Source organism: Nicotiana tomentosiformis, chromosome 12, assembly GCF_000390325.3.
Source record: "Nicotiana tomentosiformis chromosome 12, ASM39032v3, whole genome shotgun sequence".
Lineage (NCBI taxonomy): Eukaryota > Viridiplantae > Streptophyta > Magnoliopsida > Solanales > Solanaceae > Nicotiana > Nicotiana tomentosiformis.
Genome location: NC_090823.1, coordinates 119,191,047 through 119,256,189, shown reverse-complemented (window position 1 = coordinate 119,256,189; position 65,143 = coordinate 119,191,047). Strand labels below are relative to the sequence as shown.

At 36.1% G+C, this 65,143-nt stretch overlaps 5 protein-coding genes and 1 non-coding gene across 10 annotated transcripts; 5 read left to right on the top strand and 1 right to left on the bottom strand.

The window, feature by feature from the left end:
- Window positions 1-3,838: 3,838 nt before the first annotated feature.
- LOC138903295 (uncharacterized) lies at window positions 3,839-4,168 on the bottom strand. Its single transcript, XM_070191239.1, has one exon. The coding sequence runs from the start codon at window positions 4,166-4,168 to the stop codon at window positions 3,839-3,841; it is 330 nt and encodes a 109-aa protein (XP_070047340.1).
- An 8,568-nt stretch (window positions 4,169-12,736) lies between these two features.
- Window positions 12,737-13,387, top strand: LOC138903294 (uncharacterized). Its single transcript, XM_070191238.1, has one exon. The coding sequence runs from the start codon at window positions 12,737-12,739 to the stop codon at window positions 13,385-13,387; it is 651 nt and encodes a 216-aa protein (XP_070047339.1).
- A 435-nt stretch (window positions 13,388-13,822) lies between these two features.
- LOC138903293 (uncharacterized) lies at window positions 13,823-15,559 on the top strand. Its single transcript, XM_070191236.1, has one exon. The coding sequence runs from the start codon at window positions 13,823-13,825 to the stop codon at window positions 15,557-15,559; it is 1,737 nt and encodes a 578-aa protein (XP_070047337.1).
- An 8,564-nt stretch (window positions 15,560-24,123) lies between these two features.
- LOC104106372 (ras-related protein Rab7) lies at window positions 24,124-30,095 on the top strand. The gene is made up of 7 exons (XM_009614908.4): window positions 24,124-24,394; window positions 26,610-26,636; window positions 26,744-26,843; window positions 28,732-28,878; window positions 28,959-29,039; window positions 29,162-29,307; window positions 29,747-30,095. Exons 1-7 carry the CDS (start codon window positions 24,342-24,344, stop codon window positions 29,811-29,813), a joined length of 621 nt encoding a protein of 206 aa, XP_009613203.1. The 5' UTR covers window positions 24,124-24,341; the 3' UTR covers window positions 29,814-30,095.
- Window positions 30,096-38,765: 8,670 nt separating this feature from the next.
- On the top strand, window positions 38,766-43,990 carry LOC104106373 (sulfite exporter TauE/SafE family protein 3-like). 5 transcript variants are annotated; one of them, XM_033658719.2, is made up of 13 exons: window positions 38,766-39,035; window positions 39,589-39,862; window positions 40,130-40,289; window positions 40,628-40,828; window positions 41,322-41,386; window positions 41,460-41,487; window positions 41,579-41,670; window positions 41,953-42,039; window positions 42,155-42,205; window positions 42,858-43,079; window positions 43,295-43,388; window positions 43,512-43,652; window positions 43,782-43,990. In XM_033658719.2, the coding sequence occupies exons 2-13, from the start codon at window positions 39,638-39,640 to the stop codon at window positions 43,865-43,867; spliced, it is 1,452 nt and encodes a 483-aa protein (XP_033514610.1). In that variant the 5' UTR covers window positions 38,766-39,035; window positions 39,589-39,637; the 3' UTR covers window positions 43,868-43,990. The 5 variants fall into 5 exon arrangements, with proteins under 5 accessions (XP_033514610.1, XP_033514611.1, XP_009613204.1 ...); XM_033658720.2 differs by having other exon boundaries at window positions 39,018-39,142; XM_009614909.4 differs by lacking the exon at window positions 38,766-39,035 and adding an exon at window positions 39,042-39,208.
- A 10,718-nt stretch (window positions 43,991-54,708) lies between these two features.
- LOC117279229 (small nucleolar RNA R71) lies at window positions 54,709-54,815 on the top strand. Its single transcript, XR_004509636.1, has one exon. It is a non-coding gene; the product is annotated as a small nucleolar RNA R71 (small nucleolar RNA).
- The last annotated feature ends 10,328 nt before the right edge of the window (window positions 54,816-65,143 follow it).

Genomic DNA, 65,143 nt, shown 5'->3' with positions numbered 1-65,143 from the left:
GATGGATCATAGTTTCATTTTAATTTTATTTAATTTGTAAGCCCAAAAATAAATTAAGCTCATCCACCATACTCATTTCAAATTCACTCCCCATTAATTTAGTAAATTTTTTACTTAACTTATCAGTAGTTGCTCCAAAGATTATATCATCAACATATATCTGAACTACCAAGAGATCTTTACCTTTTTCTTTCAAGAATAAAGTATTGTCAATTTTAGCTCTCTTGTAGCCATGCTCAAGTAAGAATTTTGATAGTCTTTCATACCATGCTCTCGGAGCCTGCTTGAACCCATAAAGTGCCTTGTTAAGCTTGTACACATGATCAGGACAATCCTTGCTTTCAAAGCCTGGAGATTGCTTGACAAACACTTCTTCCTTTAGATAACTATTGGGGAAGGCACTCTTGACATCCATCTGATGGAGAGTGAATTCCATGTAGGCAGCAAAGGCTATAAGGAGTCTAATTGCTTCCAATATTGTAACTGGAGCAAAAGTCTCATCATAGTTTATGCCCTCATCTTGACTATATCCTTGAACCACCAATCTTGCCTTATTCCTTGTAACTGTTCCATCTTTGTCAAGTTTGTTTCTAAAGACTCATTTTGTACCAATTATTGATTTGTCCTTGGGTCTTGGTACCAGATGCCAAACTTGACTTCTCTAAAATTGGTTGAGTTCATCTTTCATTACATTCACTCAGTCTGCATCCTACAAAGCCTCAGCAATATTTTTAGGTTCAATAAGAGATAAAAAAGTATCAAAAGTACAAAGATTCTTCAAAGAAGATCTGGTTTTGATTCCAGAGGTCGGATAAGTAATTATGTTCTCAAAGGGATGAGAACTATGATATTTGTAAGGTTTCACAACCAGCTGGTTTCCCTTAGATATTCCTTCAATGTTTTGTTGCTGAGGAACAAGTTCAATGACACATTCCCTCGAGATTTGAGGATCAGTTCCTCTTAGTTCAATTCCCTCCGCCAGGTTGATCTGGGTGGAAGGACATGTTCCATCACCTATTCCTTCATCTGGTGCAGCTTCAGTCTGGGCTGTGGTTTCATTTGGGTTTCTTACCATCCCAATTGCTTCATCATCATGTTCCTACCTCTCAAAAAGAATGTTAGTTTCGTCAAAAATCACATGTACACTTTCTTCTACAGATGTAGTTCTTTTGTTATAAGTCTTATAAGCTTTACTATGTGAAGAATATCCCAAGAATACTCCCTCATCACTTCTGGGATCAAACTTACCTAGGGAGTCTTTACCATTATTGTGCACAAAGCACTTGCATCCAAATGTCCTAAGATGGGATTTATTTGGCTTTCTCCCTTTAAGTAACTCATAGTCATGCACCTATTTATGATGTGGCATACAGTGTTCACAGCTTCTGCCCAGAAACTATGAGGCAGTTTACTAAAAAGAAATATAGTTCTAGCCATTTCTTCCAATGTCCTATTCTTTCTTTCAACTACTCCATTTTATTGTGGAGTCCTGGGAGCAGAAAAATTATGATTTATGCCATGCTCATCACAAAATTCAGCAAAGTTAGCATTCTCAAATTCAGTACCATGATCAGACCTAATTGATGCAAGTTGATTACCTAGTTGTTTCTGAGTTTTTCTAACAAAAGAAGTGAACATGTCAAATGCTTCATCTTTAGATGTTAAAAACAATGTCCAAGTAAACCTAGAGTAATCATCAAACAAGCACCATAGCATATCTCTTACCACATCTGCTCAATGTTCTCATTGGTCCACAAAGATCCATATGGACCAGTTTTATCGTCCTGGTGGTGCTTACCATTTTCTTGCCTTTGAAATAGGATCTTACCTCCTTCCCCCTTGCACAAGCCTCATAAATTTTATCTTCCTTGAACTTAATGTTAGGCAGCCCTATCACCAAGTTTTTGGTTGTTGAGTTGACTAGACTGGCATGTCCAAGTCTCTTGTGCCAAAGAAGGGGATCATTATCCAACACACTTAATCAAGAGAGTTCATTATCTGAAAGTGTGGATAGATTTACAACATATATTTTGTTCACTTTTTTTCTTGCAAAACTATCTTGTCAGTGGTAAGATTAATCACAAAGCATTTTGTAGAGGTGAATGTTATCATGTTACCTTTATCACATAATTGTGATACACTTATTAGACTGTACTTCAGTCTATCTATCAAGTAGACATTCTCAATAGAGTGAGAATCAGTCTTACCTACCTTTCCAACCCTAATGATCTCACCTTTCTTCCCATTTCCAAAGGAGACATTACCTCCTTTAAGGTCTTCAAGTAAAAGAAATTAATTCTCACTTCCTGTCATATGCTTTGAGCAACCACTATCCATGTATCATATTTGGATGCTCCCCTTCACTTGGACCTGCAAAAGGAAATCAGGGGTTAGTCTTAGGAACCCAAACTAGTTTGGGTCCCTTTATATAGGCAAAAGGATGAATCAAATTCTTTTTAGCCCAACTTGGCAGCCTATTTTTCCCTTGAACAAAATCTTTGTTCTTTTGACATGCCTTTTCTTTTGTAGTGCATTCACTTTTATAGTGACCAAAGTTACCACAGTATGTGCAAATCTGGTTCTCAGGAAGTGTAAGATACTTGCTTTTGGGATCCCACTTAGGTGCAGGGTTCCCAAAGCCAAGTCTTCTTCTGTTGCTGCTATGGTGTTCTTGTGCCATGAAAGTGCATCGGAGGATGTTCCATTTACAAGTTCTGTCTAGCTCATGCTTGCCTTGCTTAGATCCTCCTTTGGGATTCTTACCTGTTCATCTTTCTTTTACAACTCATATTTTATTTTTCCTACATTTTCTTCTAAAGTGAGTTGTGTGTGAGCAACTGTCTTTTTGCATGTTCCTAGTTTCAATTTTAGGTTTTCAGATCTAAGCTCTAGGACAGTCGAGTCAAGTGCATGAACCCGGTTCTTTAACACTGTATTTTCACTTACAGTTTCACTAACCCTAAGTTCCAGGTTTTTGCACTTAGCCTTCAAAATCACACATTCTTTAGACAGATGTTCCTTTTCGTTATTTACATCCTCAGATTCATCAATTAGCTCTAGTAGTAACTCAGATAACCTTTCTTTAGACAAAAATTTAATCTTGTCTTTAAGATGAAAGACACTTACTGTAGTTTCTTCATCAGATTCTCCTATGGCCATAAGTGCTTGTTCATCCTCATCATCATCATCTGAGATTTCATCTGAGCTTTCTCCCTAAGCAGCGACCATAGCCTTGGTTGATCCTTTGTTATTGCTTTTCTTGTGTTGAACTTGTTCCTTCATTCAAATATTTCCTTCTTCCATTCAATTTCCCACAAAGGACAATTTTTGATGTGATGATCATGCTTTCCACACTTGCAGCAGCCATCATTGGTTTGCTTCTCTGGAGTTTTTGCCTTGCTGTAGATTCCACTTCTTGAAGAACCCTTTCCTCTCCTTAGGTACTTCTTGAAGTCTTTGGTGATCATAGCCATTTTATCATCTTCCAGATCAGAACCTTCACTGATTCTGAGTGCCAAGCATCTTTCCTTCTTAGGTATATCCATCTTCATGGTTTGTCTCCTAAGTTCATTGGCAGTGAGATTTCCAATCAATTTATCTAGTGGGAGAGTAGCAATGTTCTTTGACTCTTGGATGGCAGTGATCTTACTTTCCCAAGTGATTGGCAAGACCCTAGTAAGTATTTTCTCAACCCTCTCTTCTTCAGGAATATTCCTTCCAAGAGATTTTAGTTTATTTGTCAGTGTAGTGAACCTTGTGTACATCTCTTGAATGGTTTCTCCGTCCTTCATAGCAAAGTTTACATACTGAGAGTACAGTAGAGTTCCTCTAGATCTCTTCACTTGAGTAGTTCCTTCATGAGCCACCTGTATAGTGTGTCCCAAATTTGCTTAGCAGTGGCACAGCCTTGGATTCTACTGTACTCATCTGGACCAAGTCCACAAATAAGCCATTTCTTGGCTTTAGCATTCTTCTCCCACTTCTTCAAGTCCTCAACAGTGCAATCCACTCTTGTCTTTGGCACATCTACTTTTTCAGCATTTTTATTCAATGTAGCGAGTGAACCATCAATGACAATGTTCCATAGCTCATAGTCCTCTCCTTGAATGTGATCTCTCATTCTGTTCTTCCACCAAGAGTAGTATTGGCCATTAAAGAGTGATGGCATAGTAGTGGATTGTCCTTCCTAGTTTACAGGTGGTGCACTCATCTTGATCTTCTCCTAAGGTGTTAGCCTCTTCAAGGATAATCCACTCTGATACCAATTGGTGTTTTGTACTTTAATACCACACAAGAGGGGTTGATTTGTGTGGTGTTCAATTTTTCACGTGCACAAATTATTAAAGAACCTGGTTCTTCTATGTGTTCTTTATACTAGTGTTACAGAATAATAAATGCAGAAAGTAAAGAACACAAGTATTTTTACGTAAAAAATACCTGGCTCAAAAGGTGAAAAAACCACGACCTACTACCCAGTAGGATTTTTCCCAACACTTCACTAAATCACTAACAACATTTACAAAACTCTTTGTAAACCTAAGGATTACCTCTAACTGTTTGTGGCAACCAGCCTCTAGCTGTTGCGACAACTTCAAGTTAACTCTAATTTGAATACAATACTTAGAGTACCTAGTACAATTGCTTCTAGATAAAGCTGAAAGGTACAACTCAAAAGTCCTACTATAATGAAACTAGAATAAAAGACAGACACTTGGAACTGGTTCTTCTATCTGGTTCGTGTAGCTTCAAGTTCGCACACTTGAATTAGACAAGAATCACTTGCAAAATACCTTGCTATTTTGCTCTCAACTCACATTTAACTTCAGCGTTTGTGCGTACCTGTACAATGAGAACATCCTGCAATATATAGAGTTAGTAAAATAGGAAATAACTAGAGTTCTAATGCTATACTCTTCCATGGTGGAAGAGTTCTAGTTATCTTCAACTTCTAACTCCTCTGTTATCTAGGATAGAGTTTTTTTCAAGTAAGGAGTCCTTCTCCTTATCACTTATGCAACATTTTCGTTCAGGAGATATAAGATATAATCACTTAAGTTTATCTCCTTCACGTGCATGCCTTGTGCTTGAATCTGCCCGTGTCTGTGTACACTATGTATGGACTTGGTTCATGCTTGAGTTCTTTTGTCAATCATCAAAACAAACTTTACTTAGGCTAACAGTGGATTAGCATATACCAAAAAACTGTTGGTTTTAGTTGATAAGAGAAAAAAGTTTTGGGGTCTATTAAAGTTATGGTGAAAAGCTATGGATAATCATAGAATATCAAAAGAATATCCAATTTACAAACAGAAACCTTGTCGCACTGGTGATGTTACATACTAACAAAAACTAGTATTCACTCCGTTCTAACATAATGAAATTATTGCAATTTAGATAATTAAATAATTTTCTATCTAAAGAGAACTTCTAATTTTTCTTGAATGAAAATAAGTCCAAGTAGAGCAAAATAAATGTAAAAGATTTGTATAATCAACTCAAATAGTTCATCGTTGAGGTCACATTGGTATATGACTTTTTAGACTCTCTTCAAAATATTTGTACAATAAAATTTGTAGTTAATAGTATTTCTCCATCCAGCTTCTAAATATTAAAAATTTAAATAATAAGAATTAAGAAGTCAATGCTTGATTTTATACAAAAATTTAGATGCGTCCAAATTGTGTCCTTTATTTTTAGTTTAGAGCAACAGTAAAGTTATCTCCGTATAACTTATGGGTCATGATTTTAAACCGTAGAAGCAATACCGCCCTTCCTCAGACCGAAGGGCGGATGTAACGTAACTTCGACGGATTTAATTGAACCCATAATTTTTGACGTGATGCATAAATTTACGTGTAAAAATTTACTAAAATTATAATAACGAGTGGATATGAATCCATAATTTTAAAAATATAACGAGTTCCATATTAAGCTAGCGTTTGGCCATAGATTCCCAAATTTATTCTGAAAAATCTGATTTGGGTGAAGTTTGGTTTGAAGATGAAAATGTGTTTGGACATCTGTTTTGGGTGAAGTTTGGTTTGGAAAAACATGAAACATTGTGAGCACCTAATTTTTGACTATATTTGAATTTTTATCACCTTCTACTATGTAAATATTTTCGGAATTTAATATATATTTGTTTTTAGCTTTGTTACACTTATACACACACACACACACACACACACACACACACACACACACATATATATATATATATATATATATATATATATATATTATAGAAAAAAATATTAATAATTTAAAAGGTCAATTATTACTATTAGTATTATTTTTATCTTTATTTTTAAATAAAATGAATTAAAAACGAAAATAAATGAAAATTAATTATTATTTTTTTTAAAAAAAAAAACAAATTTCGGATGGGAATTAAAAAATAGAAAAAGTAGAAATATAAAATTAAAAAGTAAAAGTAAAAGTAGGTAGAAATTGTTTAATAAAAAAAGTAAAAGAAAGTTGAAAATTTAAAAAATAAAAGTAAAAGAATGTGAAAATTTAAAAAATGAAAAGTAAAATAAAGTTGGAATTAAAAAATAAAAGTAAGGGTATCTAATTTATTTATTTTTTAAAAAGTAAAAGTAAGTGGAAAATAAAAAATAAAAAAAAGTAAAATAAGTGGAAAATAAAAAAAGAAAAGTAAAAAAGTGGGATTTTAAATATATTAAAAGTAAAAAAAAAGTGAGAAATTAAAAAATAAAAGTAAAGAAAAATGGGGAATTATTTTTTTTTTTAAAAATAAGAAAAATGGGAAGTGAAAATTCTTTTTAATTAGAAGAGAAATGTGATGAAAAAGAGAGGGAGAGAAAGGAAAAAATAGGGAGGAAGGAATTGAGAAAAAATTATTTTTCTTCTTCTAGGATAAGGAAATTTTTATTCGTGTCATTCTTTCTTCCGCTTTCTTTCGAAAAATCCAGCAGCTTCACCACCCCAAAACCACCAGCCCTTGACCACTTTTGAGTCATCATTAACCCCTCCCTCTCCTCATTAACCCCTCCTCCCCTCCCCAAAATCTTCCAAAAATAACCACTAAATCATTAGTTTTGCAAGGTCGATTGAGGTTGCAAGTTGAGATTTGCCGCTCGAGTTTTTCGTGGTCCGAAGGGTCCAGTTGAGAGCTATCCGATCATTGAGTTGGTTGTAATTTAAATCCACAATCATCAATACAAAGGTTCACTTCTCTTTCTATTTTGTTTTTCTCATTAATGTTTTGGGTCACTCTGTTTTAATTTAACTTTGAGTATGATATGATCGAGTTTACATCTGAGTGTGCTAAGATTAATTTGTTCTCATGTTGAGTATTTGTTAAGATTAATTTATTGTCCTTTTTAGTAGTTCATATGGTTAATTTTATTGATGAATATGTATTAATTCGTTACTTTTCTTGTTTATTCAATGAAGTAAAGGCTTTCCATTTTAGCATGCTTTAGTTTCATTTTGATCTCCTATCTTAGTGACTAAATTGGTCCTGCCCGTATCTATATATTCCTACCATAAATTTAGTCTAGTTTCAAATATTTGTTAGCAATAAAATTATAAGAGATTAGGTTGGGCCATGATTGGTGTAAGACTTTAATTGGACTTCCCTAGCGTATTTATGGGTTAATTGTTGCACATGACCAAAAACAAATAAACATTCACAAGCTAGCCAACTTTTTCCATAATTAATTTACTTCATTTCCTCCATAATAATATACATACCTCATGATCTTACAATAATGTCAAAATTAGTAATTGAATAATATCCGAACACCGTAGCTTGATTTAGGCGCGATTAATAATAAATCACCGTGACTATGGGTACGGTTCCTGTGGTATAGTCATGATACGTAAACCCCAATTCAAGTGCGCGTTTCACGCGACTTGATCATAACTTCAAATAATAATAAAAATAAATATGTTGTAAATTGCGGGTGCGTTTCACGTGGCGCGGTTCGCAATGTGTACCAAAACGATAAGTGTGTGACATCGCGACTTGTTCAAATAAATTCCATAAATATTAAAAGCGGTAAAAGACAAAAATGTACAATGGGTTTAAAACATGTAATAAATCAGATAATTACGCCAAGTATTAATTGTTAAGCGACCGTGCTAAAACCATGGAACTCGGGAGTGCCTCACACCTTCTCCCAGATAAACAGAATTCCTTACCCGGTCTTCTGTGTTCGCGGACCAAAAATAAGAGTCAAATTTTCCCGATTTGGGATTCTAAAATAAATCGGTGACTTGGGACACCATAAATTATTCCAAGTGGCGACTCTAAATAAATAAATAATTCCATTTCGAATAATGTCACTTAAATTAAAAAAACTCCCCTATCCCCTATTCCCTCGGGGAAAAAGGAGGTGTGACAGCTCTGGCGACTCTGCTGGGGAATAAGAACCTAGAATCTCTGGTTTAAGGTTCAGAATTCGAGCTTAGAATAGTTGTTATACTTGGCTTTTATTTATTATCTGATTTTTACGTGTTTGAGCCTAATCTGCTAAATGCCCCTTTTTACAGCTTTGATATTACTTGAACTGTATATAAACTGTTACGAAACCCTTTTCTCTCTGAGTCTTCTAAATCTTTTGGGAAGCGTGCGCTTCACGTGGCTTCTTTTCTGTTAGAGTCATACCCTAATTTTAGAACGAGGTTCGGACAAGTTGTAAAGCCGGTGAAGCTTCTGTATTCCCGGTACGCTGCCCTCCCCCCCTCCCCCCCGGCTCGAGTTGTCTGCTCGGGTAAGCCAGGTCTAGAACAACACACCTAGGATCTAAACCTAGAATAACATAGCCTCATGCCGGATCCCTAGTAGGAACGTTTATTTGCATCACGTGCATTTGACTTTGGGAACTCAACATAGGGGTTGGGTCCGTCTAGGACAGGTGTACCCAATATATTGGACTATCTTGATGCATTTTACGTGCTATTTGTGCATATGTTTGTTTCGGCTTGCATGTTGACCGGCTTCTAGAATAGGAAAATGGAACCAAGAAAAAACAAAGAGTGAGGTAAAAAAATAAAAAAATAAAAAAGAATTTTACCCGTTTTGAAAATCCAGGTATTTGAAAAATACTGAAACTCTGGAAAAAAAAGTCATTTTCAAAATAAGTCGTGTTTTCCTATTGCTCCAAAACCTACCGAACTACGTGGGTCTGATTCTCACTGGATGTGAGATACGTAGGCAACCCCTATCAGGTCCGACCATATTTTTTCAAAACTAACCAAAATAAGAACCTTTTGAAACATGATCATCACCCGGGGTCGTTCTTGTCAAAATAGCCTTAAAATATTCTCCTGGAGCGCCGAAAAGCTGTTTTCACAAGAATAGCCACAATATAAACCCAAGTCAGTCTTTTCTCCTATAACCAACCTCAGTTGGCAGAAACAACCCTAAAAACTTTCCTCAAGTGCTGAAAGGGTCGTATTTACAACCAAAAAAAAATTACAAAATTTACTGATTTGGATTTTTAAAATTAACCACTTTGTGTTTTTGGAAAATGTGTCGGTTTTGATTTTTGTCCTCAATTTGTGTGCAGAATGAGCACCGTTGAGAATGTACCTTTTCGGGTCGTAGATGAGATTCCACTAGGACTCCACATGTGGTGGAATGACCTGGGGGAGGTCAGCAAGCTTTATGTGACAAAGTCTTTAGGTGGGCTCACCGGGCTTCTGAAAATTAAAACAAGGGTTGATATAATTGAAGCTTTGATACCGTTTTGGGACCCGACGTACAATGTTTTCCACTTCTCTGATTTTGAGTTGACCCCTTTGCTAGAAGAGATGGCAGGCTATGTTGGTCTTGACGGGAATCTCAGGCACCAATATCCAGTAGCACCAAGACCTGTAACTCCTCATAAGTTTTTGGACCTTCTGAGCATTAGCCGGCAGGTTAAAGATGGAAATTTGGCCAAAGAATTTTGCATATTCCACTTCTTATACAGCCGGTATGGGGATCCCCGAGGATTTGAGGCTCCGGACAATAGTTTGATGTATCAGGGAAATAAAAACAAATGGGAAGCACGCAGAGGTTTAGCCTTCGTAGTTGCCTTTTTAGGCACTCTGATATGCCCAATGAGTGACAGATATATAGAGCTAGGACTTGCAGGAATGGCCGGCTTTATGGTGAAAAAGGCCAACGGCACTCTTATACTGATGATTCTCGCAGAAATCTATCGAGCTCTAACTTCCTGTCGAGCTGGGACAAAGTTCTTTGAGGGTTGCAACTTGCTTTTGCAAATGTGGCTGGTGGAACATCTTTGCCATCGCCCGAGGTACATGAACTACGGTCTGACCGGACTCGATTGTATTGAAGAATACGAAAATTGGGTAAACGGTCATGAGTTACCGGAGGGTACTGAGGCTTGGTTCGCGTATTTGGGTTTTTTGACCGCAAACCGAATTGAGTGGACTTTCAGTTGGCTCACGGTCAATGAGGTTATTTACATGTCTGCCGGAGTGTGCTTTCTTTTATTGATGGGACTTCGGAGTATTCAGTCATATGCTCCGCATCGAGTCCTACGCCAATTAGGAAGATACCAAACAGTCCCTTATGATGAAGATTTGAGTCCATAGGTTATTGAACTATGCCCAAAAGCCGCATTCCCAGAAGAAAAGGTTTGCCAGATTTGGCACCAATGTAGGTTTCTGGAGCCACAGACTCAAGTACGGGATTGTTCCTCGGGTGAAGTAGAATCTAACTACACAGCCTGGTATGGTAAGAGAGTTCGAGTCGATCAAGAGATAGAACAGCCCGCCAAAAGACCCCATGTCCAACAATTCACTGATGGAGCGCGAGAACAGTGGGTTTGGTTAGCTAAAGAAAAGGAATACCGGACCACCATAAGCAAGCTAGAGGATCAAATCAAAAACCTCAAATTTAACAGTAGTTTGTAGGCTGCTGAGGATGAAGGAGAAAAGAAAAGGTTGGCCCGAGAAAATGAAGCCCTCCGAGCTCAGATTCAGAAAATGAAAATAGTTGTTGAAAACCCGGTAAAAAGCGAAAAAAATGAAAGACTCATAAGCAATCTGAGACGGAAAGTTCATGATTATGGGTTTGATTTGACAAAGGCCGAGGATGAATTGGCAAAAGCTCAGGCAAAATTGGCGAATAATGCAGAAGAGCGGGCAAGGTGTATTCAGCATTTAAAGCAAAATTATGATAGAGGGGTCGCGATCTTAAGGGAAAAGCTGACTAATCTCGAAAATAAAATGGTCCAACAGACAAAGGATTTCAAAGCTGAAAGAGAGCATTGCTATAAATCGATTTCCCGATTGGAAGAAGTCATGCAACAATTGCAAGACCAAAACCATACGGCCACACAAGTATTGGAGGCCCGGTGTCAGCAAATTGGACGCTTGCTCCAAGAAAAGGGCGTCATTAGAATGAGGATTAAAGAAATCATTGATTACGTCGTAATGAAATGCCATGAATGCGAAGATATGACCAGGTCTATGTTCTTTACTTCTGTGATGACTTTTGTCCTTCATGTGATGGATGATTTAGAGTACCTTCAAGAAGAGATTGCATGCAGGCCCACGTCGAGACCGACTGATGTACCACGGGGCCCCGGAGTAGTATTAGAGGCTCTTATGTATTCCTGATTTTTTTTATTTATTATTTTTGGCTTTGAGTTTGTATTTTTTACCTTTTCGGGTCTGTTTTTTTTTTTGAGTATGTATGTTTAATTATCAGTATTTCCAAAATCTTTTTAATAGAAAAACCCAAAAAGATTTTATTTAATGAAATGTTGAAAAAAACCAAAAACCAAAATTTTCTTTTCTTTTATTCTGCATTTATTTCCTGAACTACGTAATGATCTTATTCATGCAGCGTCATGATACGTAGGCAATCTCCATCGGATTCGATCGTAGCTATAGACAATCTGAGTGAAAAATAAAGAAAAAGAGAGAAAAAGAAGGAAAATTGAGTGAACAAGAAAGAAAAAAGAGTGAAAAATAAAAGAGCAAAAACAGCAATAAGGGAAGGAAAAAGAAATAAGGATTCAAAATTTGAGAAAAGAGATAGTAAAACCGGGATAAAACATACAGCCGTTGCAAAGACATTTAGAAACATTTAATTATTCAAGTGCATTGTATCCCCAATATGCGATTCCTTATCTGTTAAATATCTCAAACTAACCAGGTTGTTGTGTGTGCAAATATCAAAGGTCCTGTTTAGGTGGTTGGTTTTGTGGTAATCTGGCTTCTCATCCTTACTTCACGAGATCTAAAGGCAGTGTTCCTATGGCCTCTGAAAGTCATCTACCAATTATTGAGCGTGAGGATAGTCCTGTATCGGCTATTCCATAGTCAAAGTCCGCAGCCACTGAGGAAAATATGAGGTTGCACGTCCGCATGTTAGAAATGTGGGACGCTTGGTCTAATGGCAAAGAACCGCCCAGTATAATCCCCGAATTTCCTGAACTGCTTCCTAGGACGAGTGGAATCTCTAATGTCCCCATCCCCGTAACAAACCCATTCATCCCGTTTGGGTACCCCCGCTATATCGGCCAATTTCATTGGTATGCCTTCTGAGGTTCGCCCCCAGGCACCATTTTCAGGGGTACCTTCTACATTATTCACCGCACCACCAGTCTCTATTACGGCACAACCAACAGTTCCCAGGCCATGCTTCGAGCCTTCAGCTATCACTTTTCAAGTCCCGTAATTTCAGCTAGACAACGCTCTTGTTACCCCAAACTCTTACCCTAAGCACCCACAGTTTGAGTCTCCTATGGAACAGGAAAGAGCTATGAGAAACCCCGAGAAAGAAGAGATGGTTCGGAAGATGAAAAGCCTCGAAAAAGGTCTGAAAAACATGCAAGGCCTGGGTGGCCAAAAGAGCGTCTCCTACTCTGATCTGTGTATGTTTCCTCATGTTCATTTGCCCGTTCGTTTTAAAACGCCAAAATTCGAAAAGTACAATGCGCACGGAGACCCGATCGCTCATTTGAAAAGTTATTGCAATCAGCTGAGAGGGGCAGGTGGAAAAGAAGAATTTTTGATGGCCTATTTCGGGGAGAGCTTGACGGGAATTGCGTCAGAATGGTACATAGATCAGGACATCTCCCATTGGCATATATGGGATGACTTGGCCCGAGATTTCGTCAGGCAATTTCAATACAATATTGATATAGCTCCAGATAGGAATTCTCTGACCAATTTCAAGAAGAAAACTGCGGAAAGCTTCCATGAATATGCTATCAAGTGGCGTGAGCAAGCATCCAGAGTGAAACCGCCTATGGATGAGGCAGAAATGGTCAATATTTTCTTGCAGGCCCAAGAGGCCGATTACTTTCAGAACATGATGTCTGCAATGGGCAAACCTTTTGCAGAGGCCATAAAAATCGGAGAAATGGTAGAAAATGGCTTGAAAACTGGCTGAATCATAAGTTATTCTGCTTTGAGAGCCACCTCCCAAGCCATCCAGAACGGCTCTGGAGGTTAAGCAAATCGAAAGAAGAGGGAAGCAGGAGCCATGATGACTTCAGGTTTGAGAGGCCCCCATCGATCCCGCGATCATTCTTACCTGCCTTCCAGAACCCCACAACACTACTACCCCCATCAAGATGCAGCATATGTCGTGGCACTGCCTCCCTATGCGGTGATGAATGCCCAACCTTATACACGGCCACAACAATACTACAACCAAAACCGAGCTCCACCTCCCAGAAATAACCATCCTTACCAAGCTCCATATAACCCCTGTCCCCCACAAAACAATTACTAATATAATACACGCCCTCGTGAGCTTCAAAGGAGAAATGACTTCACCCATATTGGTGAGTCCTACTCTAGCTTGTTTCCAAAATTAGTCCAGATGGGTCTATTGCAACTTGCGCCTCCAAACCGGCAAAATCCGGAATCTCCATCATACCGGCCTGGTACTAGGTGTGCCTATCATTCAGGGGCAGAGGGTCATGATACGGAGGATTGTTCGACTCTCAAGAGAGCCGTTGAGAATTTGATAGAACAAAAACGAGTGGTGCTGAGGGACGAGGAAGTCCCCAATGTGACTAACAATCCATTACCGACTCACAACAACGGGACGGTCATTGGAATAATTTGTGATGATAAAGAGTTTTATCCAGCTTTGAAAGCTATCATCGCCATTGTCGATTCAGAGGCAAGACCTAAAGCGGCGGTGAAACAAGCCAGAAATGAGAAAAAAATCACTCTAACTCCTCAAATTACAGAAACAAATACTGCAGCAGCACCTGCTAAGGACACAATTCTCTATGTTCCTAGGGCCCCAAGGAAAGAAGAACTCATGTTGAACACTCCCAAAATATTTGAGCAGAGGAAAGTCACGCTAAATGTGCCAAAGTTGTATGTGCCAAAAGGGATTTATGTGGCGCTGGGGCCGGTAATTTCACCAAGGCTGAATGAGCCCGTGGTTATTAGCCGCGCACCACAGAGCCCTATGAGAGATCCCACTGCAGTCCCCTGGAATTATAGCAAAACAATGGTTACTTACAAGGGGAAAGAGATTATGGGGGAGGTGAACGAAATGAACCAACCTAGGAAGTACCACAACCCAGGAGAGCAAAAGATGTTAAAACTGAGCAAGGATAAACGGTTTCCGCCTAAGAAGCCTGTGAGTTCTGAGGAAGCAGAAGAGTTTTTCCGAAAAATGAAAACTTTGAAATATGCAATAATTGACCAGCTCAGGAAGACTCCTTCCCATGTTTCACTTTTATCTCTTTTTATTAGCTCAAATGAACATCAGAAGGTACTCTTGAAAACATTGAACGAGGCATATGTCCCGGTTGAAACTTCAGTTGAACAACTGAAAAGAATGGCTGAACAATTCCTTGAAGTTAATAGGATTTCCTTCAGCCGTGATGATCTGCCCCAAGAGGGAGCCGCCCACAACAAAGCCCTTCACTTGACTGTCAAATGCGAAGGTTATTATATGAAGAGAGTCATGCTAGATGGTGGGTCTAGGGTCGACATTTGCCCTCTCTCAACGCTCCAGAGGATGAAAATTGGAACAGAAAGAATCCGACCAAACAATGTATGTGTGCGCGCTTTTGATGGTGTCAAACGAGACACAATAGGGGAAATTGATTTGATTTTAACCATTGGCCCTATGGATTTTGAAGTAACTTTCCAGGTTCTGGACATGGATACTTCATATAATTTTCTCCTAGGAAGACCATGGATTCACACTGCAGGAGCTGTGCCCTCCACTCTTCATCAAATGGTCAAATTTGAACATGAAAACCAAGAAATTGTTGTCCACGGGGAGGATGAACAGTCAATTTACAGGGACCCTTCAGTCCCATGTCTCGAAGCTAGAGAAGGAAGTGAGCACATTGTCTACCAAGCCTTCGAAATTGTGATTGCTGATCAATGCGAAGAAGGGGCCCCATTCCCTCAACCTTGCTTATCTAATGCCTCGGTCATGGTCGCCACTGAAATGATTAAACATGGGTATAAGCCCGAAAAGGGGCTCGGGGTATATCTACAAGGAATCATAGAGCCTGTTACGTCAATCGCCAATGAGAAGTTCTTCGGCGTAGGTTTCCGAGCTACAGAGGCTGATAGAAAATAGGCTGATGAGCGCAAGAAAAATGGGTGGGTCCTGCCTCAGCCCGTTCCGCATCTCACCAAGTCATTTATTGATCCCAAATATGTAGAAGAAGAAGAAGAAGAGATCTTCACAGCTGAAAAGATTGAGGATATTTGTGAAGCCATGAAACGAATGTTGTATGAGTCCCACATGGTCCAGCCGGGGGAAGGAACGAGCACTGCTGAGGTGTTATACATGGGGCCAAATGCCAAGCTTCAGAATTGGAAAGCTACCCCATTCCCTGTCAGGCGGGAATCCCGGTAGTCCAGTCTTGCCATCTTTTCTACATTACGAGTTATTTCAGGGTGTAACTCGAATGTTTTTATTTTATTGTCTTTTGATTTTGATGTAAACCCTCTTATCTTCAATTCAATGAAATGAAATCAATATTTCATCATCAATGGATGTTTCCTTTTTCTTTATTCTAATTTTGCTATTTTTCTTATCTTTTCCTTTTCAGTTCTAATAATGCGGACTTAAATAACATGACATGCTTGCGGACTTCATGCCCAGATCCTAAAACGATGTCTAACTGTGAAATAATGAATCAAGATCCAGAATATGATGAAGATGAGGCTTTTAGGGAAATAAATTGAGAATTGGAACAATTTGAGAATAAGCCTAAGCCAAACTTAAATGAAACCGAGCCAGTTAATTTTGGCAGTCCAGAAGAGGTCCGAGAAACCATGATAAGCATTCACGCCTATGAAAGAACTAGGGATGTATTGATCCAACTTTTGTTTGAATTCAAGGATGTGTTTGCATGGTCTCATGATGATATGCCAGGTTTGAGCATTGATTTGGTAGTACATAAATTACCAACTTATCCCGGTTACCCATCCGTACAACAAAAGCAAAGAAAGTTTAAAACGGAAATCAGTGATAAGATCAAAGAAGAAGTCTCCAAACAATTAAAAGCTGGTGTGATTCGGGTGGTCCGATACACCACGTGGTTGGCTAATATGGTCCCAGTGCCAAAAAAAGATAGGAAAACCCGAGTGTGTGTTGATTATCGGGATTTGAACAAAGCAAGTCCCAAGGACAACTTTCCACTGCCAAACATTCATATTCTTGTTGACAACTGTGCCAAACATGAGATACAATCTTTCGTGGATTGTTATGCTGGGTATCACCAGGTTTTGATGGATGAGGACGACGCAGAAAAGATGACTTTCACCACGCCATGGGGCACTTATTATTACAGAGTCATTCCATTCGATTTGACAAATACCGGGGCAACTTACATGAGAGCCATGACTGCCATCTTCCATGACATGATGCACCGGGAAATTGAGGTGTATGTGGATGATGTGATCATTAAATCCAGAACACAAGAAGGCCATGTGCAAGATCTAAGAAAGTTCTTTGAGCGTCTGCGCAGGTATGATTTGAAATTGAATCCAGCCAAATGTGCATTCAGAGTTCCATCTGGGAAACTTCTGGGATTTATAGTCAGCCGGAGGGGTATTGAGTTAGATCCAACAAAGATAAAGTCTATTCGGAATTTGCCACCTCCGAGAACCAAGAAAGAGGTCATGAGTCTGCTAGGGAGATTGAATTACATTAGCAGGTTAATTGCTCAGCTTACTACCACGTGTGAGCCCATATTTAAGTTGCTGAAGAAAGATGCAGTGATCAAATGGATAGATGAATGTCAAGAAGCTTTTGATAAGATCAAAGAATATCTGTCAAATCCGCCAGTGTTGGTTCCACCCGAGCCAGGAAGACCTTTGTTCTTGTATCTGACAGTTTTGGAAAATTCCTTTGGCTGTGTCCTGGGGCAACATGATGTGACCGGGAAGAGAGAGAAGGCCATATACTACTTGAGCAAGAAGTTTACCATTTATGAAGCCAAGTATACTTTGTTGGAAAGAACTTGTTGCGCCCTAACTTGGGTCGCCCAGAAGCTCAGACATTATCTTTTGGCCTACACCACATATCTCATAACTAGAATGGATCCTCTGAAGTACATATTCCAGAAACCAATGCCCACGGGAAGGTTAGCAAAATGGCAAATCCTGCTCACTGAGTTCGACATTGTCTATGTCACCCGTACAACGATGAAAGCTCAAGCCTTGGCGGATCATCTAGCTGAGAACCCAGTTGATGATGAATACCAACCCCTAAGTACTTACTTTCCGGACGAGGAAGTAAATTCAGTTGAAGTAATTCCAGAAGACACCAATGCTTGGAAAATATTCTTTGATGGAGCTGTAAATGCAAAAGGTGTCGGGATTGGGGCAATTTTGGTTTCACCCACTGGTCAGCACTACCAGGCCACAACCCGGCTTCGGTTCTTCTATACCAACAACACCGCTAAGTATGAAGCCTGCATTATGGGCATGAATATGGCAGTTGATCTGGATGTGGAAGAATTGCTAATCATGGGAGATTCAGATTTGATCATTCGGCAAGCCCAAGGTGAATGGGAAACTCAAGATATCAAGCTTATCCCATATAGGCAACATGTGGAAGATCTTAGCAAACGATTCAAGTCCGTCGAGTTCAGGTATATTCCTCGATTCCACAACGAGTTAGCTGATGCATTAGCTACTTTGGCCTCAATACTGCCATATCCGGGCAATGTCCATATTGACCCGCTGGAAATCCAAATTCGAGAGAGGCATGGTTATTGTAATACAATTGAAATAGAACCAGATGTTCAGTCATGGTATCATAATATCAAAAGGTTTATGAAAATAAAGAAATATCCTGAACAGGCTAGTGGAGACCAAAAGAGAACCATTAGAAGGCTTGCCAGCGGTTTCTTCTTGAGCGGAGAAATCTTGTACAAAAGAATTCCAGATCTGAATCTCTTGAGGTGTGTAGATACCCTAGAAGCTGAAAAGATCATGAACGAAGTGCATTCGGGAGTATGTGGACTTCACATGAACGGATATGTCCTTGCAAAGAAAATCCTTCGGGCAGGTTATTACTGGATGACCATGGAAAAGGATTGCTTCAGTTTTGTCCGGAAGTGTCATCAGTGTCAGATACACGGTGACCGGATTCATGCACCGCCTTCAGAGTTACATCCTATGTCAACACCTTGGTCATTCGTTGCTTGGGGTATGGATGTCATTGGGCCAATCGAGCCGAAAGCTTCAAATGGGCACAGATTCATCTTGGTTGCCATTGATTATTTCACAAAGTGGGTTGAAGCAGTCACTTTCAAAGCCGGCACCAAGAAAGCGGTGGTGGACTTCGTGCATTCCAATATTATTTGTCTTTTTGGTATTCCTAAAACTATCATTACAGACAATGCTGCAAATCTGAACAGCCACTTGATGAGGGAGGTATGTGAACAATTTAAGATTACGCATCGTAATTCTACCCCTTATCGGCCCAAAGCTAATGGCGCTGTTGAAGCTGCAAACAAGAATATCAAGAAGATCCTCTTCTAGACAGTGGCATGAAAAGCTGCCTTTCGTATTATTGGGATATCGTACAACCGTGCGCACATCAGTTGGGGCTACGCCTTACTTATTGGTTTATGGTACTGAAGCCGTAATACCTGCAGAAGTTGAAATTCCCTCTCTTCAAATCATTGTTGAAGCCGAGATCGAGGGTCTCCATTCCCTAGTTTGATTTTCCAACATAGGGTCTCCATTCCCTAGTCTGTTTTTCCAACATAAGGTATCCACTCCCTAGTTGATATTTTTAGACATAGGGTCTCCACTCCCTAGTCGTTTTTCCAACATAGGGTCTTCACTCCCTAGTTGATTTTATTTTAGACATAGGGTCTCCACTCCCTAGTCGTTTTCCAACATAGGGTCTCCATTCCCTAGTTGATTTGATTTTAGACATAGGGTCTCTACTCCCTAGTCTCTTTTCCAACATAGGGTCTCCACTCTCTAGTTGATGTTTTTAGACATAGGGTCTCCATTCCCTAGTTTGCTTTTCCAACATAGGGTCTCCATTCCCTAGTCTGTTTTTCCAACATAGGGTATCCACTCCCTAGTTGATATTTTTAGACATAGGGTCCCCACTCCCTAGTCGTTTTTCCAACATAGGGTCTCCACTCCCTAGTTGATAATTTTTAGACATAGGGTCTCCACTCCCTAGTCGCTTTTCCAACATAGGGTCTCCACTCCCTAGTTGATTTTATTTTAGACATAGGGTCTCCACTCCCTACTCGCCTTTTCCAACATAGGGTCTCCACTCCCTAGTTGATTTTATTTTAAACATAGGGTCTCCACTCCCTAGTCGATTTTCCAACATAGGGTCTCTATTCCCTAGTTGATAATTTTTAGACATAGGGTCTCCACTCCCTAGTCTTTTTTCCAACATAGGGTCTCCACTCCCTAGTTGATGATTTTTAGACATAAGGTCTCCACTCCCTAGTCTTTTTTTTCTAACATAGGGTCTCCACTCCCTAGTTGATAATTTTTAGACATAGGGTCTCCACTCCCTAGTCGCGTTTCCAACATAGGGTCTCCACTCCCTAGTTGATATTTTTAGACACAGGGTCTCCACTCCTTAGTTTGTTTTTCCAATATAGGGTCTCCACTCCCTAGTTGACGTTTTTAGACATAAGGCCTCCACTCCCTAGTCTGTTTTTTCAAATATAGGGTCTCCACTCCGTAGTTGATAATTTTCTAACATAGTGTCCCAACTCCCTAGTTGATGATTTTTAGATATAGGCTCTCCACTCCCTAGTTTATTTTCCAACATAGGGTCTCCACTCCCTAGTTGATGTTCTTAGACATAGGGTCTCCACTCCCTAGTCGCTTTTGCAACATAGGGTCTCTACTCCCCAGTTGATGTTATTGTAGACATAGGGGCTCCACTCCCTAGTCGTCTTTTCCAACATAGGGTCTCCACTCCCTAGTTAATTTTATTTTTGACATAGGGTCTCTACTACCTAGTCGCTTTTTCCAACATAGGGTCTCCACTCCCTAATTGATTTGATCTTAAATGCAGGGTACACTATTTCCCGATATCTTTGCCAATATAGGGTATCCTATTCCCTGGCCACATTTTCCCAACATAAGGTACATCAATCCTTAGTTGAGACATCCTTTTGACAATAAAAGAACACAATCCAAAAATAAAATAAAAAAAAAATGACATTTTCAGGGTACACCACTCCCGACCTTTTATTGCTTTCAATAAAGAAGTAATTTAGAATTTTGTTACAATAACTCACAAAATTTTCCTAGTGCAAACTGGGGCAAAAAAATTTCGTTCGATTGTTTATTTTGGTATCTGAATAGGTTTTACCTCGAGGCACAGGGTTCGAGATGACCAAAAAAGAAGAAGTCTCAATTCAGAATAAAAGAAAAGAAAAAAATAAGTGAATCCAAAATGCAAAAGCAATTGAAAAGATGTGGAATGCTAAGACATGACTGAAGCCACGAGCATTGGAGTCCCGTTTTGATTAGAAGAAGCTATAGAACAATGAACTAGAACCTACAGCTAGCGAGCATCAAGGTTTATAGCAGAGTTTGCATGAAGAACCAGTCAAGACTCAAGATCAAGTTTCTAAAGACTCATAAATAGGAATCTTGTAACTCATAATTGATAGGCTTGTTTAGTTTTTATTTTTTATTTTGATATAATAGCAGGACCGCAGACCGGAGCCTCGACGGAGCCTCACTCGACTCCTCAACTCATCATTCCACCATTCTCCTTGAACTACACGCGACCTGATTCCCCTATAACCCGAGATATGTAGGCTGTCCAAAACCAGGACTCGGTTGCACCCTATCTTTTATTTCTTTTCCTTTTGAAGAATAATGGTTTGGTCAAAAATTAGTCACGTGGCTCACCTAGTCTTTGCCTGAAAACTCTTCATGTTTTCAAGCAAAGAGGGGCAGCTGTGAATACCTAATTTTTGACTATATTTGAATTTTTATCACCTTCTACTATGTAAATATTTTCGAAATTTAATATATTTTTTTTAGCTTTGTTACACTTATATATATATATATATATATATATATATATATATATATATATAGAAAAAATTATTAATAATTTAAAAGGTCAATTATTACTACTAGTATTATTTTTATCTTTATTTTTAAATAAAATGAATTAAAAACCGAAAATAAATAAAAATTAATTTTTTTTTTTAAAAAAAACAAATTTCGGATGGGAATTAAAAAATAGGAAAAGTATAAATATAAAATTAAAAAGTAAAAGTAAAAGTAGGTAGAAATTGTTTAATAAAAAAAGTAAAAGAAAGTGGAAAATTAAAAAAAATAAAAGTAAAAGAATGTGGAAATTTAAAAAATAAAAAGTAAAATAAAGTTGGAATTAAAAAATAAAAGTAAGGGTATCTGATTTTTTTTTAAAACAAAAGTAAAAGTAAGTGGAAAATAAAAAAAGAAAAGTAAAATAAGTGGAAAATAAAAAAAAAGGTAAAAAAATGGGATTTTAAATATATTAAAAGTAAACAAAAGTGAAAAATTAAAAAATAAAAGTAAAGGAGAGTGGGGAATTTTTTTCTTTTTTTAAAAAAAATAAGAAAAATGGGAAGTGAAAATTCTTTTTAATTAAAAAATAAAATAAAATAAAAAATCTGAAAATTCCGAATTTTTTTTCTATAAATAGAAGAGAAATGTGATGAAAAATAGAGGGAGAGAAAGGAAAAAATAGGGAGGAAGGAATTAAGAAAAAATTATTTTTCTTCTTCTAGGATAATGAAATTTCTGTTCGTGTCATTCTTTCTTCGGCTTTCTTTCGAAAAATCCAGCAGCTTCACCACCCCAAAACCACCAGCCCTTGACCACTTTTGAGTTATCATTAACCCCTCCTCCCCTCCCCAAAATCTTCCAAAAATAACCACTAAATCATTAGTTTTGCAAGGTCGATTGAGGTTGCAAGTTGAGATTTGCCGCTCGAGTTTTTCGTGGTCCGAAGGGTCCAGTTGAGAGCTATCCGATCATTGAGTTGGTTGTAATTTAAATCCACAATCATCAATACAAAGGTTCACTTCTCTTTCTATTTTGTTTTTCTCATTAATGTTTTGGGTCACTCTGTTTTAATTTAACTTTGAGTATGATATGATCGAGTTTGCATCTGAGTGTGCTAAGATTAATTTGTTCTCATGTTGAGTATTTGTTAAGATTAATTTATTGTCCTTTTTAGTAGTTCATATGGTTAATTTTATTGATGAATATGTATTAATTCGTTACTTTTCTTGTTTATTCAATGAAGTAATGGCTTTCCATTTTAGCATGCTTTAGTTTCATTTTGATCTCCTATCTTAGTGACTAAATTGGTCCTGCCTGTATCTATATATTCCTACCATAAATTTAGTCTAGTTTCAAATATTTGTTAGCAGTAAAATTATAAGAGATTAGGTTGGGCCATGATTGGTGTAAGACTTTAATTGGACTTCCCTAGCGTATTTATGGGCTAATTGTTGCACATGACCAAAAACAAATAAACATTCACAAGCTAGCCAACTTTTTTCATAATTAATTTACTTCATTTCCTCCATAACAATATACATACCTCATGACCTTACAATAATGTCAAAATTAGTAATTGAATAATATCCGAACACCATAGCTTGATTTAGGCGCGATTAATAATAAATCACCGTGACTATGGGTACGGTTCCTGTGGCATAGTCATGATACGTAAACCCCAATTCAAGTGCGTGTTTCACGCGACTTGATCATAACTTCAAATAATAATAAAAATAAACATGTTATAAATTGCGGGTGCATTTCACGTAGCGCGGTTCGCAATGTGTACCAAAACGACAAGTGTGCTACATCGCGACTTGTTCAAATAAATTCCATAAATATTAAAAGCGGCAAAAGATAAAAATACACAATGGGTTTAAAACATGTAATAAATCAGATAATTACGTCAAGTATTAATTGTTAAGCGACCGTGCTAAAACCACGGAACTCGGCAGTGCCTCACACCTTCTTCCAGGTTAACAGAATTCCTTACCCGATCTTCTGTGTTCGCGGACCAAAAATAAGAGTCAAATTTCCTCGATTTGGGATTCTAAAATAAATCGGTGACTTGGGACACCATAAATTATTTCAAGCGGTGACTCTAAATAAATAAATAATTCCATTTCGAATAATGTCACTTAAATTGAAAAAATTCCCCTATCCCCTATTCCCTCGGGAAAAGGAGGTGTGACAAACATGACTTATACCTACAAGTTATAAAAACTATCACAAATACCCAACAGTACAATTATCAATAACATTCATTATATTATCGCAAATCATAGTCCTGAACTTAAATAAATTTGATACAAAATTATCATTTTTATAATGAACTACATGATACACTATCAGATGACCGAGAAGACAAAGTAATATCGTTACAAAATAATAAGTGGTGAGCTCTTTTATAAAATACAAAAGTTTGGAGCAATTTTTAAAAAATATAATAGTGATATTTTGGCCCAAAACTAGCTATTGAGCTGGTTTTGGGATTTGGTCAAAATATAGGCAAAATCTATGACCAAATATCTGTTTGACAAATAAAACTCAAAATTATTTTTGCAAACGGCAAAACAGGTTCTAAGAATCTTTAAAGAGTTTAATATGATACCATACTTAAATGCGGGAAACTTTGTGCAATTTTCTTTACTTTTTAATTAACAAAATTAACATGAAAAGAGGGGTGAATACCGTTTAAACTCCAAGGAGGAGAATTTGTGTCCACCCCACCCCATTTCTTCTAACAGCTGATAATACGAAACTTCAATTTCTCAAAGACCATTTCAATTTTACTGGTTTTTATTCATTTTTTAGCTCCGTTTTTACCCTTTTTAACAAAAATAATGGCAGCTCGAAGGCGGATGCTTCTCAAGGTCATAATCCTAGGCGATAGCGGGTAAACTTTTCATGTTTCTCTTCTCACTTCTCCGATCTCATTCATTGGTTCCCTAATACAGTTTTAAGAATTTTAATTCCGATTTGGTTAATGCAATACCTAAATTAATGGTTATTTTATGCATATTTTTAAAAAAAAAAAACTGGTTGTGAAACTCAATTCTATAATTTGGATTCGTTTGCTTCGCATTAGCTTTAGATTGGGAATAGCATAATATAACGTTGTTATTGCTACGTAGTTTGATTTCTCTTCGATGAATTGTGTGAACCACCTAATCTGAATTTCTTTATTCAACATTGTATTAGAGTAGGCAGAGATCAAGGGTTGGAATTCATCGCCATCCGTCCCCAAAGATATTTTCACGTACTTGGTCCTAGAAAAGAATTAAGTCCTGCACTTGTGGGGCGTGTTGTAGACCTAATATAAGTTAAAAGGTGTCTTTTTTAAGCTTTAACATGACGGTGACAGTCATAATTTTCACCAAGGGATTCAAAAAATAAAAAAGGTAAATATGCTGAAGAAGCCGGGGGATAGAAGAGGTACCAAATGGGCGGTTTGGGCTGAACTTGGGCGGGTCAAAATGGGCTAAACCAATAAATGAGTCATTGCCCAATCAAGCCCAAAGTTCACTTGGGCTAAGATGGGTTGGTTAAAGATGGGCTAAACAATGGGTCATAACCCAACCCGCCCAACTTGACCCTACTTTTGCAATATTTATCAGTTGTAGCAAACAACAAAGAAAGCTGAAATATAAAAAGTTGAAATTCGCTAATTGATATTTGAATACTATACATAGAGTACTGTAGATATGAAAATCTATATGAATGTTAAAATGTTTTTTTTTGTTTATCGGATATGAATGTTGAAAACTTGAAATATATCGAGCATTGAAAATTCCAAAATAAATAAACTCTCATACAAGTTGCACATATGGAGTAATAAATTAAAATAGATTTAATTGGTGGCAAAATGACTTGATTGATATTAAAGAAACCAAGATGAAAATTTACTGGACTAGAACAATATCCTTAGAAGTTTAATTTGCTGAACACATAATTGATCAATTGTAAAGACTATAGCCGCAATACTCAGTTATATGATTTGATTGAATAGTATGCCCATGAAGTGTAAAAAAATTGGAAACATATTTTATTTCATTTTATTTTCCTGTAGTCATTTTGTAAAACTAAGCACAACACTGGAATGAGTAAGGCAAAAATAGAAGTATATTCATGGGTTCAGAGAAAGCTGATTGCAAACTGAAGTTTTGAGTCTGCCACGGGTTGGGTTTGGGCACTTAACGGGTTGAATTTGGGCTAATTCAATTTTACGGGTCAGTATGGGTTCTGCCCAAAACAGCCCATCAGGAAAATCTTCCATGCCCAACCCATTAAATACTGGGCGGGTTGATTGGGCTTGGGCCAATTCTGCAGCCCTAGGATAGATGTATATTAAATTTTGACCTTATACACAATGTAATTTTCCGGCAAAGGTGTGAACCCCCTTTGCGCCCCCATAGCTCCACCCTTAATATATTGCAATAGTTTTTTTTTGTTTTTCCCTTGCTTTTATTTCCTTACTTTTTCTACATATTGGAAGATACTAGTTGACACCAATAAGCAACTCTTTAGAATGGAAAAGCCTGAAATTTCGCTAAGGCTGTTCAAAAATTAATATACATGTATAAAAAGTAATATATGATCTATATATACAATATAATTTTTGAGCAACGGGGGTTCAGCCGACAACCTTTCGGCCTATGTAGATATGCCCCTAGCTCTTTAGATGTTGTAGAATGGATCTGCACTTGTTCTTTGAACATCAACTGGACAAAATAAAGGGAAAAAAGAATGTTAAATGGATAATGTTTCCCGCTTTGGTTTCTTGACAAAAAAATAGTGGGCAAGCTTGAAAACCGAGTGTGTAAATTTAGCAATTTGACTGCTTCTAGTCATTAATCGGGTTTGGAATCTTTGACATCTTTGCTTTTCTAGGTTTTCTAGGTTTCCTCATTTTTTACCTGTTTGAATATATTTTAGTAGACTAGGTTGTGGAACCTTAAAATCCTTCTCAGCTGATTTAGTATTCCTTGAATCCATAAACTGAACCAGATGGATGTGAGGCTCTTATCTGTTTGATGTTTAATCAGTACATTATTTTACATTAGCATACCATCTAGATTTAATGACTGACTTCCCTGTTGATCCTTTTGTAGGGTGGGAAAGACATCTCTGATGAACCAGTATGCTCACATTCCTCTTTTTTTAATTCCAGCAAAATACATACTTTATTTTTTTTCCTTTTCAGGTTTTGTCTTACCTTATACATCTCTTTCATGATTATTTTTAGGTATGTGAATCGCAAGTTTAGTAACCAATACAAGGCCACAATCGGAGCTGATTTCTTGACCAAAGAAATTCAGTTTGAGGATAGGTTATACACATTGCAGGTAAGATTCAAGAGTCAGAAGCATCTAATGAGTGCTATTACCTCATCCCTCTTCTTTTTTTTCTCGAGATTAGTTTGTCCTTATGTTATTGTTTACTTTCACTTAATTCTTATTCTGGATTGACCCTGTTAAATAACATGATATCATTTGTAAATAAAATAACGTTCGTGTCAATCATGTGATTGGATTTCAGTAGAATAGTGCTTGCAAAAAGTTTATCAAGTATCTAATGTATAGAGGACTTATTTTAAAGTTCTGGTCAGGTAAATTTTCATTTATTTTAAAGGATGGTGTATTAGTTGTAAGGCAGTGTAGTCTGCATAAGGAAAGACTGATTATTCCACATTTAGCAATTAGAATTGATTTTCTTGAGAAGGTTATTATAGAGCAAATCAGTTTTCTGCAGATTGGCTGGAATCACAAACAGTCCAAGGTGGACATAGTACGAAAACATAAAAGGCTTATGGGGAACATAGGACCGAACTTTTCCTTCATAGAAATGTTGTTTGTTTTTCGCCATAAACACTGCTCGCATGAAATACTCTTGCACTTGTCAGATTCTTTTTGCTGGAATGTTTGATCAAATATAAGCAAGTTTAATACATTAGTGAGATGACTGTTACCATAATGTTTGATGCATATTGCTATTTCTCTAGAAAATGAATTAATTCCTATAAAAGTCCATTCCAGATATGGGATTGTAAGGTGATTTATATTGTCATTGTGTCATAGGACTACAGGAATTTGGAGGCATATGACGGGCAAATCGTGACTTCTAAATCTCTGTAGGGATTATTGGGTGGTTTGGAGAAACTAGTTTAAAACCCCTAATTTGCCTTGGAAGACAAATTACTTGATATTGGAATGAAACAATCTTGAATGGAATAGATACATAAATACAGATAGCCGAGTCCAACTAGTTTGGAATGAGGCAAACGTTGATTGATTGGTCGATTATCAGGCCAACTGTGTTAAACACTAAGCATATGTACTGCTGGGTTTTGTTCAATGATTGACATCTTGATCCTACTGATCAAAAAAATAAAGTTTGACTTCCTGGTCCTGTCACATGGTGCCAGTTCAAATGTGTTCCTTTTGCCCCAAAAGAAAAGGTTCATGTGTTTGCACCCAGAAACTATGTACACAACATTTAAATTTTAAATTCACCTCTTTATTACTTCCACTCATTTTTTCTTTTCTGCATGCTTATAACAACAATAATATAGGTATGGGACTAAAGAAATGATTACCTTTCTGTACCATTAAAAATATATTCACTTAGGTATATTTCAATGACAGGATGCATATAGGTCAGGTTTTCCGTGTTCACTCCTCAGGAACCTCTTACTAAGGGTCTCTTTTCAAATTCACTTTCTCGTGACCTTTTCCAACTTGATGATTGATAAAACAAATCTAAAATCATTTTCTAAATATATTCTGAAAGATGATTGACAGAATGTTTTGATGCATTGGTTCAAGGAAACATATGTTAGTTCTTGGCTCTCACCGATTTTGTCTTCTACCTAACCAAGATATTATTGAATTTGTCTAATACAATACGTCCAACTATGTATGTGATTGACAAGATGCTATTGTAGTTAGTAAGTTTAAACGGAACGAACAGCCAGTTTCTATAAGCAATATTCTTCAAAGCCAATGCTATTTTCTTGTAGTCTACTGCAGATGAACTGCTCCTCAACCAATCAATTTCTTTTCGTGTATCGCGAAAAGTAGCTCTGCTAAATGTGCGGTTTTCAATTTAGTTTGTATTTATGACTTGTGGAATATCACAAAGTATACAGTACCCATGGGAGATGGTTGGAAAAAACTGACAGTTATTTTGCTCACCATCTTCACTTCTAATCTGCCACATCTTACTCTGCTTCAGATATGGGATACGGCTGGGCAGGAAAGGTTCCAAAGCCTGGGTGTAGCTTTTTACCGTGGAGCAGATTGTTGTGTTCTAGTATATGATGTGAATGTTATGAAGTCATTTGAGAATCTTAACAACTGGAGGGAAGAATTTTTAATCCAGGTAATATGGATCCATAATTTGCCAAAGTGTTTTGATATGTGTAGAATATATAGCTGATAAGTTTTGCATTTAATGTTCAGGCAAGCCCATCTGATCCCGAGAACTTTCCATTTATCGTACTGGGGAATAAGATAGATGTTGATGGTGGCAACAGTCGAGTGGTAAATTAATTTGTCTTTTGATGACTCTTCTCATGATGATTCTTCTATTTATTTTTTCTTTTCAAATTTGGCATCTAGGAATGGAGTTGTTTTTTGCTCTAAATTGGCTGCATGGGTTGCAGGTCTCTGAGAAGAAAGTAAAGGCATGGTGTGCTTCCAAGGGAAACATACCATATTTTGAGACCTCAGCAAAAGAGGGATTCAATGTGGATGCAGCTTTCCAGTGTATAGCCAAAAATGCTCTGAAAAATGAACCTGAAGACGAAATGTAAGTACCTCTTGCAAACAGAAACTCTACTATGCCAACTTATATGGGCATTAATTATATGCATTCAGTTCCCAGTATTATAAATGGAACTGTTTAAGCCAGAGTCGGTTCACCCAATCCTCAAATTATGCTTGAAAGGTTCTCTGTTCTTTTTTAAGTAGAAGCGCCTTGAAGAATTAACTGGATTTTATCTCCTGTTTTGAGAAAACTGTGTCATCTTCTGAGAAATGTATTTGATGTTTCATGCAATTAGGTGTAATTTGGAGAAGTTGCCCTAGGTTTTGTAACAAGTACTCTTTCGAGTGATCTGTTATCTGTATCCAAAGTCATAGAACTGTGTGCATCATTCGATCTTTAGTCGTGCTGAACGTTCTTTTTCTACATCTACCGAGTTGCTGTGTGGTTTGACAACTATTGTTTTTCTTCTTGATGCTTATAGATACCTTCCGGATACTATTGATGTTGCTGGTGGAAGTCAATCCAGATCAACAGGATGCGAATGCTGAAGGGCTTCTCTGTTGGATTGTTTCATCGAATGAACGGCAGATTCTCTGATTTGAATCCTCTGTTGATATTAATTAAGTTTATTACAGCACTGTTAGTTGAAGTCTGTGTATTTGATTTTACCTTCCAAATTGCAAAAGTATGATTATATTGATGCTGGTGTTTTTTTACTCCTTGTATAATACTTCATTTTGCTTCAACCTTAATGATATTACGAGATACTAACACTATACATCCAAAACTACCTTTATCATGGAATTTTGGAATACATGGAATTCGTTTTAGCTGTGGGAGCTTCCTTCATTCTTTTTTTTTTTTTTTTTTTGAAATGCCGGATTGTTTAATACTATGTTATTCTATAGTAGTACTTTTTCAATCGTCAAATCCAGATTTACTTGCGTAACTAAAATTTAAGTTTTGATGTGATTTATTTTTTAAAACTACCTTAGTAATTGTTTTAATAATTACTAGTAATGTTTTGTACAACTAATTTAATGTCTTAATCTAGTGTTTGGACAACACGTGAGTTAGAAGTTGGAAAAAAAGAGTACTTGAAGTTGAAGTTGAAGTTGAAAAAGTTTGTAGAAGTTGCAATTTGTATTTGATTAAGTATTTATATCGAATAAAAAGGTAACAACAAATTAATATGGGAAAATGATACTGTATAATCGCTTTCAAAATAATAGCAAAATATATATATATTTTTTGTATATTTTTTGTGTGTATATATATTTATGTGTTATAAATAAAAATTATATGAATTTTATATACTTTTTCAACTATCAAATATAAATAGTTTCTGGCATTGGTTAAAAGTAAAAAAATTCAATTAATATTCTCGGGATTCCAAGCTCCGCGTCTGCAGCAGAGAAGTAAACTCTAGGCAACGTGTTCAATTGTAGAACTACTGGCGAGTAACAACATCACTACAAAGCTTCTGAAGTAGTCAAATAGAGCTAGAGCAGGTTCAAAATTTTAATCGCTTTTATTTACTGAGTTTTAAATTAATAGGAGTAGTTTAGATATATTCAATAAATATTTTAAAATAAATACAGGATTCGAACCAAAGTTACTATATTTGGCCGAACCTGCTCCTAGCACTCTAACTCCCCCCATAGTCAATGATATACATTTGTGTGCAACAACAATGAGGTGAGTGAAAATTATGAGAAATTAGAATAATAATCACAATAAATATCAAAAAATGATATGTGATTTCTTTTCATATTTTTAAGTTTTGGTGGATAAATTTATACGACAAATAAGTTGTTAAGAAGTAGCAAAAATAGTCAACTTGCATGCAAGCTTACTCGAACATCGTCATTATTGAAAATTACATTTAAGCATAAAAAAACAAAAATAAGGGCATAAGATATGGTACAACTTGATGGTTCTTTTACATTTAAGCATAAAGAGCAAAAATAAGGGCATAAGATATGGTACAACCTGATGGTTCTTTTTGTTTGTGAACAAGTTATACTGAGATTATAATGTGAGTATTACAATACAAAGATTAAATAATGACAAAAATAAGGGCATAAAAAGTGTGTATTGAATATATTTTTAATCGGTACATTCTTAGTTCATTAGATTAAAAAAGAACATAGGGTATAATATAAAACATGCATTTGATTTGCACTTAGTAAACTTGGATAAATTTTTATTTTTAATTTTAACTTTGATTTTTCTAAATGACTTTCAGAGTAGAGCTTTATAAATACATCTTTATCATTTTGCTATTTATCCCTGGATTGTTATACTATATTGATGAGTGTGATATAAAAATAATACCATAATTGTTATATAAATGATCCAAGATTTTTTACACCAGAATCAAAATTCAATTAAATGCGTAATAAAATAATTTTAGTCCAAAATTGCTATTTCTTATCCTTGTAATAAACTGCGTAGGCTCGTTTGGTACGAGGAGTAAGAGATAATTAATCCCGAAATTAAATTTGAGATAGTTTTGGTTGAGACCTCTTAACTACACCTAGGAATCTCAATGCTTCTATTTCATGCATAAGCTCTATGTTCATTCAGTGAAGAAGTCACATTAATGTATGAGCTTTTATGCATGTCATGTCCATCATTATGTTCTATGATTAATTAATTGCACGAAAGCAAAACAAAAATTCGAAACGTTTAATAAAGATAAAGGAAACATCGATTGATTTCACTGAAAATATTCTGCGAAGATTTGAATAGGGCTGTCAAATTTGGCCCAGGCCCAAAAGACCCGCGTAATTTACTCAAGGTTGGGTTGATTATTGTCCCGTCCATTTATTAAACTCAACGTATCTCAACTCAACCCATCTCAATTCATTTAAAATTGGACTGATTTTTAGCCCAAATTGATCCATGAGTAACTTTGCCAAATATTTTAGAAATAATTTTTAATTTGATATGTTATATATGACCATAATAAAAGAAAAAAGTCTTATTTAGTAATTACACAATTCATACAAAAACAACACATGTTAATTAAAGCTTGGTAAGAGTTGGACGGGTTAGTTTATGACCCAAATTTTGGCCCAACTTGACCCAACCAATCTCCGCCCAAGTAACTTTTAGACGGGTCAATGACCTGCCCATTTATTGACTCAACCCTTTTAACCCGCCCTAAATAGACTCAACCCGCCCATTTTACACCCCCTAAATTTGAACATAGTGACAAACTGAAAGAGTGAGAAAGCAAGAATATGAAGCCCGCTCAACTTTTGTGAGAAAAGAATTATCTTGACAAAAACACGTTTGAAAGACTAATCACATTTTCAAGAATTTAGAGTGGGAACACTTTAAATGTATTTTCACTTCCGTCCAATCATCAATATTAGAACGGTTCGATCTTCTTTTCATTTGGTTTATTTTCTTTTGATTTTAAAATAATAAGTAATAATATATGTTTGTAAAAAGTAAGAACCACATGTTTGTTTTAAAACCAACAAAACTTAAGTATATGGTGTAAACTAAATCAAGTCAGTAGCGTATGAGACTAAACCAACAAATTGTATTTTAATTCAGGTCAGTCAGTAGGCTATCAATTTAACCTACAATTTGTATTTTATTAATTCAGGTCACTCGGTAGGGTATCAAATTGAACTATCAAAATTAAAAGAACTTTTAAAGTGGGATCCAATGCAATCTAATCTCAAAATTTCCTTTTCTGGATAGGATTTAAGTGGTGGATGTTGATGAGTTGATGTATAACCACTCAAAAATTATTAGAGTAAAAATGGCCTTAACAATAACAACAACAATAATCCAGTAGAATCCCACTAATGGGGTATGGAGAGGGTAGTGTGTACGCAGACCTTACCCCTACCCCAAAGGAGTAGAGAGGTTGTTTCCGAAAGACTATCGGCTCAAGAAAATAAAAAGACAAAACGATAAGAGAAAACAACATTAGTATCACCACAACAATCATAGAAAAAATAGGAACACCATGAAATGTAGAAGAAAGATGCAAAGCAAAAACGATAGCTAGTAAATAGGACATGCACTGAAAAGCGAAGTAGTAAAACACAACATTGTCACTAGCCACCCTAGACAAAAACCCTACGTGGCCAGTCCCACAATGGTACGAAGTAAGTCAAGACTCAACTACATCCTAACCTACAACTCTAATAATCGACCTCCACATCTTCCTATCAAGTGTCAAGTCCTCGAAAATCTGGAGCCTCGCCATATCCTGTCTAATCACCTCTCCCCAATACTTCTTAGGCCGCCCTCTACCTCTTCTCGTGCCTTCCACAACCAACCGCCCACACCTCCGTACCGGAGCATCTGGGCTTCTCCTTTGAACATGTCCGAACCATCTAAGCCTCACTTCCCGCATCTTGTCATCAATGGGAGCCACGTGCACCTTCTCCCGAATAACATCATTCCTAATCTTATCTATCCTAGTGTGCCCGCACATCCACCTCAACATCCTCATTTCTGCTACTTTCATGTTCTGGATATGTGGGTTCTTAATGGGCCAACACTCAGCCCCATACAATATGGCTGATCTAACCACCGCTTTATAGAACTTACCTTTAAGTATTGGTGGCACTCTCTTGTCACACAGGACTCTAGATGCTAACCTCCACTTCATCCATCCTACCCCAATACGGTGTGTGACATTCTCGTCGATCTCCCCTCCCCCCTGGATAATAGAACCAAGGTACTTGAAGCTGCCTCTACTCGGGATGACCTGTGATTCAAGCCTCACATCCACACCCACTTCCCCTGGCTCAGCGCTGAATTTACACTCCAGGTATTCCGTCTTCGTCCTGCTCAACTTGAAACTCTTAGACTCAAGAGCCTGTCTCCAAACCTCTAGCCTCTCGTTAACACCGGCTCGCGACTCATCAATCAGAACTATGTCATCTGCAAATAGCATGCACCATGGCACCTCCCCTTGAATATGGTGTGTTAACGCGTCGATCACGAGGGCGAATAAGAACGGAATGAATGCAGAACCTTGGTGTAACCCCATTACAATCGGAAACTGCTCAGAGTCGTCTCCTACTGTCCTAACCCGAGTCTTAGCTCCATCATGCATGTCCTTAATCGCCATAATGTAGGGAACTGATATACCTTTTGCCTCGAGGCATCTCCAAAGAACTTCTCTAGGAATCTTGTCATATGCTTTCTTTAGGTCAATAAAGACCATATGCATATCCTTCTTCCTTTCTCTGTACAGTTCCACCAACCTCCTAACAAGGTGTATAGATTATGTAGTCGAACGACCCGGCATGAACCCGAACTGGTTATCAAATAAAGACTGTCATATCTCAGTAGTTATTGTCATCAACTAATTAGACAAACTATACTACTCCTGCAAGTAAGTACAAAGCAGAAGACAAGAGGGGTTGCTCAACACCCTTCGCCTACAATCCTAGGATCGTGAATTCGAGTCAAAGAACAATTCAATCCCTTTATAAGTTATAACACAGTCTTATCCAATTTGACTTCCAATTTAAGATAGAATAATAAACCATTTCACTCCTACTAGTGTTTCGTAAAATTATCTCTTTATATATCTAACTCAAATATTGAGTGATATTGCCTTTCACTCTATAATGATGCCAATTCTGATTGGTTTTATTAAGCTTTGCACTTCTATAGTCTTTATTTTCATACTTAAAGCACTAGCTGCAACTTTGATGTCATATAGCCAAATATAAGATACCCCTTTACTAAAAGTTTGGATGGATAATTTTGCCAAATCAAGCGTTATTTGCGGTGAAAAGAATGAAATCTACTAAACAAACTACAATTGTAGTTTTCTTCCATTAAACTTGGATTTTTAATTTTTTTTAATTAGTTTTAAAATATGTATGCACTTTAAAGAGTTTAATTCTTTGTTGGTACAGAATGAATTTATTAGTAATAGCTTTTATAAAAAATATTAATTAATTAAATATTTATGTTTTAATAATACAAAAGGTTAAGAAATAATAACTTTTTTTTTTGCGAATTTTTTGTGTATAACAGTCAAATAAGATCTAAACATCAAATGCTATTATATAGCTATAATAGCAGCCAAAAAAATTCGAACAAGCGATGACATTATAGATAGGTCTAACTATAATTTAATCTTCGTACTACTAATAAATATACTTATTTTATATTATCCCAAATAAAATAATACATAACTTAAAGTGAATATCTATATATTATTAAAAGGAGAGGGAAAATTCCTCTCCTTAAGCCAAGTGGCATCCTAGAAAAAAGCCACATGGCATAAATAGTTAATAATTAGTTGTTTAATTAATAATTATTTATTAATTATTATTTTTGAATTTAAATATCTATAAAATAATAAAATAAAATCTATATCTATTTATCTATATATAATAAAAGGAGAGACAAAAGCACATTATTAAGACAAGTGGCATAACCACAGAAAGCCAAGTGGCATTATTAAGACAAAATAAACTACCTTTTTCATCTAAAAAACCTTTTTAAATTTTAAATTGATTGGTTACTCTATTTGAATTAATAAATATAGATATATTATAATTAGGTATATTAAAAAAATAAAAAAATAAAAAAAATAACTACTCATTCAAATTGGGGAGTAGTTTCAAGTTGGAGCTTTAAAGTTATTTTAAAATTAAAAAACAAAAAATAAGAAAAATTAAAGTAGCTACAATTAAAAAAAAACGAAAATATTAATTTTTAAAAAAAACTACCTATTCAAGTTGGGGAATAGCTTCAAGTTGGAATTTTAAATTATTTTAAAATAAAAAACCAAAACAAAGAAATAAAAAATTGCCAATTCAAATTGGGGTGTGGTTTCAATTTGGAGTTTTAAAATTATTTTAAAATAAAAATAGGAAATAAAGAAATAAAAAATTGCCAATTTAAATTAGGGAATAGTTTCTTTTTAATATAGTAGTCTTTATATATATATATATACAAAAAGAGAAGTAAATAATTATATGATGCCAAGTGGTATAACCATAAGACGCCAAGTATAAATTTTTAGGACAAAGCTCCAACAAATTTGGTGTATTAAAATTATTTTAAATAAAAAACGATATTGAAAAAGATAAAACATTTTCAATTCAAATTTGGGAGTAGTTTCAAGTTGGAGTTTTAAGAAAAAATAAACTACCTTTCTAACTAAAAATTCTTACGAATTTTAAATTTTGAATTAATTAGTTACTCTATTTGAATTAATAAATATAGATATCTTATAATTAGATATAAAAAAATGAAAAAAAAATTACCCATTCAAATTGGGGAGTAGTTTCAAGTTGGGGTTTTAAAAATATATTAAAATAAAAAAACAAATGAAAAAATAAAATAGCTATAATAAAAAAATGGGAATATATAAATAAAAGAAATACCCATTCAAATTGGGGAGTAGTTTCAAGTTAGAGTTTTAAAATTATTTTAAAATAAAAAAATAAAATAACTTTCAATTAAAATAAAAAATACAAAAAGTCAAGTGGCATTGTTAAGACAAAATATTTTTCAAGTGGCATTCAAACGGGGGAGTAGTTTTAATTTGAAGTTTTAAAATTATTTTAAAATTAAAAAATAAAAAATAAGAAAAAAATTAAATTAGCTACGGTAAGAAAATGAAAATATTAAAAACAAAAACAAAAAAAAACTATTTGGTTACTCCCTTTATAACTAAAAAAATTTGAATTTTAAATTTTGAATTAATTGGTTACTCTATTTAAATTATAAATAAAGATATCTTATAATTAGCTATAATAAAAAAAGGAAATAAAAACTACCCATTCAAATTGAGGAGTAGTTTCAAGTTGGAGTTTTACAAATATTTTAAAATGAAAAAAAAAAAAAAAAAATTAGCTATAATCAAAAAAATGAAAATATATATAATAAAAAAAGGAAAAAAAAATTACCCATTCAAATTGGGGAGTAGTTTCAAGTTGGAGTTTTACAAATATTTAAAAACAATATATATAAAATTAGCTATAATAAAAAAAATAAAAATATATAATAAAAATTATCCATTCAAATTGGGAAGTAGTTTCAAGTTGGGGTTTTAAAACAAATTTAAAATAAAAAACGAAGAAACTTTCAATTCAAATAAAAAATACAAAAATATAAAGATACTATTATGATATTATACATAAGATAAGCATATTATATATATATATATATATATATATATATATATATATATATATATATATATATATATATATATGTATATCTTTATACTTTTAATGAATTCAAAATTATAATTTAGTAAACAAATATTACATTATTTAAATTTTTAATAAGCTACAAAATTTGAAAACTAATTAAATAAGTATTACAGTAGAAATGAATATACAAAAAAAGGAGGATAGAGATAATTTTATGATATTTATATTTTGCATTAATTAAAAAATAAAAAATAGATAAATAACACTCAAGAAAATTATCAATAGTACTACGTACTTGCTAATTCAGTAATAAAAATAAAAAGGATCAAACAATTTATTTGATTACTACATGATGTGTATCCTTTCATTTTGTATAGATTGTGTTATATTTCTGCACACTATATTAAATAATAAAATACAACTAATATTTATAAGATTAATATTCTGTCAAATTATTCGCGCATCGCGCGAATTCTTATACTAGTTATTTTTAATATCGTCAACCGAAATTTGCATACAGTTATGCGGTGATGTTTTCCCCTCATTCCTCAAATTAAACCCAGTATTATTTTATGCAAAATTTTATACAGAGATTGTTTTTTTTGCCCCTCTAACCAAACGACGCCCTTAACTTTCTCTAATCACCGTTTAGTAACAGTAAGGACTGTATATAATTTGAAAATTAAGAAAAAGTATTTGAAGTTAAAATTAAAAAAATTATCTAGGTTGAAGTTCTGTTTAAACATGAATTTTACTGTGAAAAAAGATTTGTGAGTAAAGATTACAAGTTCACTTAAAATACACTAAAAATAACATTACAATATTTCACTTAAGCTAAAATATTGAAGCTCATATTGTTACTACTCATGAGCAATAGATCTTTCAATCCTTAATTAGAAGTTTCAGCTTTGAGTTATACAAATGAAAATAATTTCTAGTAAATACCGAATAGAGGCTTATAGCGTATTTGACCAAGCTTCTCTAATCATAAAAGTATTTTTTTCTTTAAAAAAAAAAATTATTTTTAAGTTAAAGTGTTTGACAAAGATTTTGAAAGAAAATTTTATTTTTAAGAAGAAACAAATATAATTTTAAAGAAATAGAAAAAAGTAGTTTCTATGTTTATTTTATGATTTTTTTTTCCCCACAAAAATGCTTCTCCAAAACTAGCAACCTACCACAGACTTCGGATGTTGTGTACTGTTTTTTTTTTCCAGCACGTTTAGCGATTTACTTTAAAAGATAACCTGATCTGACCTTTTAAGAGAGAGAGGTGAGGGGAAAGCTGGGGTAGGGGGAAAAGTTCAACATCTCCCTGTTTGAACATTTAATTTAACATTAATTGACTGTACCACTAAGTTCTTACAAATTAAAAACTAGAGCATGTAGCAGACTTATACTATATATAAATAAAGGTCAGAGCCAAAGAAAGTCATTAAAGAGCTGTAGAAGGAGCTTTTTTAAACATACCCAAATTTTAAATCTTACTCTTAACATTGGCTGTAGGCTTTTCAGCCTCAGCTTTTATTAAGTACTGCTGTAAAGTTGCTGCTTCATTTTCAAAATATTTAAAGTCCAAAAGTTATTGCCTTTACATATTTAAGTGGGGTAAGTGTAATAATCTTGATTTCTTGCTTCAAGTTTTAACTTGTTTTAGAGGTTTCTGACTTTGTCAAATAGTATAATCTTGCATAATATTGGAAGAAATTGAATTTGTAAGTTGCTTCTTCTATTGTCTAATATATAGTCCAATGAGTTGATGTCTTTACATATTTACTTAGGTAAGTTCAAAGATCTTGATTTCTTGCTTCAAGTGTGCCCTTTCTAGATGTTTATTACTTAGTCAATATACTCTGTATCAGATTGGAAGACTTGATTTCTGAAGCTGCTTTTTTAATATATTGTTCATAAAAGTTAGCTGCTTTTACAACTTAGTTGGGGGTAAGTGTAATGATCTTGATTTCTCGCTTCAAATGTGCACTTCTAGATGTTTCTTACTTGGTCAATGTACTCTTTCTCAGATTGGAAGACTTGATTTCTGAAGCTTCTTCTTCTTTTATTATATATAGTTCATAGAGTTGCTGCGTTTACATGTTTAAGTGGGGTGAGTGTAATTATCTTGATTTCTGACTTGTGAATGTTCTAATCTTGATTACCTCAGAAGGGTGGTGGTTATTTGGAGCGAAAATAGGGAGGGGATTTACCAATTGATGGCTGAAATTGGATTAAAGTTGAAGGCTTTGACAAGATATGTAGTTGGGGTGATTGGTTTTCTTGTTCTAGCTTTTGCCCTTTTCGCGTCTGCTGAGCAAATTGGAAATAGACGCTCTTTGGATAAAAATGGAACAGCTGTTGACTTTGAATCAGGCTACTTTGTTAAGCTATTCAATCTTATGTTACAAAAGGGTAAAATGCATTACCATCATTTTTGGCCCGTAAGTTCGCTTCCATATCAGAGTACTTTCCTCCCTCTTCTTTCCACAGCACTGTAAACAATTTCAAAGTTTAAGTTTTCTATTTTCAGTGGCATAGCATATTAATGCAATTAAAGGATAATAAAATTGATGCTAACTTTTTTGAATGGATATAGCTTGAAGGTGAAGCCGTCTATATCTTAGGGAAAAGGGCGTTGCTTGAGTTTTTCGGAAACATGTTGATGCCTTGTAGTAGATGTTATTACTGAAGTGTGATATGTATTTCAGGAATTCGAATTTGGGTGGAGAGTAATTGTTGGTTCAGTTATTGGATTCTTTGCTGCTGCTTTTGGGAGTGTAGGAGGTGTTGGCGGTGGTGGTATTTTTGTTCCTATGCTTACTTTGATCATTGGGTTTGATCCCAAAACATCAACTGCAATATCAAAATGTAAGAATCTAATTTTACCGTTTAATATCCATATTTGTCATTGTTTCTCTTCTTTCTATACTCATTAGTGAATGAAATTCGATTTTTAAAAGTTGAGGGGCTTCTTGAAATATATAACTCCCAAGTGCATGTTAGATGGTTTTGGTATCAATCTTTGCTAATGCTTTTTGTTTCACTCAAGCTTGCACAACGCTTAGTTGTGGCCCTGTAGAAGGGATTCAAAATAGGAAAAAGTGGGAAAGAATCCTTACAATTTATGTGATGCCAAAGAAAATTCACCATCATCCTTTGGTCCACGCTCCACGCTATAATTGAGCGTTCCGTTTTTTTTTGGCCAGGTATGATAACTGGTGCAGCAGGGGCAACTGTGTACTACAACCTCAAGCTAAGGCATCCAACACTTGACCTGCCCATCATTGATTATGATCTAGCTCTTCTTTTACAACCAATGCTGTTGCTAGGGATCAGTATTGGAGTTGTTCTCAACACACTTTTTGCTGATTGGATGGTTACAGTCTTGTTGATCGTTCTTTTCATAGGTAATGTGTTAGGATTTTGTATTGATTTTCTTTCCATATTTGGATTTTACCTTTCCTTGAAGGAAGGTAATAATTTGCCATAATTGATTTTACTTTTCTAGAAGGAAAATATAGATATCTTCCTTATTTGATTTCTTAAAGAGAATGGCTGTGACCTCTATAAATTGATGATCTCTCCTTCACAAAAAAACACAATACAATAGCATCCACAATGTAGTTATGAAAAGAGTCTTGTTTAGGGGAGATTATTCTCTCGATAGTTATACATATATTAGTTTTCTCATATGTAGGTCAATTGAACAAAACCATATTATAGTATATTATACCGTTTTAGTATAATTCTCTTTGTCATCGGATTTATCATCGCCAAGGTTTGTTTTGTTAGCTTCCGCTAGACGCCTTGTTATTTTCGATCCCAACATAATGATGATTCAGCTGTGATTCTACCCGTATTGTCGATAGTAGTTATTCTGATTGGTTAAGGGTTTTGCAGTTACATCAACCAAGTCATTCTTCAAGGGTGTTGAGACATGGAAAAAAGAAACTATAATTAAAAAGGTTGTCACTTGGACCTTTCTAATTAATGTACATTAGAAGTTTTGTTTCTGATAAAGTTTTCTCTAACGTCCAGGAGGTCTCTAGACGCTTGACATCTCGCAGTGAGTTTCCTAATTGCCTACTCTTATCATATAAATATCCAGACAGATATTTGACCAGTTAGTAATATGTGGTATTTTGAAACTGCAACAGATGCTGGTGCCGAAGATGCTACATACAAACTTCTACCTGGAGGTCCAACTAATGGTGTCAGAGTTAGAATTGAAGGATATAAAACACCAGAGGTGATTTATGACCCCGGCGGCCCTATTCGCCTTACCACTTACATAATCAATGTCCAAAATTTCATAAACATTAGCTCATGTTATTTTGAGCTTGATGTGACTTTTCTTTAACATTCTATCCTATGTTTTTCCACATATTTTATTCATTATATTAAAAATGCCTCTAGTTTTCTAGAATAACATAATGATGATTTTAATCTTAATGGTAGCCAAAATGGGAGACCTATCAAAATAGTTTTTAGGAACGCTATACTCGAATATTGACTTCCTGAGCTTCTACAGGTCTCTATTGTTGAGAATGTGTATTGGAAGGATTTCACCATAATTCTTACCGTGTGGGTTATTCTCCTGCTTCTGCATCTCTTCAAGGTTGTTTGCTTTAAATTGCTTGCCTCTTTGTAATGCCTTCACATTTTCAGGACTGACCTCTGAATATTCCTGCACTATTACATTCTGATTAGAAGCTATCATTTTTTCGGTGCAGAATTATACACCAACTTGTTCAACAGCATATTGGATACTAAACCTCTTACAGGTACTTTTTGCTTGAGATTGTAAAAGAATTATCTTTGTGTTTTCTCCAATTGTTATTCACATTCATATCTTTTAAAACCTTATGAACAACAAGGTTCTTCTATCAATCCTATAAGTACATACGGAATTAACTTGGACTATTTCGAAGCTGGAAACATTGAACTTTTCAGTTATCCCAAAGACCAAAAGACAAAGGAGTAAAACAAGTTGCTCATACGATAGAAATAATTTGATGTCAAGCTTACCAACCAATAGCTACAAAATATTCCACTCTATCAAATTGATTCATTTAGCTTAGCAAACCATGTACGCTTAGCACTTTGCATTTAGATTTATCTGGCACTAAATTATTTCTGTAGCTCTAGATATATTGAACGAGACTCTATAGATGTGTATATCTCTTCCTTTTGCCTATTCAAAAGATAGTTTACTGTGAAAATTCATGAAGAAAGCCGGTAGAAACAGCATTTACTGCTTAGAGATACCAAATTCGTGATTAGGATAATATCTGGTGGGTAAACAATTTAATTAGAACGTCATTGTTATGACCTGCCCTTGTTATGATTAGTACACAAACTTGAGCTGTTGCTTTGGGTCGATGAAGGAGGTATTTGCTTCTCCCTTGTTTAACAATATTTTCTGCTAATTTTCAGGTTCCTGTTGCTGTAGGAGCTTCTGCATATGAAGCAGTTTGCTTGTATAAGGGAACGAGGATGGTCATGTCAAGTGGCGAAGCAGTACTAACCTGGAAAGTGCATCAGTTGATTCTTTACTGTTGCTGTGGCATTTTGGCTGGTATTGTTGGTGGGCTGCTAGGTCTCGGTGGAGGATTCATTTTGGGTCCGTTGTTTCTAGAGCTAGGGATTCCTCCACAGGTGCATCTTCATTTCTCCTGATACCTCTTGTTTTAGTCCATAACTTTCTGATTTAGCATTTGAGTTTTGCTTAAGAGCTTAATATCTTAGATAAAGGATTTTTTTGAGACGTGCAGCTATTGATCAAACATCATTAACTTAGTTGTGTGACATAGATGTGACCCACATGGAAGTTGTTGGCATACTAAATCATAATTTTTTTTTTGTAAATTCAGGTATCTAGTGCCACTGCTACCTTTGTGATGATATTCTCCTCCTCCATGTCTGCCATTCAGTATTACCTGCTAAAACGCTTTCCAGTACCATATGGTAAGGAAAACTCGGAAGTCTTTCATTGGTATTTGTTGTTTCCACTTGAGCAATCACAAACTTGGAGCCTGTTGGTTTTGTTTTTCATTTTCTTAAATGCTCTATTCTATTTCTATCTTGCAGCCCTGTATTTTGTTGCTGTGGCCACGGTTGCTGCTTTGGTAGGACAGCACGTTGTACGAAAAATAATAAGTATAGTTGGTAGAGCGTCTGTGATTATCTTTGTTTTGGCCTTCACAATCTTTATCAGCGCACTCACATTAGGCAAGTTCCTTCTCTATTCATTTCCTTTACATATTTTGAGCCATTTGAAACTGTTACTATATAACTCATTCCCAAACTAGTCAAATCACTGGTTTTATTTAACTCATTGTCTGTACGTATTCGGTGCAGGTGGCTTTGGCATAGCAGACACGATTAGGAGGATCAAGGAAGGGCAGTATATGGGGTTTGATAACATCTGTGCATATAGTCCTTAAGTTAGCTTTTGTATTACCAGTCTCTTTCTGGTTTTCTTGTAACAGGTTTTGACTTTAGGTGAGTCACATATGTTACATTTGGATGATTAAATCTTTGGTAGTCAACAGGAGTTTGGTTTCAAACTTGTTTTACCTTGGCACTTATCAAAGGATGGCAACATGGTTACCTCCAAGCAGGTACTGACATATGATTAAGAAAAAATTATCCCACTTAGTGTTATACCAAATCAATAGATGCAAACAATGATTAACTGATATTGTGTATTCTCATATTAATTTCTAACTTTTATGGTCAAATTGCTTGCTTTTGTGTAAACACTGGGTGGGGGTAAGTACTATCAATGAGATATTCTTGAGATAGCGAGTCCTAGTTTCTCACCCTCCCCTGTAGCCTTTCATAAAAATGTCTGAACTTTCATCCATGACATGAGTAAAATGTTTCAGCATCTATGATGCGATGGATACGCATAACATTGCTTCATTTCATTGTACTTTCAGCAGTAATTCATGCAAAATAGGTTGCATTAGTAGCTTAGTAAGCTGTAAAATATGCTGCATTACTCAGCTTCTCACCCTCCCCGAAAACCTTTCATGAAAATGTTAACTTTCCTCCATTTATGCGAGTAGTTAAGTTTCTTCACCGATGACAGGGATGTACATAGCTCCATTCTTTCAACTTTCGTCAGTAATACATTGTTTAAGAGCATAGTTACACATCTACATGTTTACCAGAGCTCTACTTGGAAACTATAAATGCTCATCACAATCAATCTTCACAGTCCATCTCCATACTCTGTGTTTCACTTTCCAATTGCACTCTTTCTAACACATTGTGAGAAACTGCTTATGGACCACATGCATTTGTATAAAACATGAGATACCCTCTTGGCAGTCAATGACTCATTATAAGTGAGGAATGCTACATTCAGCCATTGTAATTTGTAAGATTGACAAGAAAAAATGATGCAATTGTTTCCTCTTGGCCAATCTTTCCATTTGCTTGCTGGTAGTTTGTGCACCACATTGTGTATGCAGCGGCGGAGCTGGTATGTCTCTTATGGGTTCAGCCGAACCCAATCACTTCGATCCAAATCCTATATTTGTCTAAAGAAATCCACTAAGTGTACAAAACCATTAACTTCAAATCCTTACTTCGTCTCTGTTGTATGCCTTTTTGATATATGAAGAACAATACAGAACAATCAAATCAGTGTATGCAATATCATGATTATTATTCCGAAACTGCAGTGTCTTGCAACAACTATACAAATTACATTGTGATATACAAATTACATTGTGTATATCAATATACATGTTGCAACAACTATACAAAGATTCATTCATTTGAACTAGAATAGCGGAAGGGGGTTCATACGTTGAAAAATTACATTGTGTATATCAATTTTTTTCATGTATATATATTAGATGTTGAGTTCTCTAGGTGAAAATCCGGTCTTCGCTACTGTGAACAATCAATATCTTGCGTACAAGCTAATACATGTTTGATTTAAATTAATTTACATGAGAATGAGAGCCCTGGAACAACGGTAAAGTTGTCTCTGTGTGACCCATATGTTACGGGTTTGAGCCATGAAATTAGCCACTAATGTTTCATTATGATAGGCAGCTTACATCACACCCTTTGAGGTGCGGTCTTTCCCCGAACCCTGCGTGAATGCTAGATGCTTCGTTCAGTGGGTTGCCTTTTTATTTATTTAAATTAAATTCTTTAAAATGAAGATATAAGATTCCCTATAATGTCTTCCATTCTTGAGAATTTAATTTGTATGCCAATTCGTCAAGAAATCTAGCAACCACATAAGAAAATGAGATTATTCTCATCATGCCTCACCCCACTTTTAATTAGTATTTAATCTGTGCAAAATAATACAAACTTTTAGAAGAAATGATGTTTTGAGACTGTTCAGATGATCAATGTCTTACCTACAAAGTAATAAGCTCGTATATGAGTAATGAATGATACACTATCATTTACATAGTTAATATTTCGAGCATGTGGGAGGAGTAAATGCATGCCATTATCAACAACTAATTGAATACAAATATAAGTGTTTTATTAATGATGGTATAATAAATGTTTATTTCCATCAATGCTCAAGATGTATGGCGGGATGTGTTGGGTTTTTAGTTCAATAATTGAGGTGAGTGAGAAATGAAGGGAAAAATGAAAATTTGATTTTTCCTCCTTTACAAAGAAATATTATCTCATATCGGAGGAGGAAAGCTCACTTGTTGGGTATATATATAGTTACACTTCTTCTAGCTCATAAAGAGTTGATAAGAACTCAAGACTCGCATCCTTGTTGTCGTCACTCGCATCCAGTGAGCTTGGAGTAAAATTCCTCCACCATTAAGTATCAGAGATATCCGGTTGAAATTGACCCTGATCACGCCCAATTATGCCTTATAAAAAGGATTAAGCGATCGTTACAAATATATTCCGACTAATAAGTCCGGAGTCGAATCCCACAAGGATTAACCTATCAAACATAACTACTAGACTCGCACGAACTCACGCAGTCAATCTTCAGAAATATTTAAGTGACAATTTGGATGTTTACTAACTAAATATTACGTAATGAAAGTGCAACAATTAATAACTAACTACTACGATTTCTAGACAAGAATTGGAATGATCTAAGGTTATGATTTCCCCTATTGTCGGAATCCTTTTCGCCACGTCTTCTATAAATTTGCCTAAGTCTTCTCTATCTATCATGAGCACTCTGACTGTCGTAACTCTCTCCCGAGTAATTATCACAATTTACTAGACATATTCTCCCGAATTACGCTAGCTGGAATTAATTACGGCTCACTCGGATCGTCCCAAGGTTTCTTTATCCCTTATGCTACCTTTAAACCCTTCGTATCGATCCCTCATATACGTTAGGAGTGATATTGTTCAACAACTATCTAAATATGCATTCTCTCCCGAGTAATACATACTAAATAGGCACAGTCGATTGAGGGCCCTTTAATCAACAACAATAATACTAGTTGAACAAATAGAGAAAATACTATGGCAAATCTATATTAACGTAACAGGAAAATCATCCTCCAATAAGTTCCATCAAACCCCTAGATTATGAGTTTAGCTACTCATACTCATAGTCACAATATCCAAAGTATTTTGCATAATTAAATTACAAAGTAAGGATAAAGGGATGTAAAAATCGATGATTCTAACTCCCAACGGGTGTTCTACGAGCTATCATTACCTCCAGTTGCATAAGTACTCAAAAGTGGCATTTTTAGGTCTATTTATATGTGTAGGAAAACACCTAAACGTGTAGGCCATGTCCTAGTTAAACCAGGAGACGAAATAAGTCTTTAAAACTCGGAATGTGCACGCCCAGACCTGGCCTCGCGAGGTCTACCGCCAGCTTGAGCTCGCCCCAGGCCTGGCGTCGCCAGCTCCAAAGCCTGGTGGACCTCGCGTTACCCTTCGCCTGGCCTGCTCCAACGCGTGCTAAAGGCCTGGCGTCGCCTGCTCTAACGCCCACTTTAGGCCTGGCTTCGCCAACTTCCTCATTCGTAGGCTGCTAACTTCTTTCTTTCTTCTTTTCAGCTGTTTTCGAGCACACTTTAGACTTTAAGTATTCCTTTTGCTCTACTTTCATCTCCAATTCACCTACACATAAAATAGACTCTGTTACGCATAAGTAAAGTGCAGTTTATCATTAAAGCATATAAAATGCAAGGCAAATAATGTACGAAACTATGGAATTATAGCCACACATCAATACCCCATACTTAAACATTGTGCGTCCTCGCGCAATCAAACCACACTTACAGACACAATCTCACTAAGCAATTCTCTTAACTCATTACACCAAGAATATTTAAAATAGTCTAAGCACCAAGGTGTAACATCCTCGCCTCAAGATTTGACTCACAAATACCATGACTTATTTATAATTCACTTACTTACTCTAACATGAAGGTCAACGACATTACCTTTCCTTTATGAATCACGTGCCCTTACCCAACAAAGAGCTCAGTTCCACACACAATGAATTTTAAGAACGTAGGAACGCAAGATAGGAAAAATTCACTCGCTCTCAGAAATAACATTCATATACCACAAATGATGCATCATAGGCTTGCCCATAGTGTAATACTCTACTAATCAAGCTCATTCAGTCTAAGATCAAGTATGACTTTGATTGGTTGTAATGTAGGCTGCGGGTCGGGTAGGATACATTTGGATATAAGTGACTACACCTTCCTTAAGCACTTTAATACATACACTTTAACATTCAAGCCCATACTTATATCAAACCAAAACTCCACCTTAACTTCACTTTATATTAGCCCCTACTTCTTTAAGCACCAATATATCACTAGCCACCACCATCAAGAATTATTTTTCTTACAATACAACTATTTATATATATTTTTCTTTTCTCTTAATCCAAGTGGCTTTTATTGATATTTTTTTTAAACGGTGCACATTTCTCCTTATTTCAATTATTCCACTCAAAAGCTAACCCACCACCCCACACTTTAACTTTTTCATAATTCATCACAATTCAAGTGCTCGTGAGAGGTGACAAGGTTCAAATATATGGTCGATTCAAACAAAGGGGTACGTCTTGTAATGTAGTTACTAAAGAAACAAGATTATAGGCTCAAAGGGGTTAACTACGATACATAACTTTTAGGTGGGTAAACTATATATATATATCTGGCTTAACAAAGAAATGCCTATATCACTTCCTAGACTGAACAAGACTACTTTTCCGCTTTGCATACACACGAGGCAAGTTCTAGATATCAAATGTAATGCACATAATACACACAAAAACTCACACATACATGGCATATAACTCACTCAGGATTGGTTTCATCGCGATACTCTAGTCCAAGCAGTTAAGCAAAATAAAGAATCTATGATTTAAGGTACTTATACTAGAGTCAAAAACCGAGCCTAAGCGTCACAACCAAAGTACTAACTATTCTCAAGGCATAACAAAGCTAAGAGATATTGATGCAATTAAATGCATAGCTCCGTAGTTCCTACTCCTAAAAATTAAAACTAACTATACCCGGTTCAACTAAAAGCCCTTGGAAAAGAACCGCGGCCCAAAGAAAAACCAAGGGGGAATTACTACACTACCTACAAAAAAAAAAATTTAGTATTTTTTTCTAGACTTACTTCCCTCAAGAAAACTGTCTAGGAGATCCATCGCCGGGAGGAGTCCAGTTTATATATATAAAATATTTTCTAACTATAACAAATAACAAAAACAAATCACTAAAACCGAATCACTAAAACATATTCTTAAAACAAATAACTTAAACAATTATCTAATGAAAACGACACTTACTAAAACAACAAAAACAAGCAACTACAAGTAATTTTTACAAGTCCCCACCCCACACTTAGATCATGCATTGTCCTCAGTGCATGCATAAATTGACAAAACAAGAAAAATGAGTAGGGTGCAAGGAAACTCCCTGATCAAACTGCGTCCTCATCCTCTGAGGCTCTCCACTCTTCATCTTGTGCTTCCTCCTCCTCCTCCTCATCGTCCTAAGTATCTGGCCTCAACCCATGCGGCGCTAGGCTTAGTGCCTTGTGTACCTGGCCTTACCCCAGGCGAGGCGAGCTCCATCGCCAGCTATACCTGGCCTCAACCCTCACAAGGCGAGCTCCCCCGCCTGGTTTCCTTCATGTGACGCTGAAAACGCTGCTCGACTTGCCCAAAATCACCTGCAAACTTGTTAGTACCTAAAAATGAAAAGAAAAATTCGAACTACACTAAAAATCAACTACAAATTGGGTTGCCTCCCAACGAGCACCTTAGTTAACGTCATGGCATGACGGATACAACAGTACAATGGGTTGCCTCCCATGAAGCGCTTGATTTAACATCGCGGCACGACGCCGGTGAGCGCATTTAAGGCTCGCTCAACATTGGTGGCGCGAGCAAATGAGTCACCGACACTACTTTCGCATCATCCATGCCCAAATAATGTTTTAACCTGTTCCCATTGACTCTGAATGCGCGAGAGTCATTTTCCGCAGCAATCTGTATGGCACAAGTGGGGTAAATCTCTACCACACGAAATGGTCCTGATCATCTTGACTTTAATTTACCCAGAAATAACCTCAATCTTGAATTGTATAGCAATACCATATCTCCGGGTTTAAAACTTCGCTCAAGGATATTTTTGTCATGCATCATCTTCATTCTCTCATTGTATAATCTTGTGCTCTCAAAAGCATGGTAGCGAAACTCATCAAGCTCGTGCAACTCTGTGACTCTACTTGAACCCGCAGCTTCTATATCGAGATTAAGCTACCTCAATGCCCACAAAGCTCTATGCTCCAACTCCATTGGTAAGTGACACGCCTTCCCAAATACCAATTTATATGGCGACATGCCAATCGGAGTTTTGAAAGCGGTACGATAGGCCTAGAGTGCATCATCTAACTTTCTCGCCCAATCCGTTCTTGTAGCATTCAGTCTTTGTCAAAACTCTCTTTATCTCTCTGTTCGAGACTTCCACTTTCCCACTCGTTTGTGGATGATATGGGGTGAGAACCTTGTGGCGTACATCATACTTTTCTAATAATTTTGCGAAGGCTCGATTACAGAAGTGAGTGCCTCCATCACTAATTATTGCCCTTGGGCTTGGAGTGCCAAATCGGGTGAATATATTCTTTCTAAAAATAACAATTACCCCATTTGCATCATTTGTAGGGAGCGGTGCAGCCTCCACCCATTTTGACACGTAGTCCATAGCTACGAGTATGTACTTGTTGCCATATGAGCTGACGAAAGGCCCCATGAAATTGATTCCCCATACATCAAACACTTCTACCTCCTGAATTGGGTTCATAGGCATCTCATGTCGGCGGGAAATATTCCCAGTTCGTTGGCATTCGTCACAACCCTTCACCCATAAGTGTGCATTTTTGAACAATATTGGCCAGTAGAAGCCCAACTCCAGCACTTTCGCAGTTGTCCTTACTCCCCCGAAATGGCCACCATATGGTGACGCGTGACAAGCCTGCAAAATATAAGATTGGTCTATCTCAGGGATACATCTCCGGATCATGTTATCAACACAAATCCTGAACAGATAAGGCTCATCCCAATAATACATGCGACAGTCACGAAAAAATGTTTTCTTTTGAACAGAGGAAAGGTCATAGGGAACAATACCGCTTGCCAGGTAGTTTGCAATGTCTGCATACCATGGCGCTACCTCAAGACTCGTGGTTAGTAGTTGTTCATCGGGGAAAGTATCGACAATCTCTTCCCCCTCAACCTTCTTTTCGGCTCCTTCCAGCTTAGACAAATGATCTGCCACTTGGTTCTCCGTTCCCTTTCGGTCACGGATTTCCAAGTCAAATTCTTGCAGCAGTAGCACACATCGAATCAGGTGCGGCTTTGACTCCTTCTTATCAATTAGGTACCTGAGAGCAGCATGATCAGTATAAACAATTACCTTCGAGCCTATCGGGTATGACCTGAATTTGTCAAATGCGAACACCACTGCTAGCATCTCCTTCTCGGTCACTGTGTAATTTAGTTAGGCACCACTCAAAGTTCTACTTGCATAATAAATTGGATGCATGACTTTGTCTTTGCGCTGCCTAAGCATTACTCCCACAGCATAGTCGCTTGCATCACATATCAGCTCAAATGGTTGCTCCTAGTCAGGTGCAACTATGATAGGTGTTGTCACCAGCCTCTTTTTTAATTCCTCAAAAGCTACCATGCAGTCATCAGAAAACACAAAAGGGTGATCTTTTTCAAGCAATTTACACAAGGGGTTAGCAATTTTGGAAAACTCTTTTATAAACTGTCTATAGAACCCGGCGTGGCCAAGGAAACTTCTTATTGCTTTGACGGAAGTGGGTGGTGGAAGCTTTTCGATCACATCAACCTTTGTACGATCTACCTCAATGCCCTTACTCGACACTAGGTGCCCCAAGACTATACCTTCATGTACTATGAAATGACATTTTTCCCAATTGAGTACCAGATTAGTCTCGACACATCTTTTCAGCACTCTTTTCAAATTCTTTAGGCAATCATCGAATGAGTCTCCTACCATCGAGAAATCATCCATAAAGATCTCCATGATGTCCTCTACCATATCAGTGAAGATGGCCATCATGCACCTTTGAAATGTGGCGGGTGCATTGCATAGACCGAACGGTATCCTCCGGAAGGCGTAAACGCCATATGGACAGGTGAATGATATTTTCTCTCTATCTTTCGGGGCAATGGAGATTTGATTATACCCCGAGTATCCATCCAGAAAGAAAAAGTGGGACTTCCCGTCCAATCTATCTAGCATTTGATCAATGAACGACAAGGGAAAATGGTCTTTTCGGGTGACCTTGTTCAATCTTCTGTAGTCCATACAAATTCGCCATCCCGTGATTGTTCTTGTTGATATCAACTCATTGTTCTCGTTTTGCACTACAGTCATCCCACCTTTCTTAGGCACACATTGGACTGGGCTGATCCAGTTGCTATCGAAGATGGGGAAAATGATCCCCGCATCTAACCGCTTTATCACTTCCTTTTTCACAACTTCCTTCATGTTGGGGTTCAGCCTTCTTTGATGTTCTCTGGAAGGTTAGTGTCCATCTTCCAGTAGAATCTTATGCATACAGAAGGTCGGGTTGATCCACTTAATGTCTGCAGTGGTCCAACCAATTGCAGTTTTGCACTCACTCAATACCTGCAAAAGCTGTTCTTTCTGCACATCTAACAAACCAGATGAGCTAATAACAGGTAAAATTGAGTTAGGTCCCAAGAAATCATACCTGAGGTGAGGTGGTAGCAGTTTCAATTCCAACTTTGGTGGCTCTTCTATCGGTGGCTTAGCTGGAGGAATTTTTCTTTCTTCTAAGTGCAAAGGCTCAAATTCGAGCTCTCTTTTCCAAAACCCTTGGCCTACAAGAGCCAACACCCACTCTGCCAAGTCCTCTCTATTTACTTCATCTAAGTTCAAGAGACAGGTTGCTAGAGGGCCTTTAGTGTTCAAGGTCTCATCTTCCTCCTCCAAAATTACATCCATGACTTCTATTAGAGAGCAATTAGCAAATTCACTTGGTCGCCGCATAGATTTCTGCACGTTGAATGTTATCCCTTCATCATTTAGTCTCATTTTGAGATCTCCAGTTTCACAGTCAATTAAAGCTCTCCCAGTGGCCAAGAATGGTCTTCCCAAAATTATGGGAATCTCCTCGTCAACCCGGCAGTCTAGAATGACAAAATCTGCTAGGAACACAAACTTCCCAACCTGGACTAATACATCATCAAGGATACCAGAGGGCCTCTTCACTGTCCGGTCGGCTAGCTATAGTAACATGGACGTGGCTCTAGCTCTTCCTATGCCTAACCTTTTGTAGATAGTCAAGGGCATCAAGTTTATGCTTGCCCCTAAATCACATAATGCTTTAGCAAAAGCATAGCTGCCTATCGTGCACGAGATTATGAAAACTCCCTGGGTCTGATAACTTCTCAGTTATGGGTCTCATCACGACTGCACTACAGGTCTGTGTCAATGTAACAGTGGACAGGTCTTGGAAGTCGAATTTCCGAGACATTAAATCTTTCATCATTTTGGCATACCCGGGCATCTCTCGCAACACATCAATCAGTGGAATGTTCACTTGTATTTGTTTCAACATCTCCATAAATTTCTTATATTGCTTGTCCTTATGATATTTTGCTAATCTCTGCGGGAATGGTGTTGGAGGTCACTTCTTTGAGTTTTATATTGCTCATGCACTGCTTCTACTGTCGTTTCTTGTGCTACCTCAATCTCCTTCGCAACCTCTTTTTCTTTGCTTGTGCTCTCTTGTGCATGTTGTACCGTCATTTCAGTTAACCCTGTTGAATCATCATTCTCAATGGGTACTAGCATAAGTGTTTTAGTAGGTCGGCTTTCGCGAGAAATCTCTTGCTCCAGATCTAGGTCTCTACCATTTCATAGACTCACTGCCATAGATTATTTCGGGTCCTGATCTTTTGGATTGATTTGTGTGTCTGCAGGTAACGTCCCTTGGGGATGATTGTTTAGAGCCATAGAAATCTGTCTTAATTGAACCTCAATACCCTTTATCGCTGATTCATGTGAGTCCACTAAGTCTTGCATTTTTTTCGGTGGACCCAATCAGTTGTTGCAGCATTCCCTTAAGTTCAGCAAACCCATCATCTTGTCTCACAATCTGTTGTTGTTGAGGTTGTTGATAAGCCAGCTGCTGATTTTGCTGGTTGTAATCCTGTTACCTTTGGTAAGGCACCACTTGACCCTGTGGTCGCATAGCTCTAGGATTGTTACTGTTATTGTACTGCTGCTGTGCTGGTCTATATTGTTGATTCTGTTGACCCCAATTCTGACCACCTTGCCTTTGTCCCCCATAGTTGGCTACATAGTTCATATATTCCTGATAGTGCTGGTTGTCACCTTCCGTACTCCACGAGTATACATAAGGTTGGTTAATGCATGGTGTACATAAGCCCCCATTAGTTGAGTCAGCTATGTGTACTTGTTGCTTCTGACCTGATTCATCGATCTTTTTGGTGAGGATACTCATTTGCGTCATTAGAGTAGCCATATTTTTGGCTATAGAGTTATTTGGGTCCAAAGCCACAGAGTGAACTACAGGAGTAATCATAGAGTCTCTTGTCATCCATCCTGAGTTTTGAGCTATTTTATCGAGTAAGATCTTGCATTCTCTTAATGATTTGCTCAAAAATGCTCCACTCATTGAGGCATCAACATTAGCCTTTAAGCTGTCTGCCAATCCCATGTAGAACCTCTGCCCTAACATTTGCTCTGGAATGCCATGATGTGGACACTTAACAATCATACCCTTGAACCTCTCCCACGTTTTTTGTAGTGTTTCTGTTGGTCTTTGCCTGAAGCTCAATATCTCATTTATTTGCTTGGTAGTCTTATTGGGTGGGTAGAACTTGTTTACAAATTGCTTGACTAATTCCCTCCATGTAGTGATGGAGTTTATGGGGAGTGAATTAAACCAAGTCTGAGCTTCTCCCGTCACCGAGAATGGAAACAATAACAACTTTATTGCGTCCGGTGTCATATTAGGTTGCCTTTGTGTGACACATATCGACAGAAAATTTTTCAGATGCTACTGAGGATCTTCAATGTAAGACCCCGGAAACAGTCCCTTGTTCAGTAACAAATGTAGCATGTTGTTTATGATTTGAAATGATTCCGCTTGTATTTGAGGGACTGCAATTGCGGTCGCCAGATTTTTGGCGGTGGGTTATGCCAATCATTCAAGGCTGCTTCTGGCACAAGAAGCGCCACACCCTGATTATTCGGGTCATTATTTCTGTTATTTGGATTTTCTATTACGTCATCCACATCTATTTCAGTTCGTTCTGTTGAGTTCTGTTGATGTCTGTCCTTCTTGTTTGCACGATTCAATGCCTTGAAAACTTTCTCAAGATCTGATAATGCTTCAAGCAATTCACCAGTTCTCGAGGAGTTCCTAGGCATGCACTTGTAACACCCAAGACTACAAACGTTAAATTTTTAATGTATTTGGTTTAAAAAATGAAGAAAATTGACTACACTAAGAATTCTAGCAATTCTTTTAGCTGCAATTAATACACCGTTAACTCCCCGACAACGGCGCCAAAATTTGATCACGCCCAACAATGCCTTATAAAAAGGACTAAGCGATCGTTGCAAATATATTCCGGATAATAAGTCCGGAGTCGAATCCCACAGGGAATTAACCTATCAAACACAGCTACTAGACTCGCACGAACTCACACAATCAATCTTCAGAAATATTTAAGTGATAATTTGGATATTTACTAACTAAATATTACGTAATGAAAGTGCAACAATTAATAACTAACTACTACGGTTTGTAGACAAGAATTGGAATGATCTAAGGTTATGATTTTCCCTATTTTCGAAATCCTTTTCACTACGTCTTCTATAAATCTGCCTAAGTCTTCTCTATCGATCATGAGCACTCTGACTATCGTAACTCTCTCCTGAGTAATTACGATACTTTACTAGACATATTCTTCCGAATTACGCTAGCTGAAATTAATTACGGCTCACTCGGATTGTCCCAAGGTTTCGTTATCCCTAATGCTACCTTTAAACCCTTCGTATCGATCCCTCATATACGTTAGGAGTGATGTTGTTCAACAACTACCTAAATATGCATTCTCTCCCGAGTAATACATACTAAATAGGCACAGTCGATTGAGGGCCCTTTAATCAATAACAATAATACTAGTTGAACAAATAGAGAAAATACTACGGTAAATCTATATTAACGTAACAGGAAAATCATCCTCCAATAGGTTCCATCAAAACCCTAGATTATGAGTTTAGTTACTCATACTCATAGTCACAATATCCAAAGTATTTTGCATAATTAAATTACAAAGTAAGGATAAAGGGATGTATAAATCGATGATTCTAACTCCCAACGGGTGTTCCACGAGCTATCCTTGCCTCCAGTTGCATAAATCTTCAAAAGTGGCATTTTTAGGTCTATTTATATGTTTAGGAAAAAACCTAAACGTGTAGGCCAAGTTCTAGTCAAACCAGGAGACGAAATAAGTCTTTAAAACTCGGAATGCACACACCCAGACCTGGCCTCGCGAGGTCTACCGCCAGCTTGAGCTCGCCCCAGGCCTGGCGTCGCCAGCTACAAAGCATGGTGGACCTCGCGTTACCCTTTGCCTGGTCTGCTCCAACGCGTGCTAAAGGCCTGGCGTCGCCTGCTCTAACGCCCACCTTAGGCCTGGCTTCGCCAGCTTCCTCATTCGTAGGCTGCTCACTTCTTTCTTTCTTTCTTCTTTTCAGCTGTTTTCGAGCACACTTTAGACTTTAAGTATTCCTTTTGCTCTACTTTCATCTCCAATTCACCTACATATAAAATAGACTCCGTTACGCACAATTAAAGTATAGTTTATCATTAAAGCATATAAAATACAAGGCAAATAATGTATGAAACTATGAAATTATAGCCACACAGCAGACCCTTAGTAAGGAGCTCATTACCTTCTTAGTGAGATTTACCTAAACGCGAATCCAGACTAGTGAAGTGAGATAGTTTCAAATATTGCCATTATTCTATCTTTCTTGAGCTCTCAAATCGACCCCATTCATGCCTCATTATAATTTCTTTTCTTGCAATCTAAAGGAATAAATGAATTGGGTCTAGGAGACCATATGAATCATTTGACCTCAAGTCAACATCCATCTTTTCCTTTTTGGTCTTTTAAGATTTAACGACCCGATTGTCCATAGATGTTTTTATAATTTTTTTTGTTCATGAAATCTTAAAGAATATTTTGAAAATGAGTTTTTCAAAAATTTAAAAGTGGGGTTGACCATTTTTTCAAAATTTTCGGAATTGTTTTTTCTATTCATAAAATTGTAATATTTTTTCAAGTGAAATAATGTCCAAATATAATTTTAAATATTATTTTTTAATTTAACTTCAAATATTACTTTTTTGTCAAAAATTGTAATTTTTATGTCGAAATATCTACTAAATAAATGAAATTTATAGCTTTTTTCTGTTTTGTTCATTGGCTCTCAAGTACACAATGGTCATTTCCTCGAGAGGGACAGAGATTGCAGACAGCTGTGTTGAGATCGCATCTATATATTAATATAAAATAGGAAATAAGAATGCCTATGTGGCATCGCATCTTAGGCTTGGAAAGACATTTATCTTTTTTTGTCAATATTTTGCTTTTTTCTTTCATTTATTTACTTTAAATATCTATTTTTTTCTTATGTTTAACCGTTCCAACACTCAAGACATACAATTCGATTACAATTTGTAATTATACTAGGCTATTATTAAACTTGAATTCTCTTGCAATTTTTGCACAAATTTCAGTTATAATTCTATAATCCATTTAATTTTGTTTCTCTATTCAAATTCCATACATAAATTTTCAGTTATAAAATAAGTTATCATCTTACCGAATCTTCTTTTTACCTTTACCCATCTTCTTTTTGCTCATTTCCTCTTAAATCCTTTACTAACAAGTCTTTCTTGATACGGCCATGGTGACCAGCCATATGTTATTGATTTGTCATTTCCATCTCTCTTTGTTATCCATTTTAGCTTATAATTTCGCTTTCTTATGCCAGATTGACGTGAATAATAACCCAGATCACTAAAAAGGAAAAAAGTTTTTGAAAGTTCTTCAACAATCCATTTTTCAACAAGGTGAGTTGCTCTGATGGGAAGCACCCTCCACTTCCAACCAAGAAGTTGTGAGTTCGAGTCACCCCAAGAGCAAGATGGAGAGTTCTTGGAGGGAAGGATGTCGATGGTCTATTGGAAACAGCCTCTCTACCCCAGGGTAGGGGTAAGGTCTGCATACACACTACCCTCCCTAGACCCCACTAATGAAATTATACTGGGTTGTTGTTGTTCAACAATCCATTTTTCCTTTGAGGTTAATAATTTTCTTTATGAAGTTGAAATTTATATTACTGATTTTAGTGCTTTAATTTACTAATTTTGAAGTTTTCATTATCTTTGATAGTTGTCTTACTTTTGGGATATATATGAAATATTGTGATGGAGAAATACTCTACGAGAATTTGATTGTTTGTTATTATAGTTTGCTTTATTTTTGGAGTTAGATCATACAATATATTTTATTGGTATTTTAATTTATTCACGACAATTATACCTGTCTCCATGAATAATTTATCAATATTGTAGTTTTTTCATGATGTTATGGTCAGTTATTGTTGAGTTTATTTATATTCATCAACTCCATGTTCTAATGTTTTTTTATCAGAATGCCAAGAAACTTTCTTGAAACCCCTTTATGGATAAGGTATGAAGATTTGTGCAATTTTCTTGCTCTATTTCTAAGATTAAACTTTTTTTCTTCAAAATTCTATGTGCTATAAATTCTTTATCTTTTTTATATCAACTAAATTTAAAAATGAATTATCTTACCGTGCGAAGCGCGGATCAATTAACTAGTTTATTTTATAATTTTGGTTATCCTCTCAACCTTAGAGCCAAAATTAATGGTGGTTTCACCCTAAATTACTCCTTCCGTCTCAAATTATTTATCGTATTTCTTTTTTATACGGCCCTTAAGAAATATTAATTAAAATAAATTTTGATTATTTTACTCTTATTTATGTCTTACGATATAATTTTTTTCCATTGAATATTTACTCTATTTATGTGTCATTTCCATACTACTAAGGGTAAAATGAGAAAAAATAATTAATTTTATTTTAAAATTCTAAAATAACGATAAATCATGATAAATAATTTGAGACGGATCCAATACCAGTCAATAATTATCATTTGAGATTTGAAGAGAGAGAAGTGAGAAGATTTGAGGGGTTGCTCAGATGGTCAATACCTCCCATTTACAATGGTTCGAGTCACTAAAAGAGCAATAGCTCAAACAAAGGGGATCAAAGTGGAGGGTAATCAAAAAAGAAAAAGAAAAGAAAAGAAAAGAAAAGGAATTGGTTATTAATAATGTACAAGAGGAGGTTCGTAGATGAGAGTTAGATTACGTACAACACGTTTTTGTTAGTATTATTTTTCTGTACCTAAAAAGGTTTATAATTATCATACAACTAAGTACTACTACAAAATATAAGTAAAATATCCTATGAAATATTCTCCTATTCAAGTTCATTGAACATAATTACGATATTAGAAACGTGCATATATTTTGTCGTTAATAACATGGATTTACGTTATATGCACCCTAATGTAATTTTGTGGTAATAGGTTGTATATCCTCTTCTCTAAGTTATCAATGATATCTAGTTGGATTTAACAACTTGTTTGGATGGTTGTTAAATATCGTTTTATAATGTATCGTATCGTATTATATTGTATTGTACTGTATTGTTTGATTAATACAATATTTAGATAAATTGTATTGTTTGTCGTTGTTTCATGATATCACGCACCATCAATATGAAGAATAAATTTTCAATATTACAAAGAAAAATTATGATACGAGATAAAATTATTATATAATAAGATAGGGTAAATGATAAAATAAAATTATTTAATAATAATGAAGGGTGAGATGAGAGAAAGAGACAAGGTAACGACGCGACCACACCAAATTGACCAAATCGATCGTTACATAAAGTGACACATTTCATCATTACGTAACAACGAATTTAACGATACAATACAATAAAATTTTAACGATGCGATACAATAAAATTTAAGTAACAATCAAAATAAATATTGTATTTAAAATAACAATACGATACAATACAAGGTAACGACCATCCAAACAAGTTGTAAGTAAATTAACTAAACTTCGACTATCAATATACCAAGTCAAAAAAAAAAATAGACAAAATTAAATTGTAGTAGCTTCAGACAAGTAACCTCAGATGGCTGATTTCAATTCCTCAATAATGAAAAATCAGGGGAACTGGAAATAGTTGAGCCATCTTAAGCTGACTAAACATTTACATAAAACAATTAAATTATAATAGTTAAAAATTAAGATGAGCTTACGTATCATTTAATTTTAATTAATTGATAAATCGTAAAAAATACATATATATTATAAAATAAAAACAGTAAAGTAAAGACAAATATAGAGAGAAACTGATATATTATTCAAACTTCAAACTTATGTACATAATGAACTGAATTCTCCTCTATTTATAGAAGAAAGGAAGCTGTTGTGTAAGCTGCTACTGCAAGCTGTTGTGTAAGTTGCTTGTAAGCTGCTGCTGCAAGCTGCTACTTTAAGTTGTTGTGCCAGATATAGATAATCTTCTACCATGGGTAATATTTATCCATAACGGAGTACCGAAATGATAAGCTTCTTCAGGAGGCTTATTTTCAATGGAGTACTAAATAGATAAACATATTTACGGCGGAGCCTCATATGGATAAGGTTCTTCAGGAAGCTTATTTACAACGAAGTACTAAATGAACATCCATAATATAATATATTGATAACACTCCCCCTTGGATATTCATTAAAAGATAATATATCTCATTAAAACCTTATTAGGAAAAAAAACCATGGAAAAAATCCTAGTGAAGGAAAAAGAGTACACATATTTAGTAATACGCATTGCTAGCTGCCTTATTAAAAATCTTATAAGGAAAATCCTGTGGGAAAAAACCTTAGTAAGGAAAAAAGAGTACATCGCATATTTTACTCCCACGGATGAAAACCTTGTTTTAAATATTTAAGTCTCCGCATTCCAATCTTGTATACCATCTTCTCAAAAGTTGAAGTTGTTAGAGATTTAGTGAATAAATCTGTTGGATTGTCACTTGAACTGATTTGTTGCACATCAATGTCACCATTTTTCTGAAGATCGTGTGTGTAGAATAATTTTGGTAAAATGTGCTTCGTTCCATCTCCTTTTATAAATTCCCCCTTCAATTGGGCTATGCATGCATCATTGTCTTCGTATAAAATTATAGGTCTTTTCTCACATTCCAAATCACATTTTTCTCGAATAAAATTAAGTATTGATCTCAACCATACGCATTCCCTACTTGCTTCATGAATAGCTATTATTTTAGCATGATTTGAAATATAGCAACAATAGATTATTTTGTGGAGCGCCATGATATGATAGTACCTCCACATGTAAAAACGTACCCGTTTTGAGATCTAACTTTATGGGGATCAGATAAATAACCTGCATCTGCATAACCAACAAGATCTGCACTATCTTTGTTAGCATAAAATAAACTCATATCAAGAGTTCCCTTTAAATATCACAATATATGCTTAATCCCGTTCCAATGTCTCCGTGTAGGAGAAGAACTATATCTTGCTAGTAAATTAACAGAAAATGTTATGCCAGGTCTTGTAGCATTAGCAAGATACATTAGTGCACCAATTGTACTGAGATAAGGTACTTCGGGACCAAGGAGTTCCTCATCCTCTTCTGGAGGTCGGAACAAATCTTTATTCACTTCAAGTGATCGAACAACCATTTGTGTACTTAATGGGTGCGCTTTGTCCATGTAAAAGCGTTTTAAGTCCCTTTCTGTATAGGCAGATTGATGGATAAAGATCCCGTCTACTAAATATTCAATTTGTAGACCAAGACAAAGTTTTATCTTTCCAAGATCTTTCATCTCAAATTCTTTCTTAAGATATTCAATTGCCTTTTGGAGCTCTTCTGAAGTTCTAACAAGATTTATGTCATCAACATAAACAGCAAGTATAACAAATTCTGAAGTCATTTTCTTTATAAAAATACATGAACAAATAACATCATTTATGTAACCCTCTTTCAACAAATATTCACTGAGGTGATTATACCACATGCGCCCAGATTGCTTTAAACCGTACAAAGATTTTTGTAATATGATTGAGTACATTTCCCGAGATTTTGAATATGCTTCAGACATTTTAAATCCTTCAGAGATTTTTATCTAAATTTCATTATCAAGTGACCCGTACAGATAAGCTGTAACCACATCCATTAGTTGTATTTCAAACCTTTCACGTAAGGCTAAACTGATGAGATATCGAAATATTATGGCATCCATAATTGGTAAATATATTTCTTCATAATCGACTCCAGGTCGTTGTGAGAATCCTTGTGCAACAAGGCGAGCCTTGTATCTTTCAACTTCATTTTTATCATTCCTTTTTCGCACAAAAACCCATTTATGACCAACTGGCTTTATACCAGCAGGTGTTTGGACTACTGGTCCAAAGACCTCTCTTTAGCAAGTGACTTCAATTCCGATTGAATTGACTCTTGCCATTTTGGCCAATCGGATCTTTGTCGACATTCTTTGACAGATTGGGGTTCAAGATTCTCACTATCTTGCATAATGTTAAGTGCAACATTATATACAAAAATATTATCCACCACTATTTTAGATCGATTTAAATTAATCTCATCACCAGTAGAACTTATTAAAAGTTCCTCACTCACTTGAGTCTCGGGTTCATTGATTTCTTTAGGAATCTCAGAACTAATCAGATCTTGGGTCTCTTCAGGAGATCCCTTCATAATATTATTTTGATCATTTGTCGATTTTTTTTTTCTAGAATTTTGATCCTTAGGACCCAAATGTCTATCACGCTTCAGGCGTGCTTTAGGTTCACTAGCTCTCATGCCAGTAGATGGTCCTGCTGGGACATCAATTCGGATAGGCACATTCTCTGCAGAGGTATGCGACTTAGTTATCCATTTCAAATCAGTAAATGTGTCTGGCATTTGATTTGCTATATTTTGTAAATGGATGATCTTCTGGACCTCCTGAGTATATATAGGAGTACGTGGATCAAAGTGAGATAATGATGAAACCTTCCACACAATTTCTCTTTTGATTTCCTTTTTCTCTCCCCCTAATTGTGGAAAATTTATTTCATCAAATCGACAATCTGCAAATCGAGCAGTAAATAAATATCCCGTCAATGGTTCAAGATAGCGAATAATAGAGGGTGATTCAAACCAAATATATATTCCTAACCTTCTTTGGGGGCCCATCTTACTGCGCTGTGGTGGTGCTACTGGCACATATACAGCACATCCAAAAATTCATAGATGGGCAATATTTGGTTCATGACCAAAAACTAATTGTGACGGAGAATATTTATTATAATGTGTTGGTCTGAGACGGATATGTGATGCTGCGTGCAAGATAGCATGGCCCCAAACAGTAATGGGCAATTTTGTTTTCATAAGTAGTGGTCTTGCTATCAATTGCAGTCGTTTAATAAATGACTCTGCAAGGCCATTTTGAGTATGAACATAAACTACATGATGTTCAACTTTTATCCCAACTGATAGACAGTAATCATCAAAAGCTTGAGATGAGAATTCTCCAGCATTATCAAGGTGAATAGCCTCTATAGGATAATCTGGGAATTGTGTCCTTAATCGAATTATTTGGGCTAATAACTTTGCAAACGCCAGGTTGCGAGATGATAGTAGGAACACTTAAGATCATCTTGAAAATGCATCTATTAGGACCATAAAATATCTAAACAACCCACTTGGTGGGTGAATAGGTTTACATATATCCCCATGTATACGTTCTAAAAAGGCAGGGGACTCAATGCCAACCTTCATTGGTGATGGTCTAGTGATCATTTTGCCTTGATAACAAGCATCACAAGAAAATTCATCATTTGTAAGAATCTTCAGGTTCTTTAATGGATGCCCACTCGAATTTTCAGTAATTCGTCTCATCATTATTGATCCAGGATGGCCCAAACGGCCATGCCAAAGCACAAAAGTATTTGAATAAGTAAGCTTCTGGTTTACGATAGAGTGTGCTTCAACTGTTCTAATCTTTGAATAGTATAAGCCAGAAGATAAAGTTAGTAACTTTTCTACAATGTATTTCTGGCAAGAAATATTCTTTGTAATACAAAAATATTCCACGTTCATTTCATCTATTGTCTCAACATGATACCCATTTCGGCGGATATCTATAAAACTCAACGAGTTTCTTCGGGACTTGGAGGAAAACAATGCATTGTCGATAATAAGTTTTGTTTCCTTAGACAGAAATACAGTAGCTCTTCCGGAGCCTTCAATCAAACTTATATTACCAGAAATTGTTGAAATATTTGCTTTTTCCTTATGCAAATAAGAAAAGTATTTCTGATCTTTGAATATGCATGAGTTGTTCCATTATCAATTACACAAATATTTTCATGATTGGTCTTTGATCCAAACATAATTTGAGGATTATCCATATTCTTCAAAATGACATAAACAAAATAAATATGATATTAAATATCATTTTCAAAGCATAACTTTTATTTATGTACAACAATTACATAACCATACTATCTACTGCAAACAACAAAAATTAAAATATTTACATTTCTACAGATTCACTACCGATCACATGACTTGTTTCTCCTTCTGGGAGTGCAAAATAATCAGCTACATCCAAATGCATGAAGTCTAAATTATCTTCAAAAATAAATTTTGCTTCAGCATTTTTCTCTGTCTTCTTCAGGAAGGCTTGATACAGCTCAACCAGGTGCTTTGGCGTACGACATGTACGTGACCAGTACCCTTTTTCTCCACATCTATATCATGCATTTTCTGGCTTTGCCGCTTGCACCGCTTCATGATTTTATTCCTTCCTTTTCCACAGCTGGTGGTGAGGAGGGTTCTTTGGTACATTGTTATTACCACGATTAGAGTTTCCTCCCCGACCACGACTGGGGCCACGTCCTCTTCCACGCTTAGCTTGGTGAAAGTTCGCCTCATTCACTTCAGGGAATGGACAAG

What these genes read in the sequence shown, in the direction of transcription:
- LOC138903295 (XM_070191239.1), bottom strand. Translation starts at nt 4,168, where the DNA reads ATGCCATCACTCTTTAATGGCCAATACTACTCTTGGTGGAAGAACAGA.
- LOC138903294 (XM_070191238.1), top strand. Translation starts at nt 12,737, where the DNA reads ATGGAACAGGAAAGAGCTATGAGAAACCCCGAGAAAGAAGAGATGGTT.
- LOC138903293 (XM_070191236.1), top strand. Translation starts at nt 13,823, where the DNA reads ATGGGTCTATTGCAACTTGCGCCTCCAAACCGGCAAAATCCGGAATCT.
- LOC104106372 (XM_009614908.4), top strand. Translation starts at nt 24,342, where the DNA reads ATGGCAGCTCGAAGGCGGATGCTTCTCAAGGTCATAATCCTAGGCGAT. An exon ending in ATAATCCTAGGCGATAGCGG is followed by an intron (nt 24,395 to 26,609) that starts GTAAACTTTTCA and finishes ATCCTTTTGTAG; the next exon opens with GGTGGGAAAGACATCTCTGA. An exon ending in AATGAACCTGAAGACGAAAT is followed by an intron (nt 29,308 to 29,746) that starts GTAAGTACCTCT and finishes TGATGCTTATAG; the next exon opens with ATACCTTCCGGATACTATTG.
- LOC104106373 (XM_033658719.2), top strand. Translation starts at nt 39,638, where the DNA reads ATGGCTGAAATTGGATTAAAGTTGAAGGCTTTGACAAGATATGTAGTT. An exon ending in GTTGATCGTTCTTTTCATAG is followed by an intron (nt 40,829 to 41,321) that starts GTAATGTGTTAG and finishes AGGGTTTTGCAG; the next exon opens with TTACATCAACCAAGTCATTC. An exon ending in AAGGATATAAAACACCAGAG is followed by an intron (nt 41,671 to 41,952) that starts GTGATTTATGAC and finishes GAGCTTCTACAG; the next exon opens with GTCTCTATTGTTGAGAATGT.